Below are 70,854 nucleotides of genomic sequence, written 5' to 3'. Positions count from 1 at the left end.
GAGCAGATCTGGAAGCAGGGCAGCTATCAGCACATTTCATCACAGCACTGCTGCACGAGCCATGTTGAACCTCCATCATCCCTCCATGAAAGAGACAGCGTACACAAGGCCTCCTATGGCCTGCAATTATAAATAAGTGTTTCCATTAATCATGACTGAACGTTTCTCTTCTCTTTCATCTCGTCAAGCAATGAAAGCGCGATTAATAAGCTACTCTGTGGAGAACTCCAGAAGAACAGAGGGAAGACACATTTGGGAGAGAGTCTGGAGGTCATAACGTTGAGAAATGCTCCCCCAAGTCCTGCTAGACAGCCGGGCAGTAATGGATTGAGCCTCTCTCTTGTGGGCTGTGTGAAGGAAGTGGAGTGCACGCTCTGTCTGATAGACAAGGCTGCAATGATTTTTTTCTCCTCCCAACACCCAATGTCTACGTCATGCCTGTCGAACACATCATCTCACAGTAGTCTGACTTCTTCAGATAGCTGGCGAAGACCATCGGTCACCCCACTGTGCTGATACGCTCGGACCACTCACAGATAGGTGGTCAAAGTCCCGCATGACCGACTCTGACGTCTGTCCAACATGAAACACTGGTCAGAGTGGATTACAGAAATACTGCAGAAATGTGTGTTTACGGCTAGTATAGGATTTATGGCTCCAATTCCATCGTCAAGTTTGCTGACGACACAGCAGTGGTAGGCCTGATCACCAACAACGATGAGAGGGCCGACCTGGAGGAGGGGAGGCTCCTGACCCAGTGGTGAGAGGGTCTACCTGGGGGAGGTGAGGCTCCTGACCCAGCGATGAGAGGGCCTACCTGGGGGAGGTGAGGCTCCTGACCCAGTGGGGTCAGGAAAACAACCTCCATCTGAATGTCAGCAAGACAAAGGAGATGGTGGTGGACGTTGGGAGGAAGCAGGAGAGGAACTACACCCCTCTAATCATCAACGGGACCCTTGTAGAGAGTGAACAGCTTCAAGTGCCTTGGAGTCCAGGGGCCTCATTTATAAAACTGTACAGAGAATCCATGTTACTAAGCTTGCTTACTTAAGGAAGTTTGAAAAAATCTGCACAAAAAAGTGATTTTTAACACAGTGCATATCACACCCCACATCGACTTATGCCAGTGCAACGCCAGTTTCCCATTATAAATCACAATCAACCCTAAACTTGACTTGTCTTGGTCACACCCTAATTAACACCCACGATTGCCTATAAATGGTCAATGAACCATTCATCCATTCATAAATAGTGACTGCATGATGACAATGATGGTGATTTCAGTGTAAAATAGAAGCTCTTGTAGCAGGTATTTATTTATTTAAACACACACACACTTACTGTTCTTTAGGCACGCTGGCACATTTGATTATGTATCATGTATCATGCCATGCTGCGTCTCCAAGCACTATTTATATCCTGACAGGTTTGGTGTCTGGACGGATTTGATTATGTATCATGCCATGCTGTGTCTCCAAGCACTATTTATATCCTGACAAGTTTGGTGTCTGGACAGATTTGATTTGAAGAGACTTAATGGCCTCGGCAGCATTTCCACCAATACATCCATGATTTCCACCAATACATCCATGATTTCCACCAATACATCCATGATTTCCACCAATACATCCATGATTTCCACACAGAACAAAGACTGGAGCTGCAGCTGTCCCTTTTTCACTCAAACTATCCTCTAGATTTTCACAAAGAATCATGCTTTTGATGGCTGCTCTAATGCCCCAATAATAATGATCAATTTGGCCTCAGTCTAGGCTGAGTATTGTTAGAATTCAGAGTAAGACCCTGAGAGTAATGGGATATGAATATTACCTCTCCGTGTGACATATTATTATTAGGTGGGCTTGCTTGCAAAAACTAGCCCAACTTGTGATATTCCCACTATTTCTTTCTTAATTATTCTCCTAAATGTTTTGGCCCTTAACTACTTCTTCATACTTTGTGCTAGCTATAATCATATGTGCTAGCTATAATCATATGTGCTAGCTATAATCATAAGCAGATTATAACGCACTATAAGTATGTTTATAATGCGTTATAAACATGGGCTTCATAGAAAGTGTTACCAAGTTCTGCACCACCCCACAGTATCTTTAAATGTCATAAGACTATTACTGAACTAAATGTATTTTGAAGACTAGAGTGATAATGTAGTTGTCATAACAGCACCCTAGGTGTGGATACGCTGACAACATCACTCATGGGAGAAGTCTTACTAATTGATGGAGAGGATTGAACTAAGAGTCAGATGTTTTCACTTCATCTTTCACACATGGGGCTGCAACATTGGATTCCATTCCGAAATGGAACAAGGTTCTGCAGCTCCTGTGGTTCCTCAGCCGGTTCTAACAGAACATCTCTGCACTCTACCAGGGTTAACTGTGTATTAGATTCTGCCCTGAATGCATTCTGTTCATTTTCATCTGATATTCACAAGCAGACCTAAACTTCTCCAAGTGTAAAGTCACATTTTTTCCTAAGAGCAGTGAGCTTGAATGGAGCCACAAGCTTGTTGAGTGCAATGCTGCTGTAAGATTGGTCACATTACAACAGCCCCCTCTAGTGGAGAACAAGTGGGTCCATGAAGGTGTTGTTAGCAGCACTAATGGATTCTACCCTTACTGCAGTATAGTGGCTAGCCTACAGGTCCACCTGGCAGAGCTGGCCATGGAACCCCAGATGAAAAATTCAAACCAAACTGTTTAAAAAAATGCTTTGTTTGTTCTGCCTTGATTGCAGGTACCTGAAGCCAGACGAGAACAAGAAGTCAAAGCACAAGACTGCTGTGAAGAAAAAGACCCTGAACCCTGAATTCAACGAGGTAAAGAGGCTATGAGTCCCCCCAAACTATAACACATCTGTCCCTCCAAATATGAGCTTAGTTTTTATAACCTAAATAGTATCAGCATCCTTTGTAGTTCAAGGCCTTTTCCACATAGGAGCCACTAGTCTTTGCTTCGTCACCAAGGTTTCTATCACACCATTCACTCACGCAGCACACTCGGCACACAAACTGTCCTCAGACCGTGGCCCTAGGAACGCCCAAACCGCCGCTAACAAGCTCATTTTAGTGCTTGTTTGTGGCATGGACTGCCTTGGCCTGGACCAGCCAGCCGTATCAGGGGGGCTCTGGCAGAGCACCACACGCAGGCCTGCAGCTCTGGACCAGCCAGCCGTATCAGGGGGGCTCTGGCAGAGCACCACACGCAGGCCTGCAGCTCTGGACCAGCCAGCCGTATCAGGGGGGCTCTGGCAGAGCACCACACGCAGGCCTGCAGCTCTGGACCAGCCAGCCGTATCAGGGGGGCTCTGGCAGAGCACCACACGCAGGCCTGCAGCTCTGGACCAGCCAGCCGTATCAGGGGGGCTCTGGCAGAGCACCACACGCAGGCCTGCAGCTCTGGACCAGCCAGCCGTATCAGGGCGGCTCTGGCAGAGCACCACACGCAGGCCTGCAGCTCTGGACCAGCCAGCCCTATCAGGGGGGCTCTGGCAGAGCACCACACGCAGGCCTGCAGCTCTGGACCAGCCAGCCCTATCAGGGGGGCTCTGGCAGAGCACCACACGCAGGCCTGCAGCTTGACATTTCACTGACATTTCCATCCTCAGCTCCATCCTCTGCCTGCTGGCCTTTCTGCCACAGATGATGCACTCAGGCCTTCTGCTACATTAGGAAGTCATTTGGTTCAGTTAAGACCAGCAGATAAGCATGAGTGCTATGATTAATATCAAAATGGATTCCCTTGTGGCGTAAAGTGGGTCAGAGATGGTGAATGGACCAGTTTGGACTGTCTTTAATCAAATCAAACTTTATACAGCACCTTTCGTGCAAAATGCAAAACAAAGTGTGTTCACAGGAAACAAGCATTAAATAACAGAGGAGTAAAACATGAATAATGCAAATGATTAAGGCTCAAAGGTACGTCTAAAGGTTAAAGTTTAAAAAACAATAAAATAATCTTAAAATCAGTTCTAACATGCAATCTTGTTTTTTGCCTGTAGTTATTTAGTATCATAAGCCCTGGTACTTATTATCATAAACCCTGTTATAAGGTTATGTAGGATCATATACAACAGTCCATATAAACATATTGACAGACTGCACTCTTGAGATATTAGTGCTCATTGCTTATGTCACAGGTAAGTAGTATACAATGGATCTCTATGGGCATAAACTGTATATGACCGTAGAGATCGATCAGCCAACCACATAATGGATCTCTTGTATATGATCGTAAATAACCAACCAAGCAAACTACTCCTGTAAATCTGCAGGGTTGGTGAAATGAATGTTGAAGTATTTATTTCTGAGTGCCGATCATATTGCAGGTTGAGTTTTCCTGGTCGGTTCACACTGCAAAATGAACGGTGCCTCATCAAAATGAGGCAGTACTTACTTTGTAAACAGTGTGGCTGTGCCAAGAGAACTCAACATGCAATAGCATTGCCGGTCACACTATTATGTGGTGAGGAAATTCCTTTCATTCTCATGATGCTCTCTCAGACTTGCTGTGAGTGTGCAGCTGTATTGATATTCAGTGCAGTACACTGGTGTTCTGGTGTCTCTAGGAGTTCTTCTATGACATCAAATACGCAGACCTCACCAAGAAGACCCTGGAGGTGACCGTGTGGGATTACGACATTGGCAAGTCCAACGATTTCATAGGTAAGTCGCTGGGCTACGTCACCAAAAGCAGGTGGGCAGTATTTATACTGAGTGAGTTGAACCAATTCAACTGTGTTACGTAAGCACAGGACATCGGGTCTCATCGCTAGCAAAGACGGAGTGATCTGCACAGTACAAACCAAACCAAAGGTGCCCAGCATCCACCACCCACACCGCTGGCTCTCTGGCCCCAGCCTCCACGCACCTGGCACCTCCGTTTACTGCTCACCTCCTCGCCCACCAGAGTTACACCATCGCTCAGCCTTGCCAGACACCTGGGAAAAAGACTGATTCAACAAACAAACAACCAGCTGAGCTTTGGAGCTACTTTCCTTGTGCACCAGACTCATTTTCTCACACCAACATGGGGTGGTGATGGGGTGAAAGATACCCCAACAGGGTGTGTATTCTCTATGCTGGGATTGCAGGTCAGAAATTTAGTAGTGGCTTTTTAAGTGTGAGTTGAAGTGTGGGGAAGGACACAAAGATTTGTGTGCAGACAATTCATGAAATGCAAGTTCTTCCCGGATTGTAACTCTTTACCAGGGTGACCAAACGCTCCTCAGTGTTTTCAACTGTGAGAAGAATCAAACCTTACCGCCTCTATTTGTTGTAGTGTGGCTTTTCCAGAGTCATTTCTAACCTCTTTTATCTTCTCCTATGTCCATTTCCAGGTGGTGTTTCTCTGGGCATCAACGCCAATGGGGAGAGGCTCAAACATTGGTTTGACTGTCTCAAAAACAAGGACAAGAAAATAGAGCGCTGGCACACACTGACCAATGAACTTCCTGGTTCTGTGTTTAGTGACTAAAAATGACCCCCAACCCTCACTCCCATCTCCCCTGACAAGCAAGAAGCACCTCCCTCCCCACCTGCTGCGGATAATTCCATTCCGTTTTTGGAGATGTTTACCAAATCAGCCTCCACCTGTCCAACCTCCAATTTCCTCTATTCTCCCATAGTTCCCAGTTATGTACTATCCCTCTGGTAATATGTTGTCTCTATTTAGGACTTATGTAATGACATCTGTGTTGGTCCTGCAACAAACCGTTGGGTATCGTTGAGAAGAACATTAGCGCTGTGTCTAGCTGTGCTGTATGTGTGCCCCATCCTGCACACAAGGTTCTCACAGTTTACTGACAGAAGTTAGGATCAGATTGTTTAAGGGTGTGCACTTTGTTCTGATCACAGGATTTACAAATTGATAGTTTACTACAGACATTGCCTCGAAAAGCATATATTGTTTACAACAGTCACAGAGAGCTCCACACACGCGCACGTACCACCGTTCTACAGTCTACTTTGTACTTTGAGGTCATTGTCCAATCCCGTAGGTTTTGGAATTGGATTGAGGGAGCACATGCATTTTTAATATACAGTACTAGCTAAGTATGTTGTTGCTTAAATGTTTGTTTCAGTTGTTTTTTAAAAGTATTGTAAAAATGTAAGCCAACCCGGTGAGTGTCAATGAATGTGCATTAATTATAACCCCTGGATCCCAGTCACTCCTCTCAGAATGTGCACCCAAGTGCTGTGTTATTGAAACCTTCCATGTGTGAAAAGTCAAGGACTGAGATCTCTCTGTATCGACAGGAAAGAGAATCAGGAGAAACCTCTGCAGCCCCAAAGTCAAACTGTCACAAATGTTGCCTGAGGCAGCAATATCACAATGCCTTGATTTACCACTGATATTTACCACTGATATTTACCACTGATATTTACCACACTAACATCTATTTTTTCTCCTTTGCAGTTTGAGGCACCACCGAGCTTAGCCCCAGAATTATACCCTCAAAATGGGATATTAAAATTTAGACTATGTACAGTACATGAGATGTCAAAAACATGTCAGAAACTCTTATGTGCTTAAAGTGAAAGCTTACTCAAAATATAAAACCTTGAAGTTAATGTATTATTGCTGGCTGTCTAAAAAGGATGTTTGTGTGTGTGTGTGTGTGTGTGTGTGTGTGTGTGTGTGTGTGTGTGTGTGTGTGTGTGTGAGCATGTTTGTCTTGTATATTGAAATCAATGACTGAATTTGACACACACTGGCCCATTTGTGTTGTCATCAACTAATGCTTAGCCACAGCACATAGCCTCGTATTATAGACTCGTAAGTGTCATCATCAGTGTTTAATGTTCTATAATTTATGTAACCTATAGTGTTATTTATCCAACTGATTTTGTGTTTCAAGTGATGTCACATTCCTTTCTTCAAAATGTTTGTTAGCAGTTAGTCTCATTGTGGGGATGAAAGGCTCAGAACGGTATAGGATCTTCAGAAGCTAATAATGCTAACAAAGCTAATAACACTAATAAAGCAGACTCATGTCACCAGTTTACTCAAAGGGGGGAAATATTGCATCTGTTCTCTGGGCTTTACTGTCTCTTTGTGGCCATTGATTTGTGAGGTGCAAATTCCTATTGGGTATGTAGTCATGCTGACGGTCCAATAACATAATCTGTCAATGAGAATTGTCTTGGAATGCAAGGTCCGATCCAAGCCCCTTCTGCCCGAGCCAACCAGTGTCAAGATAGGCCATTGTTTGTTGTGATAGTGGTCTCTGTCTCTATCGAATGCATTTACAGTTACTATACAGCCAACCTGTGACATTTTGTAATCTGTTTGCCTTTGTACTCAAACTCAATATTATGACAAAAATGCATGCAGTGTGTTCTTGGTTTGTCATGAAATAACTTTGCTTAATGTTTAATACTGCTGTTTTTCTTTGAGAAAAGAAATATCACAACTGTGGATGCTACAAGAATGTCAATCTTCTGGACAACATTTTGTACCTTTGAACACTATAGCATTGCCTGTGCGGCTACTGTATTGACTGGCGATGTGACTGCATGTAAAGAACATCTCTGTTCTGTTTCTTTCTTTTTAACACTCAGGCGGTTGTTTGCATATTCTGGTGGTTCTCTGATTTAACAAAAAAAAGAGGCAATTTTATCCTGTTTCACCTTACTCTTGCACCGAATGGCCGAATTATCGTGCCTTTTCTTTTGTAACAGTGTATTTTTGCACCGCTCACTTTACAAAGATTAGATCAATATATTAGCTTTTAATATGGAAAGAATAACATTTGGCACATTTATATTCCTGTTTGTTAAGTGACAGAAGGCTATTTCACTCTTTGCATATTTTCTGCCTAAGTGACACAGGCTCAGCATGTCAATACACTGTGCTATGGTTGTTCTAGTGAAGGCATTTGTGCAAGGTTGAGGTGGTTGTTCTGGTGAAGGCATTGGTGCAAGGTTGAGGTGGTTGTTCTGGTGAAGGCATTGGTGCAAGGCTGAGGTGGTTGTTCTAGTGAAGGCATTGGTGCAAGGTTGAGGTGGTTGTTCTGGTGAAGGCATTGGTGCAAGGTTGAGGTGGTTGTTCTGGTGAAGGCATTGGTGCAAGGTTGAGGTGGTTGTTCTGGTGAAGGCATTGGTGCAAGGTTGAGGTGGTTCTGGTGAAGGCATTGGTGCAAGGTTGAGGTGGTTGTTCTGGTGAAGGCATTGGTGCAAGGTTGAGGTGGTTGTTCTGGTGAAGGCATTGGTGCAAGGTTGAGGTGGTTGTTCTAGTGAAGGCATTGGTGCAAGGTTGAGGTGGTTGTTCTGGTGAAGGCATTGGTGCAAGGTTGAGGTGGTTGTTCTGGTGAAGGCATTGGTGCAAGGTTGAGGTGGTTGTTCTGGTGAAGGCATTGGTGCAAGGTTGAGGTGGTTCTGGTGAAGGCATTGGTGCAAGGTTGAGGTGGTTGTTCTGGTGAAGGCATTGGTGCAAGGTTGAGGTGGTTGTTCTGGTGAAGGCATTGGTGCAAGGTTGAGGTGGTTGTTCTGGTGAAGGCATTGGTGCAAGGTTGAGGTGGTTGTTCTGGTGAAGGCATTGGTGCAAGGTTGAGGTGGTTGTTCTGGTGAAGGCATTGGTGCAAGGTTGAGGTGGTTGTTCTGGTGAAGGCATTGGTGCAAGGTTGAGGTGGTTGTTCTGGTGAAGGCATTGGTGCAAGGTTGAGGTGGTTCTGGTGAAGGCATTGGTGCAAGGTTGAGGTGGTTGTTCTGGTGAAGGCATTGGTGCAAGGTTGAGGTGGTTGTTCTGGTGAAGGCATTGGTGCAAGGTTGAGGTGGTTGTTCTGGTGAAGGCATTGGTGCAAGGTTGAGGTGGTTGTTCTGGTGAAGGCATTGGTGCAAGGTTGAGGTGGTTGTTCTGGTGAAGGCATTGGTGCAAGGTTGAGGTGGTTGTTCTAGTGAAGGCATTGGTGCAAGGTTGAGGTGGTTGTTCTGGTGAAGGCATTGGTGCAAGGTTGAGGTGGTTGTTCTAGTGAAGGCATTGGTGCAAGGTTGAGGTGGTTGTTCTAGTGAAGGCATTGGTGCAAGGTTGAGGTGGTTGTTCTGGTGAAGGCATTGGTGCAAGGTTGAGGTGGTTGTTCTGGTGAAGGCATTGGTGCAAGATTGAGGTGGTTGTTCTAGTGAAGGCATTGGTGCAAGGTTGAGGTGGTTGTTCTAGTGAAGGTTGAGGTGGTTGTTCTGGTGAAGGCACTGGTGCAAGGTTGAGGTGGTTGTTCTGGTGAAGGCATTGGTGCAAGGTTGAGGTGGTTGTTCTAGTGAAGGCATTGGTGCAAGGTTGAGGTGGTTGTTCTGGTGAAGGCATTGGTGCAAGGTTGAGGTGGACGCATAAGACTGGATACACTAATAGTGTATCTACGGTAAGGGAGGCACAATGCAGCAGCCTAGGGTTTCTGAAAGTTCACTGGTCATGAAGAAACCAAATGACTGTTTTGGGTTAAGAATGTGAGCAATTGATTGTAGAGAGCCTAATTTTCGACAGATGTTCACTTCAATGTACAGGCATCTAATGGTTTTAGAGACGGCCATTACATTTTCCATTCTGTTGCCAGGTGGTATTCATCCTCAATAACAAAAGGGTTGCCAATATTGACCACATCTATGACGACACACTATGCTCACTTAGTGATATTATTTTAGACCCAGCAAAAAAGCTCTATCGGAAACCAGAATTCTGTCAGTCTATTCTTTTATCCTACTTTAGAAATGGTTGAGTGTTACATTATCACTCAAGTTTTGTTTTATACTCTGGCGAATGGTGTGCTATTTGTATGTTTAAATTTGAAATCCTGTTCAATAAAGTAGAGAACCAAACTAGTCTTGTTTAAATTTGTGATGGGGGGACTTGAAGTGGGAATTATATGTTCTTTTGTGGCACTTCTGATAACTGTTGCAACAATAAATCATTTAAATGATTTTGGGGTGAGAGTAGAATGTCTTATTATGCAAGACTGCCCTCTGGCGGTCATGACTTTCAACTATATCCTGTATCATGACAAAAAGATTATAAAATGTTAAGCCTTTACATGTAGATTCAATAGGAAATAGACAAATTGGCTAAAATTTTAAATGAACAATTGTATTTTCATCATGAACAGTTAACATTGAACTGGATGGGGTTTAAGAAGGGTATATAAAGAAAAGAGGGTTTATGCGAACGTGGGGCGGCTGTAGATAAAGTACTTGTGTGTCAATCTTTTGAGTTGATGGCGAACTCTTCAGCCTTGTTCTAGGCTACAGCATCAGCAGGGCTCTTGTGGAGCCGCTGGGTCTCGGTGCTCAGCAGCATCAGCAGGCCTCTGGTGGAGCCGCTGGGTCTCGGTGCTCAGCAGCATCAGCAGGCCTCTTGTGGAGCCGCTGGGTCTCGGTGCTCAGCAGCATCAGCAGGCCTCTGGTGGAGCCGCTGGGTCTCGGTGCTCAGCAGCATCAGCAGGCCTCTTGTGGAGCCGCTGGGTCTCGGTGCTCAGCAGCATCAGCAGGCCTCTTGTGGAGCCGCTGGGTCTCGGTGCTCAGCAGGTCAACCAGGCCAGTCAGCCCCAGGTGATGCGCATCGTCCACAGGCTGGTTGTTGAAGTGGTCTCGCTGCTGCAAATGCCCAAAACACACTAACACTTCAGTTGAGAGTTGTAATCACTAAAGAGAAATCTGAGAGAAATTATATATTTCTATAACATGTACTGTAATTGTTGTAATTACACGTGTCCGACAGTGCATTTAGGATGTGGGACAGGATGTGTGACTGTTTGGTCAATACCTCGAGGCTTGAGCCACTCCTGAGGCAGAACTTGACCATATCAGGCTGGTTAGTGCACACAGCCTGAAAGAACCCAAAGTTGTGTCGTAATAAATAATTCAATAAAAGTATATAAATGACTCATTTCAAATAGTATGTAGAATGTATATGTAGAATTACTCAATTGGGAGAAAGTGGTGACAATTAGTAAATGGTGTAATATAAATAAACAAACTGAAAAAATAATATTTGAAAAACATAATGATAATTTTTCATTTAGGTTCCATAACTTATTGAGAATAAATAAAGACTGAATGAATGAATGAATGAATGAATGAATGAATGAATGAATGAATCTCCAGTAAGAGGGAAGAGAACTGACCACGTGCAGAGGGGTTCTACCATCAGCATCAGCTGTGTTGAAGCTGACTCCTGCCTGCTTCCACACCTCCATCTGGCTGGAGTCCCCCTGGAAAGCCAGGCTACCGACAGGAGGGCACCAGTCATTTACTCTGAAACACTTATCGGTTACATCGCAACTATTTATCTCAAAATACAGGTTGTTGCTGTTGTGCTCAATATATTATGTGATGATGTGCAGCCTGCACAACACTGAGGATATTAAAGTAATTTACCCTTTTTTGTACTTGGCAGGCCAGCCACGCAGCTAGTATAGTGTTTGTCGGGTTATCACTTCCTCCCTTTACCCCTTGCCTTATAGGTCAGATCCTGTCCCAGCCCCAACCCTTATTCTTACACCAACCCACACTAGGGACTGGAAGAAGGACACCAAAACCAGCCCACGGATCTCCACTGCACAAGTAGAGTAGTGGTCAGAGCATTGGACTCCCACTCGGGAGATCAGGGTTCAAGACCCAGTGGGGATGACTTCATGGGACTATACCCCAAACCTCCACACGTTCATCCTTTCACTCCAACCTCTTTATCCCTTACCTAAATTCCACAAGTAGAGTAGCGGTCTGAGCATTGGACTCCCACGCGGGACATTCTCAGAGATTACCATCTATGCTGAGCGAAACTCCTGTACTCTATATGTAGTTAAACAAACACTGTTGTTTTCATTTTGGAACTGATGTGTCCAGGTGACAAGACCTATCTTAATTTATCAGACATTACTGTATTTCATGTCATTTCAATTCACAGCTATTTCAGTGGCATGACTAGCTTCTGTCCTACCAGTCCTGAACAGAAACAAGCCAGCCACGCACATAAGCCAGGCTCGACCTGGCCTGGTTTAGGTAATCCCTTGCTCTCTGACAAATTAAATGGGACGATCAAAAATAAACAACATAACCTGTGGCTAGTTCAGGAATGTAGTCACTTTCGTTAAGTCTTCAGTTAATACTTTATAGGCCTATTTCTTAAACTCACCAACACATCTCAGCCCCCAGCTCAACCGACGATGTCTCCAGGCGAGCTCCTTCATTCATCAGTACAGTCACCACCTCAACGCTCCTGTAAAGAGAAAATAAAGATTTTGATCAGCGAGTGACCTTCTTGTTTTGCAAAAGACATCTCCAAAATGTCCAAACACAGACATTTCTCATTGGAGCTGCATTTGACGAACACCATACACCATTACACATTTAAACAGCTATGGAAGTTGAGCCAGGAGCAAAGGAGATGACTGGTTTGTGTACTAATCTCACTTGCAGCGAATGGCGGCTTGAAGGGCAGTTTCTCTGTCCGAGTCCCTGCGGTGGACATCAGCTCCCTTCTTCAGCAGGAACTTCACGGTTTCCACATCCCCTTCCCCTGCAGCGAGGTGGAGGGCCGTCCTCCCCCGACTGTCTGAGGCGGACACCTCAGCGCCCTGTTGAACAGTGGGAACTATGATAGTTTAGTTTATCCCTTCAGAAGATGGAATGTTGTTTTACAATGGGATAAAAAAGAGGGGGGTGATTTCAGTGATATCATTTTATCTATTTCCAATAATTTGGGGAGTCATCATCATCACCTATTATCACGACGTGCTTATAGTATAGTTTACCTGCTGTATTACCTGTTATTATACTATTAGATAGTACTACCTGCTGTAAATGTCCCTCGATGCCGACAATGTCCCCTTGCACAGCAGAGGCGTTCAGAAGCAAGGGGAAGATGGAGAGCTGACACGCCTTCATCTCCTACAGAATACAAGGGGTTGATAGCGTTAGTGTTCACGTTCAACCACCAACCAGCTAGCTAGTTATGTCAATATAGTTGTTTGCTGGTTAGCTAGCTGGAGATCAGCATAACATGAGAAGTTAGTGCTATCCATTTCAGATGAACTCTGACCTGAGCAACATCATTGGTCCCCAGCCACCCTAGACGCAGGGAGGAGGCCACAGCAGACCAGAACCTGTACACCTCTTCAGGGACCAGGACGCCACAGCAGACCAGAACCTGAACACCTCTTCAGGGACCTTGCCTTTTGATTGACACATGCCCATATTAACCTCTCACAAGACAAAGTTCCTCAGACACTGTAACGTAGCACAAACGCTCAAGATAACGAACAATGAGCAGATATGAAGCATTAATGACTAACTGAACCAGTGCTCCTAGCCCATTAGGGTTAAGGGTTAGGGTTATAACTAATAAATAACCGTTCTACTAGCCCATTAGGGTAAATAACCGCCCGTTAGGGTAAATAACCGCCCATTAGGGTAAATAACCGCCCGTTAGGGTAAATAACCGCCCATTAGGGTAAATAACCGCCCGTTAGGGTAAATAACCGCCCATTAGGGTAAATAACCGCCCATTAGGGTAAATAACCGCCCGTTAGGGTAAATAACCGCCCATTAGGGTAAATAACCGCCCGTTAGGGTAAATAACCGCCCGTTAGGGTAAATAACCGCCCGTTAGGGTAAATAACCGTCCATTAGGGTAAATAACCGTCCATTAGGGTAAATAACCGCCCATTAGGGTAAATAACCGTTAATAACCGAACACGCTCCTCAGCTCACGTGACATTCCTTTCGCTCTTGTTTATTAAGTCAAGTCAATCTTTATTTAAAGTGCAAAATGACATGGTCCCAATACACTTCACAGACATGTCCCTAACCCTAACCCTATTATACGTCAATGAATAATAACAATATTAATACTAATTCAAATGTAGAATGTATTCAAACAGCAAAGTTTTGTAATTTGGTTTGATTTATTTGTGTTTTTTTAGCGGTAACATGCACTCGTATGAACCACGTGATCGCGTGGCGGCGAGATCAGAGAGTGACGCACTCACGCTGGTTGGACAGACTGCCGTGTCGTCATGCCGTGTCGTCATGCCGTAAACCGTTCTCTGCTGGCGTGGATATATAAACGCCCTGAGACGCTTAGAAGGTCCCATTTCCTCAGAAGATCACAGGAGCAGGTTAGTCTGGTTCTGACGGGGTGAAACATGTGAAGCGTTCTGTTAAAGGAACTCAAGATGTAGAGACGTGCTCGCTTAGCTAAGACATGCGTGCATTCAAATAACCCTGAAATGCGTCTGGTAACATTTAGCTTGGAAATGATTAATCTTGCCACGTGGTCTAGTTACCATCGTAGTAGTATTAGCAGCTAGCGTGTTAGCCTGGCTAACGTTAGTATATTAGTAGTAGTAGCATTAGCAGCTAGCGTGTTAGCCTGCCTAGGGTTAGCCTGCTAACTAGTTGACCGCCATCCACCACGAGTGAGAGTTGATCTGATTCAGTGGGTGAACTCTTTCATGGTAAATGGTATATTAAACCCTGGCTTTGCTTTCATCTCTGCAGTATGAGTTGCAGCGTGGTGACAATGAGGCCCGAGACATGCATGATAGCCTCAGCATTGGGCCCTGCTGGGTAGCTAGCTAGGCTAGTGCTAGCCTGGCTGTATCATGAGTACTGGGCCCTGTTAGCTAGGTAGCTATGCTAGTGCTAGCCTGGCTTCTGCCAGAAGGGTCCTGAAAACCTAACTAGACTACTAATCTCGCAACTAAATATTAAGACGTCTGGCTGTTTGAGAGAGTTGAAGTGACTGAAACTGATTTATATTTCTGCAGGAATTAAGAACATTACATGCCATGCGGTTAATCCCATGCCATGCGTGTAGCTGCGTGGTTGGAGCTGCAAGATGTCTTCATGCAGTCATGTCCCCACGAGGTAAGGAGCTCGGCTGAGCTGTGTGTTCATCCACAACCCAGAACACGTCTAAACACGCTTGTCCTTTGCTAGGGATGTCATGATACCCATTCAGTAGTCGATACTAATACCAGTGAAATTACACAATTCTCTTAACCTTTTGATACCACGGAATCAAAGCTTTATCTAGCAGCTGAGCTCAGACGCGGTGGTTATAGATAGCAAGGAGCATTAGCCTAACCTAAACCCTTTAGACATTTCAAGTTTGAACTAGAGCTCTAGTTTGTACTGGTACAAAATAGATAAAATCGAATTGGAAATGGTTGATTTTCAAGAGATTGTGGATGTAGAATGTGTTTGCAAGTGGCCTACCAAGGATAACCCTAACCCTGGTGACCCATGGCTCATGTGAAAGTGTCCTACCAAGGACAGCCTGGTGACCATGGATAATGTGAAAGTGGGGCTACTAGCTGCATACAAGCCTGTTTTGAGAGACATCGTTGGTGTTTTGTCTCCTCAATCCAAGAACTAATATTGGTTAACGTTACTACTGTATGCTGGCGCTCGTCAGGTCCAGAAGAATTGCATCCTCGGTACCTACGTACTATGGTACTATAGAAAACCAAGTACTGTCACATTTTGGCGTACTGCAGTATTGGTTCTCGTGACATCCCTACCCTTTGGACTTATTTGATAGCACAGCACCAGCCGAGGTCCAGACAGTGGGACCCCATACTGGAGCAGTGCTCAGAGTAAACCTTTCTCTTGCAACCCACTGCTGCGCCTTGTCAGCAGCAGTGTTACTTATGAGACTGGACATGTATCTGAGACTGGACATGTATCAGTCATGAAAAGCAGCTGGATTCTGACTAGCTGCTAAAAAATAGTTAGGCTTATGGTTCCCGGTGTAAATAAATTGGGTGAATTCCTGCATAAATTGGCAACTCATCTCCTGCCAGAGTTGATTGTGTTTTTGAGACCGTCTGGGACGAGTTGGGTGTTGAATCGTGCTGGGATAAAATATGCCATTTGAGCAGTAGCTCCTTCTGCATTATATGATCAGTGATTTTACTCTATTCAATTTGGGTAAAATAAGTCATTAAGTATGTTTAAATGTCAAGCCTAATATCCCCGTTTTCCATCCGTCTGATTCAGGATCAGTATTATCCTGTGGATGACGGACATTCACTAATCCCAGTACTCCACAAATCCAAGTGTCCAGGCTTGTTGGATTGATGGACGAGACTAGAAGTGTCACACTGGGCCCAGGCCACGCAAACCAGAAACCAGGAAGTGTCACACTGGGCCCAGGCCACGCAAACCAGAAGTTCTGGTAAGAACGTTTTCAAATATATTAACTTTTATGGAATTTAGAAGTTATGATGATTGGCTGATATGTTCAACTGCTCTGAGCTGTGAATGAAATGGGCCTTTCTGAACAGCTGAGCATAAAACTGGGTTTTAATTACATGTCAGAAGTGTTGCTAATTTAAGGTTTCTTTAACAGATGTATGCAGCTCGATTACCTTTGGCTGAGGGATGCTTTTGGATATATGCCCAGTTCTCATGCAGCAATGGTTGGTAGATATTTTCTTCTGTGGGACTATTGGCGTTGTAATGTATGCCTAGAAATGACCCTGAACGTTTGGATTGCTGCTGTGCTGAGGTCTATCCCGACAGACCTTTCTCAGTGGGGTTTCGTCGTTGGAAATGCCTCAAAGAACAAACCTGTGGTTTCGCTTTACCCTCATGGCTACTGCCGTTAGCTGTGTGGGATATTACTGCAGAACACAATTCACCCAATGCTGCTGCAGTTACTGTGGTCGTCCAATGCTGCTGCTACTGTAGTAGCTCACTTGATTCTGATTGCCCCTTTTCACTTGTAGGTCTGTCAAATGACCACTAGATGGCGGACCAGCTCAAATTCTGCCATGGGTGAGTGAAGGCCTCGATCTACATTGAAGATGTTTGGAATGCAAGTGTGCAGGCCTGTTCATAACAGGCATGCCAGTACTTGCCCGGTGTAACCATGTTTCAGTAGACTACATGTGGACAGTAGATTTTGAAAAGCACTGTATGGTATCTGCAGCCAGTTGCTTCTCCTTCTGGTCTGTTCATTACGCGGTGCGATAAGAACTCGGCTTCTGACATCGTTGGTCTCCATGCTTCTCCGTGCCTGGAGTCTTGGTATTTCTGTCGAGACAATTTCTAATTTGCTGCACAGTAAAATGTTAGTGTTGGGGTACCGTGCTCAGGCACAACGGTAGGCAATGATTGTCAAGTGAATAAAGTTTCCTAGTTGAACCTGTAGGATTCTAAGTGCCTCTCTTTCCACAGACATAGACCAGGACTTCATACCCCGGACACTTTGGAGTGACGGCCATTGAGAAGACCAGTTTTGTTAGTAGCCGTCACCCCATTGAGGGTAAGTCGTTCCTGCTGGTGAATTTCCCTCTGTACCTTCTTGGATGTGTGTATTGATTTGGTCATATACCAAGGCTTTTGGGAGACTCTGTTCCTTACTTGCTGTGGACTTGACCAGAAAGTAAACCTCACCCCAGTGGGTCTCCTCAGCAGACATGCCGGGGGGGTCTACTGGGGACACTTCTGCTTTGTTTCGTTTGTTTTTAACTGCACATGCTCTCCAGGAACTGACGTGAACTTTCTGAATGTTTCAGGTCAGAGGGTCGTTGCTCCTGGGACCTGCTGAGGAAGGTGAGGGGGCGTTCCTCCTGGGACCTGCTGAGGAAGGTGAGGAGGCGTTCCTCCTGGGCCCTGCTGAGGAAGGTGAGGAGGCGTTCCTCCTGGGACCTGCTGAGGAAGGTGAGGAGGCGTTCCTCCTGGGACCTGCTGAGGAAGGTGAGGAGGCGTTCCTCCTGGGACCTGCTGAGGAAGATGAGGAGGCGTTCCTCCTGGGACCTGCTGAGGAAGGTGAGGGATCTCCTTGGTGCTCGTGTCAGTGGGGGGATGGGTCATTTTCAAAGGGGGCCAGTTGGTTTCTACCACGGCTGGTCCTTTACGCAGTGACCCCAGAGCAGCGCCCCCTTGGACACGAAGCGCAGGTCCTCCCTGACATGGGTGGTCTGCTGTTTCCAGGGGCAACACGCTACTATAGTTTTCCTCAACACCTAGGAATCCACGCCTGTACTTGTGAAGCGATCAAGGTTGCTTATAGAAGGTTCTAGGTTTGTCCGCGTGTCGGTGACATGGTTCCCCAGCCAATGCTTCTCTCTCCATTCCTATCAACAGGTGGCGTCTGGTGGTGGTTGCAAGATTAATCGGTTGGCGGATTACCTCCCATTTTATCTATGAAGCCACATGTCTCCAGCATTATCTGGACACCCCGACACAAGTTCATATTCAGCAGTTGTATTGCTCAGGACAAAGTACTGTGGACAAGTTGTTTCTCCAGAAAGCTGGAAAATGTCATATTGCTGTGTTACCAGTTGCCTGCATTTGTTTGCACTTGTAGATGGGAGATATTTGTATATAACTAGACCTCAACAGAAGACGAGGATATGATTAGGGCTGGATAGAGGGCTCCTTGAAGGCTGCTTTAGCTAATGCTAGCTAAGTGGCTAAGCTAGCTAGTGCTGATACAAAACAACAACTTGATTGCCATTTTCTGGGGAAACTTGAGTGACAGACATGATATGGATATTAACTGGGTTCAGAATGTGATTGTGTATGCAAATGGAAAATTGTGCAAGGGTTCAATAAAGCAGTTTTTGAATCGCCAGTGCCTCTGCCTCATTTGAGCCATGTCAGCTCCTGTATGCTTTTATATAAGATGTTAGTCAGTACACAGATCACTCTGCATTTAGGGCTAGTTCATGCATTAACAGGATTTTATACAACCACACTTGAATGGGCCATAAGTCCTGCTGTGCTCTGTGTTACTGTACTTGCATGGGTTTGGTGGTTGATCCTGGGGGGGTTGGTGTTGATCCTGGGGGGGTTGGTGTTGAGCCTGGGGGGGTTGGTGTTGAGCCTGGGGGGGGTTGGTGTTGAGCCTGGGGGGGTTGGTGTTGAGCCTGGGGGGGTTGGTGTTGAGCCTGGGGGGGTTGGTGTTGAGCCTGGGGGGGGTTGGTGTTGAGCCTGGGGGGGTTGGTGTGGATCCTGGGGGGGGTTGGTGTTGAGCCTGGGTGGGGGGTTGGTGTTGAGCCTGGGGGGGTTGGTGTTGAGCCTGGGGGGGTTGGTGTTGAGCCTGGCGGTTGGGTTGAGGATCTGGGGCCGGTTGCTGTGAGCTGAACACCCAGTGCCCTGTCAACACTGGAGTGGTTCTCATGATTTCATGTGGGTCACGGGGAAGAGATTAAAGGCTTCAGCGAGTCCAGCCTCCATGGTGGCCCTGCGCTTCCATTTACGCGTCTTGTTCAAGCCAAGTTTAGTGTGAATATACTGTGGAACTCGAAGGGTCTTCAGAGGGATGGGGAAAGGTGGTAATTTGGAAATCATGTCAAAAAATGTTCAGATTTGTCATGTAGCCTGATCAAGAACCCAAAAAGCTTTAATCTGCAGTTCCCCAAGCTGCTGTTCCCTTTCTCATCTGATCCTGGGAGTCTGCAGTAGCTACAACAGTTCAACTGCTGTATTACAGTACTCATTTGAAAATATGGTATTTGTGGTGAAAAGGCATTCCTCTACATCTTATCCACATGAACTGATGCTGCGCTGCTTAATCCTGTGTGAACAACTGAGTCCAGCCCAACGTCATCCCTCTCCTCTGGCGTGTCCGTTTGATGTAGTAAAGGGCTTTTATCCCCCCCTACCTTTTCTCTGGCCTTTCTCTCCCAGGGTTTTCTGGGTATGATCTCAGGAAATGCACCAACCGATGAGATGAATCACATTGTTAATCTTTATGCTCATGAGGATCAAACGATGTGAGTGCTCTCTCTGTGCCAAGAACACGGTCTCTCCAGTCCACTCCAAGAACACGGTCTCTCCAGTCCTGCTGTGAACTGTGCTGTCCACTCCAAGAACACGGTCTCTCCAGTCCTGCTGAGAACGCTCTGCTGTCCACTCCAAGAACACGTCTCTCCAGGTCCTGCTGAGAACGCTCTGCTGTCCACTCCAAGAACACCTGTTTGATTTTGTTAAATGCATTACAACTTTTTTTTTATTCTGCATGTGTGCCATGTGTTTTTCTATTAGCTATGAGAAAGTTTAACTTTTTAAGTTTTAGTTTTTAACTCAGCATGTTTTGTATACAATAACTATTTCTAGAAGCATGCAACCAATAACTTGAATGTTACATGAGGGGAACAGAGCCACGATGACCATTTCATGTCAGTTTTTATACTAGGATCTAATAGTATTGTATTTGTATGCATTTAAGAAGCATAAAGTATTATTCAAGGAAAGCTATGGCCCTCTTAAACATGAATTATTTTAGACTTTTTGTAGACTAGCTATTTTACTCTTGATTATAAAATGCAAGCAAAGGTGGGAAGAAATCTCATGGAGGAAGCAGTCACAGAAGACCTGCAGCAAGAAGAGATATATATATATATATATATATATTTATATATGGAAGGGAAATGTCCTTTGAACTGAACGTTAGACTTCTTCCTCTTAGCCTGTGAGTGGCTGCAGGATCTTATCACCACGGACAAAAAGGAGCTTGTTGGGTTTATGGCTCCTTTCAACTGGGGCCTTAGTTACCACTAGTCTAGTTACCACTAGTCTAGTTACCACTAGTCACCACTAGTCACCACTAGTCTAGTTACCACTAGTCTAGTTACCACTAGTCACCACTAGTCTAGTCACCACTAGTCACCACTAGTCTAGTCACCACTAGTCACCACTAGTCTAGTTACCACTAGTCTAGTTACCACTAGTCTAGTTACCACTAGTCTAGTTACCACTAGTCTAGTTACCACTAGTTACCACTAGTCTAGTCACCACTAGTCTAGTTACCACTAGTCACCACTAGTCTAGTCACCACTAGTCACCACTAGTCTAGTTACCACTAGTCACCACTAGTCTAGTCACCACTAGTCTAGTTACCACTAGTTACCACTAGTCTAGTCACCACTAGTCTAGTTACCACTAGTCACCACTAGTCTAGTCACCACTAGTCACCACTAGTCTAGTTACCACTAGTCTAGTCACCACTAGTCTAGTTACCACTAGTCTAGTTACCACTAGTCTAGTCACCACTAGTCTAGTCACCACTAGTCTAGTCACCACTAGTCACCACTAGTCACCACTAGTCTAGTCACCACTAGTCTAGTCACCACTAGTCTAGTCACCACTAGTCACCACTAGTCTAGTTACCACTAGTCAACACTAGTCTAGTCACCACTAGTCACCACTAGTCTAGTCACCACTAGTCACCACTAGTCACCACTAGTCTAGTCACCACTAGTCTAGTCACCTCTAGTCAACACTAGTCTAGTCACCACTAGTCTAGTCACCACTAGTCTAGTCACCACTAGTCTAGTCACCACTAGTCTAGTCACCACTAGTCACCACTAGTCACCACTAGTCTAGTTACCACTAGTCACCACTAGTCTAGTCACCACTAGTCTAGTCACCACTAGTCACCACTAGTCACCACTAGTCACCACTAGTCTAGTCACCACTAGTCTAGTCACCACTAGTCTAGTCACCACTAGTCACCACTAGTCTAGTCACCACTAGTCAACACTAGTCTAGTTACCACTAGTCACCACTAGTCTAGTTACCACTTGTCACCACTAGTCTAGTCACCACTAGTCTAGTTACCACTAGTCACCACTAGTCTAGTCACCACTAGTCACCACTAGTCTAGTTACCACTAGTCACCACTAGTCACCACTAGTCTAGTCACCACTAGTCTAGTCACCACTAGTCACCACTAGTCACCACTAGTCTAGTCACCACTAGTCACCACTAGTCACCACTAGTCTAGTCACCACTAGTCTAGTCACCACTAGTCACCACTAGTCTAGTCACCACTAGTCTAGTCACCACTAGTCACCACTAGTCTAGTCACCACTAGTCACCACTAGTCTAGTCACCACTAGTCTAGTTACCACTAGTCTAGTCACCACTAGTCTAGTCACCACTAGTCACCACTAGTCTAATTACCACTAGTCACCACTAGTCTAGTCACCACTAGTCACCACTAGTCTAGTCACCACTAGTCTAGTCACCACTAGTCTAGTCACCACTAGTCACCACTAGTCACCACTAGTCACCACTAGTCTAGTCACCACTAGTCACCACTAGACTAGTCACCACTAGTCACCACTAGTCTAGTCACCACTAGTCAACACTAGTCTAGTCACCACTAGTCAACACTAGTCTAGTCACCACTAGTCTAGTTACCACTAGTCACCACTAGTCTAGTTACCACTTGTCACCACTAGTCTAGTTACCACTAGTCTAGTTACCACTAGTCACCACTAGTCTAGTTACCACAAGTCACCACTAGTCTAGTCACCACTAGTTACCACTAGTCTAGTCACCACTAGTCACCACTAGACTAGTCACCACTAGTCTAGTTACCACTAGTCACCACTAGTCACCACTAGTCTAGTCACCACTAGTCAACACTAGTCTAGTCACCACTAGTCAACACTAGTCTAGTTACCACTAGTCACCACTAGTCTAGTTACCACTAGTCACCACTAGTCTAGTTACCACTAGTCTAGTCACCACTAGTCACCACTAGTCTAGTTACCACTAGTCACCACTAGTCTAGTTACCACTAGTCACCACTAGTCTAGTCACCACTAGTCTAGTCACCACTAGTCAACACTAGTCTAGTCACCACTAGTCTAGTCACCACTAGTCACCACTAGTCTAGTCACCACTAGTCACCACTAGTCTAGTCACCACTAGTCTAGTCACCACTAGTCAACACTAGTCTAGTCACCACTAGTCAACACTAGTCTAGTCACCACTAGTCTAGTTATCACTAGTCTAGTCACCACTAGTCAACACTAGTCTAGTCACCACTAGTCACCACTAGTCTAGTCACCACTAGTCTAGTCACCACTAGTCAACACTAGTCTAGTCACCACTAGTCAACACTAGTCTAGTCACCACTAGTCTAGTTACCACTTGTCACCACTAGTCTAGTTACCACTAGTCACCACTAGTCTAGTTACCACTAGTCACCACTAGTCTAGTCACCACTAGTCTAGTTACCACTAGTCACCACTAGACTAGTCACCACTAGTCACCACTAGTCTAGTCACCACTAGTCAACACTAGTCTAGTTACCACTAGTCAACACTAGTCTAGTTACCACTAGTCTAGTCACCACTAGTCACCACTAGTCTAGTCACCACTAGTCTAGTCACCACTAGTCTAGTCACCACTAGTCTAGTCACCACTAGTCAACACTAGTCTAGTCACCACTAGTCAACACTAGTCTAGTCACCACTAGTCTAGTTACCACTTGTCACCACTAGTCTAGTTACCACTAGTCTAGTTACCACTAGTCACCACTAGTCTAGTTACCACTAGTCACCACTAGTCTAGTCACCACTAGTCTAGTCACCACTAGTCAACACTAGTCTAGTCACCACTAGTCTAGTCACCACTAGTCACCACTAGTCTAGTCACCACTAGTCACCACTAGTCTAGTCACCACTAGTCAACACTAGTCTAGTTACCACTAGTCAACACTAGTCTAGTTACCACTAGTCTAGTCACCACTAGTCAACACTAGTCTAGTCACCACTAGTCACCACTAGTCTAGTCAACACTAGTCTAGTTACCACTAGTCTAGTTACCACTAGTCTAGTCACCACTAGTCACCACTAGTCTAGTCACCACTAGTCACCACTAGTCTAGTCACCACTAGTCACCACTAGTCTAGTTACCACTAGTCACCACTAGTCTAGTCACCACTAGTCACCACTAGTCTAGTTACCACTAGTCACCACTAGTCTAGTCACCACTAGTCTAGTCACCACTAGTCACCACTAGTCTAGTCACCACTAGTCACCACTAGTCACCACTAGTCACCACTAGTCTAGTCACCACTAGTCTAGTCACCACTAGTCTAGTCACCACTAGTCACCACTAGTCTAGTCACCACTAGTCTAGTTACCACTAGTCTAGTTACCACTAGTCACCACTAGTCTAGTTACCACTAGTCATGGAGTCTGTGAATAATTAAACTCCTGCTCAGTTTTTACACTGGCCTCGGCCGGTCTGTCAATGTAGGCGAGGTGGTGGAAAGAGCTACTGTTTGTTAACCTCATTTACTAGCACATATCTTCAATTGCTTCATAAATAGCAGGAGATGGAGATAAAACTGTGTGAAATGTCTCAGCTGCCCTTATGTCTGTCTGCTCACAAAGATTTGACCTGAGAAAACAAGCTAAGAGTGCTCTCCAGAGAGAAGGCAGGTTTTAAATTATGTGCTCAACCAAGCACAATAAAACCACTCTACCTTCACTTTTTTCACATGTTATGTTACAGCCTCATTCCAAAATAGATCAAATTCCTTTCCCCCCCAGAATTCTACACACAATACCCCATGATGTACATACGTATTCACCCCCTTTGCTATGACACTCAAAATTGAGCTCAGGTTCATCCTGTTGCCACTGATCTTCCTTGAGATGTTTCTGCAATTTGATTGGAGTCCATCTGTGGTAAATTCAATTTATTGGACATAATTTGGAAAGAAACACACCAGTCTACACACAGTAAGGTCCCACAGTTGACAGAGCATGTCAGAGCAGAAGCCATGAAGTTAAAGGAATTGTCTGTAGACCTCAGAGACTGGATCATATCAAGGCACAGATCTGGGGAAGGGTACAAAAAAATCTGCAGCACTGAAGGTCTCAACGAGCACAGCGGTCTCCATCATCCGTAAATGGAAGAAGTTTGGAACCACCAGGACTCTTCCTGGAGCTGACCGCCCAGCTAAACAGAGGAGAAGGGCCTTGGTCAGGGAGGTGACCATGAACCCGATGGTCACTCTGACAGAGCTCCAGCGTTCCTCTGTGGAGATGGGAGAACCTTCCAGAAGGACAACCATCTCTGCAGCACTCCACCAATCAGGCCTTTATGGAAAGTGGCCAGTCAGAAGCCACTCCTCATTAAAAGGCACATGACAGCCCGCTTGGAGTTTGCAAAAAGGCACCTAAAGGATTCTCAGACCAAAATTCTCTTGTCTGATGAAACCAAGATTGAACTGAGTGCCAAGCGTCACATCTGGAGGAAACCAGGCACCGCTCATCACCTGACTATACCATCCCTACAGGAAACCAGGCACCGCTCATCACCTGACTATACCATCCCTACAGGAAACCAGGCACCGCTGATCACCTGACTATACCATCCCTACAGGAAACCAGGCACCGCTCATCACCTGACTATACCATCCGTACAGGAAACCAGGCACCGCTCATCACCTGACTATACCATCCCTACAGGAAACCAGGCACCGCTCATCACCTGACTATACCATCCCTACAGGAAACCAGGCACCGCTCATCACCTGACTATACCATCCCTACAGGAAACCAGGCACCACTCATCACCTGACTATACCATCCCTACAGGAAACCAGGCACCGCTCATCACCTGACTATACCATCCCTACAGGAAACCAGGCACTGCTCATCACCTGACTATACCATCCCTACAGGAAACCAGGCACCGCTCATCACCTGGTTAATACCATCCCTACAGGAAACCAGGCACCGCTCATCACCTGACTATACCATCCCTACAGAAAACCAGGCACCGCTCATCACCTGACTATACCATCCCTACAGGAAACCAGGCACTGCTCATCACCTGACTATACCATCCCTACAGGAAACCAGGCACCGCTCATCACCTGACTATACCATCCCTACAGGAAACCAGGCACCGCTCATCACCTGACTATACCATCCCTACAGGAAACCAGGCACTGCTCATCACCTGACTATACCATCCCTACAGGAAACCAGGCACCGCTCATCACCTGACTATACCATCCCTACAGGAAACCAGGCACCGCTCATCACCTGACCAATCATCATGTTGTGGGGATGTTTTTCAGTGGCAGGAACTGGGAGACTAGTCAGGATTGAGGGAAAGATGAATGTCGCAATGTAAAAGAGATCCTTGATGAAAACCTGGTCCAGAGCGCTCTGGACCTCAGACTGGGGCGAAGGTTCACCTTCCATCAGGACAACAACGCTAAGCACACAGCCCAGATAACAAATGAGTGGCTTTAGGACAAGTCTGTGAATGTCCTTGAGTGGCCCAGCCAGAGCCCAGACCTGAACCTGATGGAACATCTCTGGAGAGACCTGAAAATGTCTGAGCACCGACGCTCCCCATCCAACCTGATGGAGCTTGAGAGGATCTGCAGAGAAGAACAGGAGAAACCTCATAGGTTTCACCCAAATAGGTGTGCCACACGAGTAGCATCATACTCAACAAGACTTGATATTTGAGTGTTTTATTTTTAATACATTTGCAAAACAAACAACCTTTTTCACTGTATGGGGTATTGTGTGTAGAATTGGGTAAAAAAATGAATTGAATCAATTTTGGAATAAGGCTGTAACATAACAAAAACATATCTTCCATAGCAACTGACCTGCAGACCATAGTCTGTAGGCTACAATTCCCCGCTGGGCAAAATAGATAAATAAAAAAAAAAAAAAAAGATGAGTTCACATTTTTATTAAGTTTTGCTTAATTTATCTAATTCACGTGTTACATTGACAGCCCTGAACCATTTTAAATGTAGCTAGCCTATGAGACAGTTAGGCAGCACTGCACATGCATTTGTAAAACATTGAACCAGCGGCCCGTCTCTGCTAGTACTCTGCCATGACGCCATAGGACATGTAGAACTACAAGTCCCTGAATGCCCTTGCGCCTCAGCAGGTCCGCCCCCTCTTCTGAGTGGCAAGTTGTTTGTTTCACTGTTACCAGCTGCTGGACTATTCCAATCCTGTCGGAGAGAAAACCCGGGGACCGACAGTCCTCTTCTCCCTCCCCGTTTACCTCATTGTGCTTTCTTTTATTTCGCCCTGCTTGTCCCTTCCCCCTCTCTTTCACTCTTTTTCAAAGAAGACAACTTTTCCTTATCTCTCCCTTGCTTTCTTCTCCCTTTCAAGGTTTTAATAAGCTTTGGCTGCATAGGTGTATTTATTTATTTATTTATGTTTTTTTATTAGAAATATCTTATTTTACATGTTCCTCAAATGAGAAGACGCAGAAGATGGAGTTGCATATCTTAGAACACAGCTTGAAAGTAGCGAGTATAGCAAAAGAGGGGATCCAGATTTGCACTCATGGATTAATCAAACTCGCCTTCCTGCCTTCTAAAACAAGGTAAGTAGCTTTATAGATATCAGAAATGATTAAAATATTGGTTATAATATAACAGAATTAATCCTACATCACTGTTACGTGATACAAACTAATGACGAGGAGGCTGCACAACTACGTAGCCGATCATTGTGGCAAACAGTGCATTTCCCTTCTATGTCCGGACAGTTCTTCATCTTCATCTTCATGTTCAGTTATTACCTTTAAACTCAAATGCATGATCAGTTGTTTTTGCACGTGGAACCGATAGTCACTATCTTTCTGAATTAACCTGTTTCGCACTGCCATTTCTGAGCTTTTGTGCTTCTGTACGCTCGACGTGAAGGGGTGTGAAGGGGTGTGTGTACGTGCTCCCCTGCGCTGGAGGGTTGGTTTCCGTTGTGTAGCTGTAAGATTATATGGGGGAGGAGGAGGTCGCTTTAAATCACACTTGAACCGGCGGCCTGAGACATGTACGTGTCTGCGATGATGCAGAATACATGATTAGTGATGATGCAGAATACATGATTAGTGATGTTGCAGGATACATGATTAGTGATGATGCAGGATACATGATTAGTGATGATGCAGGATACATGATTAGTGATGATGCAGTATACATGATTAGTGATGATGCAGGATACATGATTAGTGATGATGCAGGATACATGATTAGTGATGATGCAGGATACATGATTAGTGATGATGCAGGATACATGATTAGTGATGATGCAGAATACAGAATTAGTGATGTTGCAGAATACATGATTAGTGATGATGCAGGATACATGATTAGTGATGATGCAGGATACATGATTAGTGATGATGCAGGATACATGATTAGTGATGATGCAGAATACAGAATTAGTGATGTTGCAGAATACATGATTAGTGATGATGCAGGATACATGATTAGTGATGATGCAGGATACATGATTAGTGATGATGCAGAATACAGAATTAGTGATGTTGCAGAATACATGATTAGTGATGATGCAGGATACATGATTAGTGATGATGCAGAATACATGATTAGTGATGATGCAGGATACATGATTAGTGATGATGCAGAATACAGAATTAGTGATGATGCAGGATACATGATTAGTGATGATGCAGGATACATGATTAGTGATGATGCAGGATACATGATTAGTGATGATGCAGAATACAGAATTAGTGATGTTGCAGAATACATGATTAGTGATGATGCAGGATACATGATTAGTGATGATGCAGAATACATGATTAGTGATGATGCAGGATACATGATTAGTGATGATGCAGGATACATGATTAGTGATGATGCAGGATACATGATTAGTGATGATGCAGGATACATGATTAGTGATGATGCAGGATACATGATTAGTGATGATGCAGAATACATGATTAGTGATGATGCAGGATACATGATTAGTGATGTTGCAGGATACATGATTAGTGATGATGCAGAATACATGATTAGTGATGATGCAGGATACATAATTAGTGATGTCGCAATCAAGATCATTAGGTAGGGACCGGCTCGAGCGTGTCACCTGGCCAGGACATTATGCCGATGAGAAACGGCAGTGCTCAAAATATTCATTTTATGGCAAATTTGATAAGCCAATAAACTACTAACATATGACAGGCACACATTATAATGCACTGCTTGTAGGCATCGTGTATTTAAAAGTTGATCTCGGGTGTCTGCAAATCTTAGAGGGCAGTTCACCTTTGGCTTTTGGTGACCTCGTGCTTTAGGGAGCCCTTAGGCTTCAGCAGCCTAGAGATGGAGGTACCAGGGTAGGTACCAGGGTAGAGATGGAGGTACTAGAGATGGAGGTACCAGGGTAGGTACCAGGGTAGAGATGGAGGTACCAGGGTAGGTACCAGGGTAGAGATGGAGGTACTAGAGATGGAGGTACCAGGGTAGGGATGCATAGGCTGTGGATTGACTGATAGTCTAGTCTAGTTTGTTCTCATGGCCCCGTATGGCATAGAAGACTTCAACATCCTCTCTCTAGACTGTGACAGGCCTATAGCCTATTGGTCTCAATGGCGATGTGAAAATGTCAGCTCTTGAATAATGTGTTCTTTAATTTGCAAATATACCTTTTGGGAGCTCTAGACAGGCCATACCCTGCAAGTTAAACCTGTGCAGCTGTATTGCATAGCATAGTCTGACAACAGAATAGGCCTACTCAATAGATAGGATTACAGGATAGAAATACTTAAATTGTGGTTAAAAGTAGCTTGTGGTTTTCCCTCATATCTTGGGGGCGTCCTGTTGTTTCAGTGTTGGCAGTCATTACTGGAAGCACCACGTTGGTCTGTTTCAGAACATTGTTTGGACTCCAGCAGGAAAATAAAATATCTGATAAGATTGAGCCTCACCTAATTCAGTCTTTGTTGCAGCTCTCATTTGGAAAACCGTGATATATTTTCCAATTGACTCCCCGCCATCATCTCCCTATATCCCATCTCACTGTAGTAGCCGACTGGTTTTGATATGAATGCTTTCAGTTTTGGAGTAATGCATACTGTAGTGAGATCCTGTAAGGCAGTTAATTGCTTAGTGCCGTTGTCGCTTAACCTTAATCAAACTCATTTAGAGAGTTAATGTGAAGTGCCTCACGTTGACTTAGAATGTGAGAGATGCTGACACTATATCAGGCAACACAGGAGGAGCCAAACTGAGAGTTGCTTACCACCTAGAATGTTGTTGACGGCCCGCTTCCTGAATGTGATATCTCAGTGTTGATCTCGGTAGGAAACAACTCCAGCTGTGTCATCGACATGTTGAATCCAGATCAGAATCTGGAACATTGAGGAAGGGATTATGAATGAATGTGCAGGAATTTAAGAAAGACATTCTGTTAAAAGCTTCTTGCTTTACATCCAATGAAAAGAGGTTAAAAATAAGGAGGTTAAGTTTCTGATTGCTATTGATCTAATAAAAGGCCTCAACTCTGATCCAGATACTGAGTCAAAACATGTTTAACAACTGCAATTGCTGAAACTCGAGTTGAGAATACAGTTGAGATACATTTATGGCAGGATTCATTTCAGCAAGATGCTGTATTAGTAGTTGTCTGTGAACATGGCAGCTTGGAGTCTGTTATCTGTCTGTGTATCTTCACACCCACCAGCCTAATACAAAGTGCAAGCATTCAATTGCAAGGCTGTAAATAATCTAATTATCATGGTCCAGTTGTTGTGCAGTTTGTTTTTGTAGCATGGAGTTAAAGCCAGTTGGTAAGAGAAAAGAACTGAGGGTGAGAACACATTATGGCTGAACACATTATAGCTGAACACATTATAGCTATTTTCCCCTCAGATCCCTCTGCATTCAGATTTCAAATCTTGAAATCATAGATTCATGTGGAGAGATTGTCTATATCCCCTTAAACTATTTCTGAAGTTATTCCTGTGCATTAGACTTGTGATGTCCTAAAGGCGATGTTGGATTTTGTAGCCCTATTTCTCTATAATCCTTAGACATACAATAGATTGTCAAAGTTTTGATTTGTTGTCTCCAATAAGAAAAGTCAACATTGAGATTGAGTGAAGACCTTAGAGCTGGCAACATGTCTGTTTTAGGCACCTTAGGCAAAACGTCAGATTTGAGGCCTTCTAAAATGATCTTTTACATGAAACTGATTCAATTCTCAAAATACTACTCTCACACAAGGTGTATACAAAAGAGTATTAAAGTCAAGACAAATTACAATCAGGATTCAGAATCAGGAGGCCTTTTATTTAGCCAAATATTTGCATATAAGGAAAGTGACTTGGTGTGGTGATGCAAACACAAAAGCAACACAATAAATAAATAAATAAACACATCCAAGGCATTTTGGGGTCATTTAACAGATGCTTGTATCCAAAGCCACTTAGAATGCTTTGAACAAGTGTTTGGGTTTAAGTACCTTGCTCAAGGGCACAACGGTAGGTGTGGCCTGGGCCAGTTTTGAACCAGCAACCTTGTGCGACACACATTCACTGGTCAGATGCTCCAAACACTGCGCTAGCTACCGCCCAGACATGACTATGTTATGATCATGTACAGAAATGATGCATGACGTTCAGACATGACTATGTTATGATCATCTACAGAAATGATGCATGGCATTCAGACATGACTATGTTATGATCATCTACAGAAATGATGCATGACATTCAGACATGACTATGTTATGATCATGTACAGAAATGATGCATGACATTCAATGATCTGCTGTCCAGAGTCAACATGTACCCCTCAAATGAAGAAGATCTGTTGGAAGGACAGTGGCCACAGATTCCTTTGACTCCCCCAGTTATCTGAGCCTGGTCAAGGTTTACCATCAGTATCAAAGTGAGCAGCTGCTGCCCACGGTCTTAACTACAGATTTCAATACATTTGGGTATGTTTGCATAGACAGATATGGACTGAACATTTCAGTGAAAAGCTCTCTTGGCTTCAATAGTGGCAGAAAGGTTGACTTTAGCTGTGGAGCTCCTATTGCCCGGGAGACACGAGAGATGGCTGAGATATTTCAAGCTGAGCAACACCACGGTGTATTTTTACTCATCCTGGAGGACGTGTTGGGCCTCAGATACAGCCCATAATATGTCATTAAACAGCCAAATAAAGAAGGCTTTCACAGGCACATCTTATGCTGTGTTCACACCGGGCGCGGCGAGAAAATTCGCGCCTCCCAGTTCGCCCAATCTCGCCGCGGGATCAATGGGTCGCCGCGCGAATCCGCCACAGAAAGTAAAACAAAATTGAACTTTTGCGAATGTCGGCGTGTGGTGAATCCTGGCCGCCGCGCCGCCGAGTTCTGAGATTCGCGCCGCCCGTGCCGCCCGCCGCCCAGTTCGCGCGAATTGTATTGACTTTCTATGTAAACTCGCCACGCCGCAGGAAGAATTTGCGGCCGGTGTGAACACAGCATTAGACCAATCATATGTGTTGCTTCTGTTCCCAAACGGAAGTCCAGGGGCTTCATGTGGTCACTTTTAACTAGGGCCCTTTTATATAAATAATATAACTGAGCAAATGATGAAGTTCTCTTAAAATGGTTTTAATTTTTACAGTTCTCTACCATGAAGTATTATTCTCCTTAAACCTGGTTCCTCCCTCATCTCCAGGTGTAAGTTCTTCAGTCTGACGGAGACACCGGAGGACTACACCATCATCGTGGATGAAGAAGGCTTCAAAGGTTGGTTTCCGTGGTCACTACATCTGCATCTTTAAGGTTACTGTGGCAACTAGGATCAGACCACAGAAAAATGTGATTTTCTCTTGATTCCTTGCATCTTGACTGGCTGCCAATGTTTGACCACATCTTGCCCCATCGGTTGTCCTCTGTCCCATTACGGGTTAACGGAGGCCAGGCTGTCACTGGCTGGTTTGTGGTTGGTTGAGTGAGTGAATCCATGTCATTACAGACTGGTTTCCAGGGTGACCCTCATTGGTCACCATGGATACTAGAAGCTCTGTGTTGCGAAACAGGTGCAGGTATTCTACTGTAGACTGGCTCAAAGTTTTTACTGCCCGTCTGTATGACTTCTAATAGCGGTATGGAAACTGCATGAACAATGGGGGTGTATTGAGCCAGGGCATGAAAGCGGCTGCGCACACATCTGTGTTCAGTTTGTCAAAACAGGTCTTAGATTTTTGTCATAGCATAGCTCAGTGCTAAAGTGGTAAATGTTTTACTGCGAGTGAGATAATTATAATCCCATTTGCAAATGACATGGCGGATGCTACAGTAGCTCCTAAAAGGTAGCTTGTCTTTACAGGATTCCTTCTCAGCACATGGTTGGTTTTATGAATTTAAATGAACATCGCCAGTCATGTGATATCTTATTGTTCCCTAGCGATGGAGTCAGGGTCCGGGCCTAGTCAGACCGTCTCATATTAATAACACCCAGGGTTAACGAGGCCTCCTCCGCTCGTCAGCTGAGCAGAATGGGAAACGTTTGTCTGTAAAATCGCGGGACATTGAAAGTGCGTCAGTTCTGTTTACAGACTTGTTTACCGGTAACGGGACCGTTGACAGACCATCTGGGCCTCGCCGCTGACGCTGTCTCCTCCCGTGTTCTTTCAGAACTGCCCGAGTCGGAGCACCTGAGCGTCGCCGAGGCCACGTGGTTGGCTCTCAACGTGGTGTCCGGAGGCGGGAGCGCCACTAACTCTCAGCCAATCGGAGTCACCAAAATCGCCAAGTCTGTCATTGCACCCCTAGCTGACCACAATATCTCTGTGTTCATGCTGTCCACCTATCAGACAGACTTCATTCTGGTGAGTGTGTTCAAGACCCTTTTAAGCAGTGCAGCCGCTTGTATACGTGACGTGTGTTCGTTCGAGTGTGTGTCCATTCCTAGCATGAGATTTGGACCAATCAGGAGTTGCCAATACCGTTGCACACCAGCAAATCTGTAGTCCCATGTTCGAATCCTGATCAAGATGCTTTTTTTGTTGTTTGTTTTTAAAGAACGTTGGCTCTTTGTTACAATGAAGAGTCAAATCAGTTTTAGATAGATAGATATCAGCTTTATTTATTTGCTGTTTAGGCAAACAATATCTTATCTTTCTGTGCATGTAAAACTAAATATCTGATTAATGACAGACAAACCAGATCAACACTATAAAGAAATATTAAATTTTCTTAGCCTGGATTCTGTGGTATTACATATAAATCACATGCTATCCAAATCACTGGATGGAAACACAAATTAAAACACAACTTGGACGTTTCTTGGACCATTTCCGTTCACTTCTTGAGGGTTATGGTTATGGTCAGGGTTGCAGTAGTAATCTGGAGTCCTGGGTTTGAATCCTGATTAACAGGGATTTTTTTGTTTTTTAAAAACATTGGCTCGTTACAATGAGGACTCTAATTAGCTTTGGATAGATATCAACTTTATTTATTTGTTTTATTTAAAACAAAATAATATCTGATTCTCATTCAATATTAGAAAAATTGACATTTTCTGAGCCTGCATCCTGTCGTAAACTTGCATGTAAACTAAGGTGTGACTTTAACCATTTCGACTGCGTTACACCCAACAAATGCATTCATGCGCGGAGGCCTGTGCTCTCTGAGCACCCTCTCTAGTTTTCTATTGAATTGCTTTCCACAGTTGAACTGAGAACAGAGGAAAGATACGAGCGTTAACGTTATTGGCAATTTGATGTTCTTAAAGGAGTAGTAAAGGGAAAATGCATGTTTAGTTTTAAGGTTACTTATGATCATATACAATGGTTCAGATCAAAACGTTAACAAAACTAGCACTTTTGAGAAAGTCTGATAATTGCTCTACCACCGTTTTGGTCATACAATGGATGTGGGTGGGCACCTTGAAAAATCTTTCAAAAACATGTTAAACCGTTGATTTCAAAGACAAGAAGCTCACCGAGGAGGTAATTTGTGTCCGTTGGTGTTCTGACATCAAATTCGCCGCAAAGTATGAATCCTGTAGGGTTTTATTGATCATTTTATGAAATCCATTGACTTGTATTGAAGCGACCGTTGTAGATGTGTAGATCAATCCACAGAGGGGATTCAGGAAGCGGAACTACTTACGCTAGCTATTGTTATTGTTTATGTTGCTAGGCTACCTATTTTGGGGAAGTTTACACACGTATGTGCTGCGACTAAATAGTTCTATGCTAAATATTTAAAAAAGCATTTCCAGATGAACTAGAATCGTACTTTATGGTGAATTATATGTCAGAACGCCAACTAACACCTCAGTGAGATTCTTGTCTTTGAAATTGAGTGTTTAACATGTTTTTTGAATGATTTTTCAAGGTGCCCACCCACATCCATTGTATGACCAAAACGGTGGTAGAGCAATTATCAGACTTTCTCAAAAGTGCTAGTTTTGTCAACGTTTTGATCTGAACCATTGTATATGATCATAAGTAACCTTAAAACAGGGCTAAACATGCATTTCCCCTTTACTACTCCTTTAAGCTTTCCAGCGTCATTTGGCATCTCACCTCATGCATAGTTTAATTTTTGGAAAGACATAAACTGCAGAGCATATAAAAAAAACAATATACTTCTGTTGCCTCTAATAATCTCCCATTATAGCAGAGAATGAGGAGGAAATGAGAGCGGCTCAGCTGTGCCTCCCACGGCCGGTCTCTCTGCTGTCTCCCACGGCCCGGTCTCTCTGCTGTCTCCCCCACGGCCCGGTCTCTCTGCTGTCTCCCCCACGGCCCGGTCTCTCTGCTGTGTCTCCCCCACGGCCCGGTCTCTCTGCTGTGTCTCCCACGGCCCGGTCTCTCTGCTGTGTCTCCCCCACGGCCCGGTCTCTCTGCTGTGTCCCCCACGGCCCGGTCTCTCTGCTGTGTCTCCCACGGCCCGGTCTCTCTGCTGTGTCTCCCACGGCCCGGTCTCTCAGCTGTGTCCCCCACGGCCCGGTCTCTCTGCTGTGTCTCCCACGGCCCGGTCTCTCTGCTGTCTCCCCCACGGCCCGGTCTCTCTGCTGTGTCTCCCCCACGGCCCGGTCTCTCTGCTGTGTCTCCCCCACGGCCCGGTCTCTCTGCTGTGTCTCCCCCGTCCCGGTCTCTCGGCCCGGTCTCTAATCACAGTCTCTCTCATGCAGGCCTTTTGGCCACAGGGAGTCTTTTTTATGACCCTGCTACAAGGAAAAAATTAACAACACAAGGTCTAGTAAATAACAGGAGGCTGTTTATGGGGGGAGAGATGTTGATAATCTGACGGCGGTAGTTATGTAAAGAGGATCAGGCCAGACGGGGGGGGGAGTTATGTAAAGAGGATCAGGCCAGGCTCAGCCTCTTTCTGGAATTCAGTCTCTGGTCTCTCCTCACCAGCTGAGTGTCTCTGGTCTCTCCTCACCAGCTGAGTGGCTCTGGTCTCTCCTCACCAGCTGAGTGGCTCTGGTCTCTCCTCACCAGCTGAGTGGCTCTGGTCTCTCCTCACCAGCTGAGTGGCTCTGTTCTCTACTCACCAGCTGAGTGGCTCTGGTCTCTCCTCACCAGCTGAGTGGTCTCTCCTCACCAGCTGCTCTCACCCGCCTCAGAACACAGGACACAACCTGCATCTTCCTCACTCTCCACCCCCACGTCTCTCTCATTCACTCTCCACCCCCACGTCTCTCTCATTCACTCTCCACCCCCACGTCTCTCTCATTCACTCTCCACCCCCACGTCTCTCTCATTCACTCTCCACCCCCACGTCTCTGTTTACCCTATAACCCTAACCCTACCATCATAAAGACATGCAACGTATGAATGTGAATGAATGAATGAATGAATGTTGGTGGTGGTCGGAGGGGCCGTAGGCGCTGATTGGCAGCCACGCTTCTGTCAGTCTGCCCCAGGGTCTGTCTGAATGAATACTGGACTCTGTAAAGTGCTCTGGGTATCATGAAGCGCGCTATATAAATGCAATTCATAATAATAATAATATAATAGTTTTTTTTAAAGCTCAACTTTTGAAGAGGATGTACTTTTCTTTACTTTAACAACTTGGGGTTGTTATTGTATGTTTATGTATCATCTATATATATATATATATATATATATATATATATATACACACACACATACATACAAATACATATCAAACATATTTAACATAGATGGACTACTGATGGGTCCTGGGTATCCCAAGAATAAACTGCTGGAATAAACAACCATCATAGCAACATTTGAACTTTTCTTCTCAGAAAATTAATTAATGTCATTTGAGGAAGAAAAAAAACTGATTTACTGTTAATTTGAATATGGTGTAAAACAAAAATATGTACTTTAAATCTATAGAAACTGCACTGGTCTCTGAAACCCAAAGTGCTCATTCCACATGTAGTCTGTGCTCACCCCCTCACTGATGACCCGCTGGGAACGATAAGGTTTAAAATGCTTGATTATTCAGAGACGATGCAGAAAACATTGTGACAGGCTACAATAACATGAAACAGATTTGTGTCGCATGTAGTATTTCCTGCCAAGGCTAATGAGCGACCCCTGTCCCTGATCAGGCCTTTGTTCCCTGGTTAAGCACGGAGCTGGAGCTGTGGGTTCTCGTCAGGCTGCCCTGAAGCTGAGGCTCATTTCTTTTGTGTTTGCTATTTGAACCCTATTGTCTCTCTTCTGCGCAGTTTCAAGTCAGGCAAGTTGTATTCTTCTGTAATTAAATAAGCCTTTCAGAAGGACTGTCCTCACCTGCTCCTAAAATTCAATTTCTGCGATCTTTATTGTAGTTCCTGTATGCTCTAGCTTCAAGGTCCCATGTGTGTGTCCTCATTCTTGGTGCTGACTGAACGTTATTACAGACTCTACTACTCCTCCTCACATTTACTAAAGGATGAGCCTGTTCCAACAGTCCTGGCATAGAACATGAACCATGAGGGAAAAAGAGCGTTGTTGTTGTTCCCCTCAGGTTCGGGAGAGGGACCTGCCCATGGTCATGCACACCCTGTCGTCTGAGTTCACGCTGCTGAAGGTGGTCAATGGAGAGACTGTGGCTGCTAACAGCCTGGGAGTCACCAATGGATTTGTCAAGCCCAAACTCCGTAGGTCCACATTGGTTTGAATTCATTGCAAATGCAGTTTCATATGATGCTTCGTGGGAAACTAAAATCTCTTTTCTAACAGAGAACACGTTTAATAAATCTCTTTTCTAACAGAGAACACGTTTAATAAATCTCTTTTCTAACAGAGAACACGTTTAATCGAGAACTCAAACCTGCCTGTGAGACGTCCAACATGTTCCAGGCTGCAGAGAGCAGACGTGTTTGTTAGGGGAACTCTAGTAGAGCGTCCAGGTGTTTGTTAGAACACTAGTAGAGCGTCCAGGTGTTTGTTAGAACTCTAGTAGAGCGTCCAGGTGTTTGTTAGGGGAACGCTAGTAGAGCGTCCAGGTGTTTGTTAGGGGAACGCTAGTAGAGCGTCCAGGTGTTTGTTAGGGGAACGCTAGTAGAACGTCCAGGTGTTTGTTAGGGGAACTCTAGTAGAGCGTCCAGGTGTTTGTTAGAACTCTAGTAGAGCGTCCAGGTGTTTGTTAGGGGAACGCTAGTAGAGCGTCCAGGTGTTTGTTAGGGGAACGCTAGTAGAGTGTCCAGGTGTTTGTTAGAACTCTAGTAGAGCGTCCAGGTGTTTGTTAGGGGAACGCTAGTAGAGCATCCAGGTGTTTGTTAGAACTCTAGTAGAGCGTCCAGGTGTTTGTTAGGGGAACGCTAGTAGAGCATCCAGGTGTTTGTTAGAACTCTAGTAGAGCGTCCAGGTGTTTGTTAGAACTCTAGTAGAGCGTCCAGGTGTTTGTTAGGAGAACGCTAGTAGAGCGTCCAGGTGTTTGTTAGAACTCTAGTAGAGCGTCCAGGTGTTTGTTAGGAGAACGCTAATAGAGCGTCCAGGTGTTTGTTAGAACTCTAGTAGAGCGTCCAGGTGTTTGTTAGGGGAACGCTAGTAGAGCGTCCAGGTGTTTGTTAGAACTCTAGTAGAGCATCCAGGTGTTTGTTAGAACTCTAGTAGAGCGTCCAGGTGTTTGTTAGAACTCTAGTAGAGCGTCCAGGTGTTTGTTAGGGGAACGCTAGTAGAGCATCCAGGTGTTTGTTAGAACTCTAGTAGAGCATCCAGGTGTTTGTTAGAACTCTAGTAGAGCGTCCAGGTGTTTGTTAGAACTCTAGTAGAGCGTCCAGGTGTTTGTTAGAACTCTAGTAGAGCGTCCAGGTGTTTGTTAGGAGAACGCTAGTAGAGCGTCCAGGTGTTTGTTAGGAGAACGCTAGTAGAGCGTCCAGGTGTTTGTTAGAACTCTAGTAGAGCGTCCAGGTGTTTGTTAGAACTCTAGTAGAGCATCCAGGTGTTTGTTAGAACTCTAGTAGAGCGTCCAGGTGTTTGTTAGAACTCTAGTAGAGCGTCCAGGTGTTTGTTAGGAGAACGCTAGTAGAGCGTCCAGGTGTTTGTTAGAACTCTAGTAGAGCGTCCAGGTGTTTGTTAGAACTCTAGTAGAGCGTCCAGGTGTTTGTTAGGAGAACGCTAGTAGAGCGTCCAGGTGTTTGTTAGAACTCTAGTAGAGCGTCCAGGTGTTTGTTAGAACTCTAGTAGAGCGTCCAGGTGTTTGTTAGAACTCTAGTAGAGCGTCCAGGTGTTTGTTAGGAGAACTCTAGTAGAGCGTCCAGGTGTTTGTTAGGAGAACTCTAGTAGAGCGTCCAGGTGTTTGTTAGAACTCTAGTAGAGCGTCCAGGTGTTTGTTAGGAGAACTCTAGTAGAGCGTCCAGGTGTTTGTTAGGAGAACTCTAGTAGAGCGTCCAGGTGTTTGTTAGAACTCTAGTAGAGCGTCCAGGGGTTTGTTAGAACTCTAGTAGAGCGTCCAGGTGTTTGTTAGGAGAACTCTAGTAGAGCGTCCAGGTGTTTTAGAACTCTAGTAGAGCGTCCAGGTGTTTGTTAGGAGAACTCTAGTAGAGCGTCCAGGTGTTTGTTAGAACTCTAGTAGAGCGTCCAGGTGTTTGTTAGGGGAACTCTAGTAGAGCGTCCAGGTGTTTGTTAGAACTCTAGTAGAGCGTCCAGGTGTTTGTTAGGGGAACGCTAGTAGAGAGTCCAGGTGTTTGTTAGAACTCTAGTAGAGCGTCCAGGTGTTTGTTAGGAGAACGCTAGTAGAGCATCCAGGTGTTTGTTAGAACTCTAGTAGAGCGTCCAGGTGTTTGTTAGAACTCTAGTAGAGCGTCCAGGTGTTTGTTAGAACTCTAGTAGAGCGTCCAGGTGTTTGTTAGAACTCTAGTAGAGCGTCCAGGTGTTTGTTAGGAGAACTCTAGTAGAGCGTCCAGGTGTTTGTTAGAACTCTAGTAGAGCGTCCAGGTGTTTGTTAGGAGAACTCTAGTAGAGCGTCCAGGTGTTTGTTAGAACTCTAGTAGAGCGTCCAGGTGTTTGTTAGGAGAACTCTAGTAGAGCGTCCAGGTGTTTGTTAGAACTCTAGTAGAGCGTCCAGGGGTTTGTTAGAACTCTAGTAGAGCGTCCAGGTGTTTGTTAGGAGAACTCTAGTAGAGCGTCCAGGTGTTTTAGAACTCTAGTAGAGCGTCCAGGTGTTTGTTAGGAGAACTCTAGTAGAGCGTCCAGGTGTTTGTTAGAACTCTAGTAGAGCGTCCAGGTGTTTGTTAGGGGAACTCTAGTAGAGCGTCCAGGTGTTTGTTAGAACTCTAGTAGAGCGTCCAGGTGTTTGTTAGGGGAACGCTAGTAGAGCGTCCAGGGGTTTGTTAGAACTCTAGTAGAGCGTCCAGGTGTTTGTTAGGGGAACGCTAGTAGAGCGTCCAGGTGTTTGTTAGGGGAACGCTAGTAGAGCGTCCAGGGGTTTGTTAGAACTCTAGTAGAGCGTCCAGGTGTTTGTTAGGGGAACGCTAGTAGAGCGTCCAGGTGTTTGTTAGGGGAACGCTAGTAGAGCGTCCAGGTGTTTGTTAGGGGAACTCTAGTAGAGCGTCCAGGTGTTTGTTAGGGGAACGCTAGTAGAGCGTCCAGGTGTTTGTTAGGAGAACTCTAGTAGAGCGTCCAGGTGTTTGTTAGGAGAACTCTAGTAGAGCGTCCAGGTGTTTGTTAGGAGAACTCTAGTAGAGCGTCCAGGTGTTTGTTAGGGGAACGCTAGTAGAGCATCCAGGTGTTTGTTAGGAGAACGCTAGTAGAGCGTCCAGGTGTTTGTTAGGAGAACTCTAGTAGAGCGTCCAGGTGTTTGTTAGGAGAACGCTAGTAGAGCGTCCAGGTGTTTGTTAGAACGCTAGTAGAGCGTCCAGGGGTTTGTTAGAACTCTAGTAGAGCGTCCAGGTGTTTGTTAGGGGAACGCTAGTAGAGCGTCCAGGTGTTTGTTAGGGGAACGCTAGTAGAGCGTCCAGGTGTTTGTTAGAACTCTAGTAGAGCATCCAGGTGTTTGTTAGGAGAACTCTAGTAGAGCGTCCAGGTGTTTGTTAGGAGAACTCTAGTAGAGCGTCCAGGTGTTTGTTAGGGGAACGCTAGTAGAGCGTCCAGGTGTTTGTTAGGAGAACTCTAGTAGAGCGTCCAGGTGTTTGTTAGGAGAACTCTAGTAGAGCGGCCAGGTGTTTGTTAAGGGAACTCTAGTAGAGCGTCCAGGTGTTTGTTAGGAGAACTCTAGTAGAGCGTTCAGGTGTTTGTTAGAACTCTAGTAGAGAGTCCAGGTGTTTGTTAGGGGAACGCTAGTAGAGCGTCCAGGGGTTTGTTAGAACTCTAGTAGAGCGTCCAAGGGTTTGTTAGAACTCTAGTAGAGCGTCCAGGTGTTTGTTAGGGGAACGCTAGTAGAGCGTCCAGGTGTTTGTTAGGGGAACTCTAGTAGAGCGTCCAGGTGTTTGTTAGGGGAACGCTAGTAGAACGTCCAGGTGTTTGTTAGAACTCTAGTAGAGCGTCCAGGTGTTTGTTAGGGGAACGCTAGTAGAGCGTCCAGGTGTTTGTTAGGAGAACTCTAGTAGAGCGTCCAGGTGTTTGTTAGGGGAACACTAGTAGAGCGTCCAGGTGTTTGTTAGGGGAACTCTAGTAGAGCGTCCAGGTGTTTGTTAGGGGAACTCTAGTAGGGCGTCCAGGTGTTTGTTAGGGGAACTCTAGTAGAGCGTCCAGGTGTTTGTTAGGGGAACGCTAGTAGAGCGTCCAGGTGTTTGTTAGGAGAACTCTAGTAGAGCGTCCCGGTGTTTGTTAGGGGAACGCTAGTAGGGCGTCCAGGTGTTTGTTAGGGGAACTCTAGTAGAGCGTCCAGGGGTTTGTTAGGGGAACGCTAGTAGAGCGTCCAGGGGTTTGTTAGGGGAACTCTAGTAGAGCGTCCAGGTGTTTGTTAGGGGAACTCTAGTAGAGCGTCCAGGGGTTTGTTAGGGGAACGCTAGTAGAGCGTCCAGGGGTTTGTTAGGGGAACTCTAGTAGAGCGTCCAGGTGTTTGTTAGGGGAACTCTAGTAGAGCGTCCAGGTGTTTGTTAGGGGAACGCTAGTAGAGCGTCCAGGGGTTTGTTAGGGGAACGCTAGTAGAGCGTCCAGGGGTTTGTTAGGGGAACTCTAGTAGAGCGTCCAGGTGTTTGTTAGGGGAACGCTAGTAGAGCGTCCAGGTGTTTGTTAGGGGAACACTAGTAGAGCGTCCAGGGGTTTGTTAGGGGAACGCTAGTAGAGCGTCCAGGTGTTTGTAAGGGGAACGCTAGTAGAGCGTCCAGGGGTTTGTTAGGGGAACGCTAGGAGAGCGTCCAGGGGTTTGTTAGGGGAACGCTAGTAGAGCGTCCAGGGGTTTGTTAGGGGAACTCTAGTAGAGCGTCCAGGGGTTTGTTAGGGGAACGCTAGTAGAGCGTCCAGGGGTTTGTTAGGGGAACTCTAGTAGAGCGTCCAGGTGTTTGTTAGGGGAACTCTAGTAGAGCGTCCAGGTGTTTGTTAGGGGAACTCTAGTAGAGCGTCCAGGGGTTTGTTAGGGGAACGCTAGTAGAGCGTCCAGGGGTTTGTTAGGGGAACTCTAGTAGAGCGTCCAGGTGTTTGTTAGGGGAACGCTAGTAGAGCGTCCAGGTGTTTGTTAGGGGAACACTAGTAGAGCGTCCAGGGGTTTGTTAGGGGAACGCTAGTAGAGCGTCCAGGTGTTTGTAAGGGGAACGCTAGTAGAGCGTCCAGGGGTTTGTTAGGGGAACGCTAGGAGAGCGTCCAGGGGTTTGTTAGGGGAACGCTAGTAGAGCGTCCAGGGGTTTGTTAGGGGAACGCTAGTAGAGCGTCCAGGGGTCAAGGCTCTGACCCAGAACAGAGACCCCGCGGCTGCAGACTGAGTTCCTGCTAGAGGAGCAGATGTTGCTCATGATGGATCCATCTCCTCCTGATTTTGACTCTTTCATTACTTTATTCACAGCAAGGCATCAGATGTTAGTCAATCATCATTATGAAGGAGTCCCCCCCCCAGTGATGGATATTTCCTTCACAGTTTGCTGGTATCTAATTCCACCTTTTCTGTCTTAGTTCCCCGTCCCGTCATCCACCCGCTGTCCAGCCCCAGCAACATGTTCTGTGTGACCAGCCTGGACCCCGACACCCTTCCCTCCGTGGCCACGCTGCTCATGGACGTCATGTTCTACTCCGGCGGGTGAGGACCGTCGCCTCGGCTCTCCTCCTGGGTCACATGGCTTCACCAGAGCCCATCTGCCCTCTGAAAACACTCAGGCAAACCAGCGCTCTCTTCACACACTCAACTGCCACAGGAGCACTTAGCGACTCAGGTTGAAACAATTAGTTTTATATGATGGGAAACTCCTTTACCTGGAAAAGTGTTGGACTAGGGTGTGTTAAGGGTTTGGTCCTGACCTGACCGGACCACATGTGGTTCAGTGATTGAGGGGAAAGGGACGGGGTGAAGGGACAGGGTGAAGGGACAGGGTGAAGGGACAGGGTGAAGGGACAGGGTGAAGGGACAGGGGAAAGGGACAGGGGGAAGGGACAGGGTGAAGGGACAGGGTGAAGGGACAGGGGGAAGGGACAGGGTGAAGGGACAGGGTGAAGGGACAGGGTGAAGGGACAGGGTGAAGGGACAGGGTGAAGGGACAGGGTGAAGGGACAGGGTGAAGGGACAGGGGAAAGGGACAGGGTGAAGGGACAGGGTGAAGGGACAGGGTGAAGGGACAGGGTGAAGGGACAGGGTGAAGGGACAGGGTGAAGGGACAGGGTGAAGGGACAGGGTGAAGGGACAGGGTGAAGGGACAGGGGAAAGAGACAGGGTGAAGGGACAGGGTGAAGGGACAGGGGAAAGGGACAGGGGAAAGGGACAGGGTGAAGGGACAGGGTGAAGGGACAGGGTGAAGGGACAGGGTGAAGAGACAGGGTGAAGGGACAGGGTGAAGGGACAGGGTGAAGGGACAGGGTGAAGGGACAGGGTGAAGGGACAGGGTGAAGAGACAGGGTGAAGGGACAGGGTGAAGGGACAGGGTGAAGGGAAAGGGACAGGGTGAAGGGACAGGGTGAAGGGACAGGGTGAAGATGGACGTCCTGACTGTGTGCGTCTTCTCTTTCAGGATAAAGGAGCCAGGTGCGTCTAACGAGGACTCTGGTCACATCCGCTTCTTCTCCTTCTCGCTGATCGAAGGCTACATCTCTCTGGTTATGGACGAGCAGACCACTCGCAGGTGGGCGTGGCTCTCACTGCTCCACCATTAAATCACACATGAAAGAGCATGAAGGAGTCAAGATGTCATCGTTCTGTGAATTCACTGTACAAAGTCCTTTGATGGGTGCTTGGTTTGCTGGTAAACAAATGTAGACATTTAAAGCAGTAGTAAAGGGAAAATGCATGTTTAGCCCTGTTTTAAGGCTACTTATGATCATATACAATGGTTCAGATCAAAACGTTGACAAAACTAGCACTTTTGAGAAAGTCTGATAATTGCTCTACCACCATTTTGGTCAAACAGTGGATGTGGATGGGCACCGTGAAAAATCATTCAAAAAACATGTTAAACTCTCAATTTCAAAGACAAGAAACTCATCGAGGTGTTAGTTGGCGTTCTGACATATAATTCACCATAAAGTACGATTCTAGTTCATCTGGAAAGGCTTTTTTAAATATTTAGAACTATTTAGTCGCAGCACATACGTGTGTAAACGTCCGCAAACTAGGTAGCCTAGCAACATAAACAATAACAATAGCTACCATAAGTAGTTCCGCTTCCTGAATCCCCTCTGCGGATTGATCTACACATCTACAACGGTTGCTTCAATACAAGTCAATGGATTTCATAAAATGATCAATAAAACCCTACAGGATTCATACTTTGCGGCGAATTTTATGTCAGAACATCAACGGACACAAATTACCCCCTCGGTGAGCTTCTTGTCTTTGAAATCGAGAGTTTAACATGTTTTGAAAGATTTTTCAAGTAGCCCACCCACATCCATTGTATGACCAAAACGGTGGTAGAGTAATTATCAGACTTTCTCAAAAGTGCTAGTTTTGTCAACGTTTTGATCTGAACCATTGTATATGATCATAAGTAACCTTAAAACAGGGCTAAACATGCATTTTCCCTTTACTACTCGTTTAAGATGTACAAATTCGGGACTTCATTTGGACTTTACAAGGTCACTCAGCACTACCCCGATCAGATGCAAAGCACCTGTGCTTTAACCAATGGGATTACCAGCACACTGGCACATTATCACAGGGCTGTCCTACATAAACAGAGTATCCTTTATATGGGTCAGTGGTGTCTCCAAGCTGTATAGAGGGACAATAAGTGGACCAAGCTTTCAATACGTGTGAAGGGATGTGTTTTTGTACAGCAGCATGTAGGGCAAACCACCGACATGCAAATTTGACCAGTTAATTGCCTACCAAATTTGTGTAAAAGAGCAGTTGCATTCCTATGTTTGTCTTAATGGAAATTGGTACTGAAAAGAGCGCTAGAAACCATCTCCTCATGAACCTGCCAACAGGTTTCCCAACAACGTCCTCTTCACTAGCGCTTCAGGAGAGCTTTGGAAGATGGTTCGCATTGGAGGACAGCCTCTAGGATTTGGTGAGTAATACAGAAGCCTCAGTCCAGGTTAGGTCTGTAATCTGTTCAACCCAGGTTAGGTCTGTAATCTGCCTCAACCCAGGTTAGGTCTGTAATCTGCCTCAACCCAGGTTAGGTCTGTAATCTGCCTCAGACCAGGTTAGGTCTGTAATCTGCCTCAGCCCAGGTTAGGTCTGTAATCTGCCTCAGCCCAGGTTAGGTCTGTAATCTGCCTCAGCCCAGGTTAGGTCTGTAATCTGCCTCAGCCCAGGTTAGGTCTGTAATCTGCCTCAACCCAGGTTAGGTCTGTAATCTGCCTCAGCCCAGGTTAGGTCTGTAATCTGCCTCAGCCCAGGTTAGGTCTGTAATCTGCCTCAGGTAAGGTTAGGTCTGTAATCTGCCTCAACCCAGGTTAGGTCTGTAATCTGCCTCAACCCAGGTTAGGTCTGTAATCTGCCTCAGCCCAGGTTAGGTCTGTAATCTGCCTCAGCCCAGGTTAGGTCTGTAATCTGCCTCAGGTAAGGTTAGGTCTGTAATCTGTTCAGCCCAGTTTAGGTCTGTAATCTACCTCAACCCAGGTTAGGTCTGTAATCTGCCATCATTTTCATATAGGCAGAAGTCCTCCACATGTTGAACGTAAATTTAGTATGCATAGCGTGCACATTAGAATAGCGTGCACATTAGCATAGATGCTGTTTGATGCCAGTATCATTAAGCAAAGATAAGAGAAAATCTCCAACTGTGAGGTCATCTGCATATTTCCACTCGGCAGTGGGATGAATAGATGAGGGGCCTAGGCAGCGTTCTACTCTTTCACTGAGAAATGGCAGATATTTATAGATATGAAGCTCCGTGCTCTTATCGCCTGGTCTCAGATGAGTGTGCTCTTATTGCCTCGTCTCAGATGAGTGTGGCATCGTGGCTCAGATATCAGAACCCCTGGCGACTGCTGACATTCCAGCTTATTACATCAGCACCTTCAAGTTCGACCATGCCCTGGTGAGTCATGACCGTTGGACTAGTTGTTAGTCATGGATGTGGAAAACCAGAGAAATGCTAGTTGAAGCCCTCTAATACCCCCCTCCAACCCCCTTTCTCCCATAGGTGCCGGAAGAGAACATCCAGAGTGTGATTGGAGCTCTGAGGACCAATGAGAGTACAGGACAATGAAGGGGGGAAGGGGGGAAGGGGTTGGGGCGGCAGTGGAGAGAGCGCCCTCTATACTCGCACCGAACACATCGATTTATCACGTCAAACTCTTAAAAAGTGCCAAGAGCTGTTTCACCAGTGGACAGTGGTGGGGGGCTGGTTCTGGGAGAGGAGGGTGGTTGTATGTAGGGGATTGGGGAGGGAGGGGGTGGTTGTATGTAGGGGATGAGGGAGGGAGGGAGGGAGGGAGGGAGGGAGGGAGGGAGTGGTTGTATGTAGGGGCTTGGGGAGGGAGGGAGGGAGGGAGTGGATGTATGTAGGGGATTGGGGAGGGAGGGAATGTTTGCTTGTGCGCTTTTGCTTTTGTTCAGCCATCAGAAAGTGTCCCTCCTTCTTTGAGTCGGTGCCAACTATGCCCCCCCCCCCCCCCCCCCCCCAATCTCCCCAAACATCATCCGCCTCTTTGGGGACCCTAACCTAGACTCTAACCCAGAGTGATTGCAGTGTTTCCCCTTCTTCCTGTCCTCTCCTCTCTCCCTCGCTTCCATTTTACCATGGCAACCCGACCTGCTGCGTTGTTCTTGGACACCAGCTCCTGAGACGGAAGCCTCTGTGGTTCCTCCCTGTTGCAGCACGGCGTCTGGCTACAGCTGCCTCCACCCACAGGTCTGCGTTCTGGCTACAGCTGAACCACAGGTCTGCGTCTGGCTACAGCTGCCTCGACCCACAGGTCTGCGTTCGGGCTACAGCTCGACCCACAGGTCTGCGTCTGGCTACAGCTCGACCCACAGGTCTGCGTCTGGCTACAGCTCGACCCACAGGTCTGCGTTCGTTTACCCTGCTGGATCTTTCCCTCCCGACGTTTCTCATGCTTTCTTTTCCTGCAACGAGCGTGTATTAGCTACCTGTCCTCCTGCGGAAGGAAAAAGAATGTACTCTACAAAAACTATTACCCAGATATCCCCATGTTGTGGCTCCTTAGTTGTTTCATCAGTGCCAAGATGCAAGGCCTGAAGAGACGCCTTGCACTGTAGAGATAAAGAGAGAGTGTTCTGGGTGGAATGAGATTTTAATATTAGTACAGCTGAAATGATCTCATTTGAAATAAGGTTCAAGATTATATTAAGCTGAAGGATTGTGAATAGTTTCCAGGATCTCACTCAAGATGTGTCACCACTGGTTTTCATCTGTTTTGAGCAGGAAGGCCTGGTCCCAAGCTGATGTACTGTATTCTGATAAGACCTACATGGCATGTGATTGATGGATTACTGAGCCATTGTTTATATCATATCATCTCTAAACAGTTGAAGTGTGCTATATATAAACTAGTGACAGTATAATATTTGGTTGTTATGGAATAACGTTTCCTGGATTTAGTTTTGTTTTTTTGGCGTCCACTGCCTGACTTCCCCAGTCTTTCCCTCAGATCAGCGCTGAGCCGAGCGCAGGAGAGGTGGTGGATATTAGTCATTTATTCCGTTGTGAATGTGATGCAGTGCTGGATTATTGAACCAACCCCCTGGTGTTTGTTGAGGCCTTCAGCCTCCTCCCTCCACAGTCTGCACTTTATTACTGGTCTCTCCTGACTGACTGGACTGATGTGAACACGGGGAAGACGTATTGACCCCTTGAAGGAGTCTTGAGAAGGGGGTACTTTAGTCAGTCTTAAGCATTGGGTGGGTGTTTCTTTCTTTCCACACCAAGCAAAAGCTCTTCTGTTAGCTTTGAGTAGCAGAAACCATGTTAGCTTTGAGTAGCAGAAACCATGTATTTATCAGTGTTAAAACATAAAAAGGTGACATTTCATCTGACGATTAAAAACAAAAGACAAAAAGCTTTTTTTTTTTCCTGCTTTTTTTTTGGCTTGTTTGGTTTTCACCTGTTCCTCTGTCGTCTGTTAAACTGCCTTCATTTTCCCCGATCCAGCCTGTTGTGTATGAATTAGTTGTGTCTTTTCATATAAATTAGAAAATGGATGAACATCGATGACTAATCTCATCCCATTGTAATTCCATGGATACTTGGAACTTTCAAAGCTTTCGACAAGTACTGAATTTAATTTTCACACGATTGGTTGATTAACATTGATTCCATCTGATATGGACTAGGATGGACTAGGATGTAATGAGTTCTAAGGGCCTTGGGGGACCATGGATGAAGACAGACTGTACTCCTCTTACCAATTGGCATTTACAAGGAAGAAATTCCTCCATGGTCATGTGCATAAAATGTCTGTTATTGCCTTTGTTCCCCAGTTAACTGTATTGATCAGAATCAGCCACAAACTGTGATGGAGAATGTTGGAATCATTCCTATACCGTGTTTTCCTCCTGAATGCTCCCGTGTCACTAGGATGGCGTTGACCAAAGCAGGCGTGACCGTTCTCGGAAGACAGCGCGCAGTGAAAGATGCAGAACAGAGCGTCTCCCTGGCCAACTTTAATTTGACCGATTTCTTAAGAGGGTTCCTGCAGTGCAATAACGATGTGGTCTGACATGGGTATGAACAATAAAGCCTGTATTCTCTACCTGAGCTTTCCAGATAATCATTTCCTCTCCATAGTCGGTCCTTTCATTCCGAGTGTTGACCCTCTGTTGTATGAACCAGGGCCTGATAACCTGGTACTGACCCCTCCCTCCAGAGCCCCGTCAGGGGACCCCTCCCACTCAGGCCTAATTACAGCAAACAGGAGCAGCTGAGAACACAGAAGACATGACACTGGAGAAGAGGTGTCCCTTATCGTCATTATTTGACCAATGCAAACATTATAGAGAAACACGTGTCTTTGTGGGGGGCATCGCAGGACATTTTCAGTTTGAACATCACCATGCAGGGAAGGAGCCTCTTGCTTGTTCAGAGGTCAGATGAGAAGAGCCAGTGTCGATGCAGTCATATGGATCATCAGGGCAGTCCAGGGTGGACAGATGGTAACACTGACCTCAGGATAGTTCAACCTCTTGGCAAACGGGTCTGATTCTGAGAGATTCTGCTCAGGCTGATCGTAGAGTGAGTTAAAGAGGCTCGTCACACTATTAGCTGAACGCTACTGTGTTGCTCCAAGGTTGTACGAATATTTACTGCAATTGTGACTTTTCCTCATGAAACTGCCATTAAAAACATATGAGTTTTTCTTGGAAAATACAAAGTTCAATTAAATGGATATTCACAAAATAGTAGCGCCTTAGACTGACGCTGTGGTTTGAACAGCCGTTATACTGGCTGGCCTCAGCTCAGGTTCTTCCAGTGATTGCAGCTGACAGATGCTCTCCCCCACACCAATCTACAGGGAGATGCTCTCTCCCGCATCCATCTACAGGGAGATGCTCTCCCCCACACCAATCTACAGGGAGATGCTCTCTCCCACATCCATCTACAGGGAGATGCTCTCCCCCACACCAATCTACAGGGAGATGCTCTCTCCCACATCCATCTACAGGGAGATGCTCTCCCCCACACCAATCTACAGGGAGATGCTCTCTCCCACATCCATCTACAGGGAGATGCTCTCTCACATCCATCTACAGGGAGATGCTCTCTCCCACATCCATCTACAGGGAGATCCTCTCTCACATCCCTCTACAGGGAGATGCTCTCTCCCACATCCATCTACAGGGAGATGCTCTCTCCCAGCACCCACCTGACACAGCACACAACATCAGAGCTGCTTAGAAGCTTGGCAATTGATAATTTCATTTAAATGCAAATGACGGTTACTGACAATACAAAGTGCTCTTTACAAAACCAGCCACAGCGAGGTCCAGAATAGTTAATTCCCCCAGTGACCAGATCTCTGACCAGTGACCAGATCTCTGACCAGATCTCAGACCAGTGACCAGATCTCTGGAGTGCAGAGCCATTGATCCTGGTAATCCATTTTCAACCTCAGAAGCTAGAAAGCGAGTCCCTTCTCTTTCATGGTTCTCATCCTGGGAACAGGCTCTGCTGGTCTCCCCATCGTCAGAACAGGCTCTGCTGGTCTCCCCATCGTCAGAACAGGCTCTGCTGGTCTCCCCATTGTCAGAACAGGCTCTGCTGGTCTCCCCATAGTCAGAACAGGCTCTGCTGGTCTCCCCATCGTCAGACGCTGGCTCTGTCCCTATGACTGTAATATCTAGGGTATAACGGTGATTCAGAGGCAAGGTCACCGCGGTGGGGGAGGGGGGCAGAGGCAAGGTCACCGCGGTGGGGGAGGGGGGCAGAGGCAGGGTCACCGCGGTGGGGGAGGGGGGCCTCAGATGAGGGACTTCACTAGCGCCACCATGTGGTCCACCCCGCACGCTACGTCCACCACGTGACCGGGCACAGTGACCTAAAACGCAACAAACGGATCGCGTGAACAAAGGCGCAGATTCTTCTAATATACATTTAAAAACACAATTAAATACAATCATGAATAATAAACTGATGCCTCCCTCACCCGCCATGGGAAGTACTGGTCGTCTTGTTTCCCGATGCCCAGACATCCTCTCACATTCTTCCCCCACACAAAGAGCTCCCCTCGATCTGGAGAAACAACAGGTCTCTCAATAAGTCGTTCTTCACATCATAGTGGCCATTATAATATCTTGGTGTTGGAGGAGAGGAGATATATGAATAGTGAACTAAAAGTAAAATTCAATCAACAGACTGAAGTTTTTGTAGGTTTCACATCTTACACAAAATGAAAGCATTGTCAGTTGTAATATCAGATCCCAGAGCATCAGCTCCTATATGTGGACATGGTCTCTTGGATGGGATCTGGGTTTGACTAACATGGCTCGCGTCACGTGACCAGAACCACAAGTTGGCCCACCTGTCACAGCAGCGAAATGGTTGAGTCCACAGCGGATGCTGGAGACGGCCAGCGAGGGGTTAAAGTCCGAGCGTCCGAACAGCGTTGGAGGGACCAGCTCAGGAGTCCAGGACTCTGACAGATTAGGGCCTTTTCCCAGAATGCCATAGCCCCACACAAACACCATGCCTTGCTCTGCAAAGACAGACAGGATGTTTCCTCAGACTGCAATTCACACATTTTACACTGACGAAAGCCTTTTTCCTTAAGGGGTAATGAATAACACACGTTACTCTAAAGCACTATTAGTTTGACTTAGTCATCTTAATCAAACTAACCAACAGCGACTGTCATATTGGACTGTAGTGTGACGGCATGGTGGATGATGTACTTGTTCAAACAGAGACATGGTTGAGGCCCTCAAACCTTTCCAACAGTACTTTTCAGTGCTCACCATTCAAAATGGCCACCTGTGTGCCTCCGCATGCAGCCTGGGTCACCTTGCCCACCCCTCCCAGGGGAAGCTGACGAGGGACGCTGACCTGAGAGAGGACATACAGACATACACAGATGAGGAGCTTTTCCTCTCTAAACATGAACTACAGTAGCACAATTCTACATCTCTTCAATAGCTAGCAAAACCGCTAAGCTAATTTATTATATTGGCACCTACATTATATTACAAGCAATACATATATATATATATATATATATATATATATATATATATATATAATTATATAATAATTATACATTATATTCAAAAGTCTATATGGTATAATATGCAAGTTCTCTCATCCAAGCAAAGGCTTGTGATGTTTGATGCTTGTAATGCCAGTTTGATCGGTGTCTCTGGGGTCTTTCTCACCTGGGTGTCCTGGGACACGGAGGGATGTGATTGGTGGTCTCACCTGGGAGACGGAGGGATGTGATTGGTGGTCTCACCTGGGTGTCCTGGGACACGGAGGGATGTGATTGGTGGTCTCACCTGGGAGACGGAGGGATGTGATTGGTGGTCTCACCTGGGAGACGGAGGGATGTGATTGGTGGTCTCACCTGGGTGTCCTGGGACACGGAGGGATGTGATTGGTGGTCTCACCTGGGTGTCCTGGGACACGGAGGGATGTGATTGGTGGTCTCACCTGGGAGACGGAGGGATGTGATTGGTGGTCTCACCTGGGAGACGGAGGGATGTGATTGGTGGTCTCACCTGGGTGTCCTGGGACACGGAGGGATGTGATTGGTGGTCTCACCTGGGTGTCCTGGGACACGGAGGGATGTGATTGGTGGTCTCACCTGGGAGACGGAGGGATGTGATTGGTGGTCTCACCTGGGAGACGGAGGGATGTGATTGGTGGTCTCACCTGGGTGTCCTGGGACACGGAGGCCAGCTGGAGGTACTCAGAGTTGCCCCAGCCGTAGAGCTGCCCCTCCCTGGACACGGCAAGGCTGCAGTCCCCGTAGGTGGTCACCTGCGCCACCGCCACGCCCGCCAGGTCTCCTCCCACCGCCACCGGCCTGGGGGACACGTGGTGGTGGCCCAGACCTAGGAGCACAGCGTGGGAACGAGCTGGTGAAGTGAGGTCTCAGGGTCAGGGTTAGGGTTAGGGTTAGCCCTCTAACCCTCTAACCCTCTAGCCCAGACCTAGGAGCGCAGGGTGGGAACGAGCTGGTGAAGTGAGGTCTCAGGGTTAGGGTTAGGGTTAGCCCTCTAACCCTCTAACCCATTCGCCCAGACCTAGCAGCACAGCGTGGGAACGAGCTGGTGAGATGAGGTCTCAGGGTTAGGGTTAGGGTTAGCCCTCTAACCCTCTAACCCATTGGCCCAGACCTAGGAGCACAGGGTGGGAAGGAGCTGGTGAAATTAGGTCTCAGGACTAGTAAAGATGTCGTTACCTCCTAGAGGTCATGTGTTCAGTGTGTTTGTTAGCATGATTACGCAAAACCTACTGGACCGATTTTCAGGAAACTCGGTAGAAGGGTTGAGCACGGTCCAACTCAGAACCTGACACATTTTGAAGCAGATCTGAATCACGGACCGGATCCACGAATGAAAACAACCTAGAACGAAGCCAGCTCTCTGTGTGGGGGTGCTAGAGACATGGGTTTGGACTGGGGTGTGCGGGGGGAGAGCCCGGAGTTCACCGCCCTGACCCCCGATGGCTGTGACCTGAGGGGGGCGCCACAGAGCCGGCCAAATACAGCCACCCATTCACCTCCATTCATTTTTTGGACTAGGATTAAACACAAACTACCAGACTGCTTTTCATGAAACTCAGTGGAGGGGTGCAGCATGGGACCGTTTAGAAAGCCCTTCCATTTTGGCACAGAGCCATGAAATGCGTTCAGGGGCGGAGGTCTGTGCTCTCTGAGCACCAGGTCTAGTTTACACTGCGGCTTGACTTCTATCAAAGCTGTTTACTGAGTAAACTTGCATAATCTTGCTTAGAGATAAACTGCTTACAGATATCTACAGTACACAATGAAACAGCAGGACTGACTCAGTTCATTTGGAACAGGTAACATTAACTTTACTAGTGTGTGTGTGTGTGTGTGTGTGTGTGTGTGTTCCTCAGAGGATGCTGGGTATTGTGTGTGTGTGTGTGTGTGTGTGTGTTTGCATCAGGTCCACCTCCATACCAGTCTGTCCGTCGGCCCCCCATCCACAGGCGAACACCTTGCCCGTCTCAGTCAGGAACAGGCTGTGGTCCTGCCCACACGCCACCTACAGGACAGATGAGGATCTGCAGGCATGAGTCATCAAGCAAGCCCACCAGAGAGAACAGAACTCCTTTTCAGTGGGAAGATGCCCGTTGGGTGCTTATGTAGGGCAAGGCTGAAAAACACTGTAAATCACATTTCAATATACATCACTGCCTGTGGCCGTCAGAGAGAGGAGGAGGCTCGACTCACCTGGGTCACTGGGCTGTCGAAGCCCTCCATCTTGTGAATGACGTGACTACCGCTGTGACAGAGAGGGAGGTAGATGGGGAGAGAGGGAGAGAGAGAGAGAGAGAGAGGGGGGGAGAGAGAGAGAGAGAGAGAGAGGGAGAGAGAGAGGGAGAGAGAGAGGGGGAGAGAGGGAGAGAGAGAGAGGGGGGGAGAGAGAGAGAGGACAGTAATAAATCTGTCATACATGGAGGACTGTCTCACCAGAAAAGGTCGCCTCATCTTCCCATCTCCCTCCTGTTTATCAGCCGTTCTACATGAACACCCACTTCACTCAAGGTCCGATGCAAACAGCTCAAGTCCCTGAAATCATTCTCTCTAAGTAGCACATTTCTCTAAGATGTGAAAATAAACTCTAAGAGGATTGTATTAATATGTGTGCTGTTCAAGCCAAGGGTTGATTAAATGCTGGACTGGAGTTCCTGGAAGGTGAATATTCCTCCATCCGCTCCATTCATTTTACAGTGTGAGTCATTTGCATGACTCAACACACAACAGTGGCATGACAGCAGTAGACACAGGTTTAACACTCCATCCACAGGATCACATTGGCTTAATGATCTGTGTGTGCGTGTGTGTGTGTCGGTGTATGTGTGTGCGTCCGTGTGTGTGTGCGTCTGTGTGCGTCTGTGTGTGTGTGCGTGTGCATGTGTCTGTGTGCAGGCATTCTAGAGACACACCTGTAGATTTCATCTTCCACTATCTTTCTCCCACACTGGCCATAGGCGTTATTCCCCAGACTGAATACTGGGATGGGGGAGAGAGAGGGAGAGAGAGGGAGGGAGAGAGAGAGAGAGGGAGAGAGAGAGAGACAGAGAGAGAGAGAGACAGAGAGAGAGAGATGGGGAGAGAGAGAGAGATGGGGAGAGAGACATAGAAACACATAAGGGTGGCTGGCGGCCCTGGCAGTGATGAAGAGTGATCATGAGAGCACAGGAAACCAAGACACAGGACCAGTGCCAATGCAATATGAAATTAATTGTATTCAAATCATGAACAGTTATCACACTTATTGTTTTTTTGGGTGGAAATTGTTTTGGGGGATCAATTAAATTCCTCACTGCTCGGCCTAGGAATGGACTAGACACCCCTGGGTGGCAGATCTATAATCAGAATTGCTTGTACTACATACCTTGGAAAGTTCATGAAAATTGTAGATTAATATAAATTTGGTCTGAAAAAAAAAAAAACGGCATACATACCCCTTATGTTTTTTTGGGGTGGACATTTTTGGGGGGGATCAATTTAATTCCTCACTGCTCGGCCTAGGAATGGACTAGGCACCCCTGGGTGGCAGATCTATAATCAGAATGACTTGTACTACATACCTTGGAAAGTTCATGAAGATTGTAGATGAAAAGAAATTTGGTCTGAAAAAAAATGCCATACATACCCCTTATTCTTTTTTGTGTGGAATTTTTTTTGGGGGGATCAATTAAATTCCTCACTGCTTGGCCTTGGAATGGACTAGACACCCCTGGGTGGCAGATCTATAATCAGAATTGCTTGTACTACATACCTTGGAAAGTTCATGAAGATTGTAGATTAATATAAATTTGGTCTGAAAAAAAACCCCCCGGCATAGAAGCCTATGTAGTTGTAATTATTTTGGATATGATATTAATTGCATATCCATATTTGATATAGATTTTGATGACCAGTCAGAAGGTCCAGTGTAGCAAGTTTGGTATTAATTGATTGAAAAATGTGGGATGAGATATGTTTATTCATTTTTACCAGTTTTGTTTGCTTTTCTTCATAATTGAACATTAACTTCAGCAGCTGTGTGCTCAGTCAGTGGCAAATCAATCAATTGTCATTGTAATCCTCGGCGGGGGCTGGGTAGGGTTGCCAACAGCGATGTCTCCAATTGGTGGAGCTTGCGTTGGATTGTGGGTAATGTAGTTTTTTCTGTATGAAGTGTTGGTTTCAGAGGACGGAATTAAACATATTTTCAAAAATTCATTAAATTCAATCTACCATGTCATGACAATTTTGCCCTGATTTTTCATGAACATTGGGCATTTATTGAGCGAGAAATCTGTCAGGATCGTTTGGTGTGGGCTGTCTGATGATGCACTGTGTGCATTTTGGTTGCAATTGAAAAAAAAATGTGGGAGGAGTTAGATTTAGATATGTTCTTTTCCATTGACTGTTTGAGGGTATAATTTAGAATGCTGTAAAAATTAAAATTTTTGACATAAAATTCTGAAAAAAAATCTCACTACATCTTGGATATGTTGTTAATGTTGTCACTTTTTATGAAGATGATCAGACATTGATTTGGCGAGAATTCGTAGTAATTGTATACAGAACTGTTAACAATAAAACCTTTTGAAGTGCTGTGGGCTACATTTTTCATATTTCAAAAATCTGTGAGGATCGTTTGGTAAGGACAGTCTGAAGATACAGTAGATACATTTCGGTGTCAATTGAACAAAAATGTTGGAGGAGATAGGTTTGATAGGTTTTACAGTTTATGAAAAAATCAGTGTGATGGACTTCAAAATTCCTGCAAGGTCAAAGCGTATGAAAGTTTTGTCTCACTTGGGACTACGTTCACATGGTGGTTTTACAGTGATAGCACCTATGGCTGATTTATTATGATTTTTTTTAAAGTTTTAAACTTTAGACTGTTGCTGTAGCGCCACCTTCAGGTTAATTGACCTACCATGCAGATTGAGGCCCCTAATAATAATACCAATAACATGGCATGGAACCTATTTCTGCAAACAGCAAACAGTCTGGGTTTTAAATTACACTTGAACTCTTGGGGATCTCCTAAAAACAGTGGACTGGATCAATCATATTTTCAACATGAATGGCTGCTCACATTTAATCTCTAAAATGTTAATGAGGAGGCATGATGTGATGTCTTGACTGCTGTTAGTATAGCCTAGCTTAAAGCAGTCCGAGGTAAAATACTAGTACATGAAATAGCATGGAAGAATTCACCCCAGCGATGCAGCGACGCCTGTTAGACAAGCAGCTCCTGGATAAACAGTTTGCTCAGGTTGTGGCTACGCTGTAGTGCTCTATCAAACACCACCACGCCAACCAGTCGGTCAGGACCAGGTCGGTCAGGACCAGGGAGTGGGCAGGATTCTGCTGGTCTGACCTCCCTCTGAGTCGGTCAGGACCAGGGAGTGGGCAGGATTCTGCTGGTCTTACCTCCCTCTGAGTCGGTCAGGACCAGGGAGTGGGCAGGATCCTGCTGGTCTTACCTCCCTCTGAGTCGGTCAGGACCAGGGAGTGGGCGCGTCCGCAGGCCACCTGCAGCACCCGGGTGTCCTGGGGCTGGGCGAGGGGCAGCGCCACCGGGGACGGCTCCAGCACGTAGTCATAGCTCTTATCTAGAGGGACAGAGAGGGGGGCAGAGGTGCTGGACATTTAGGATCATTCACACCTAGTCAACAAGGCTGGGAGTCTTATCATATTAATATAAGAGGGCAGGAATCTTATTGAAACGCTGCTGAGGACGAGCTAGAGAGAGTGAAAATCAACAGCTCTGCAGCCTCCACACCACGTTAATAATTCATAACTTTTATTTATTGCTATGCTCCCTTTCTCCTGGTTCATGTGCTGCGTAGCCGACCAGAAATGAGTGCTGATTGGGGGAGAGACGTAGCTCGAAGCCGTGCACCCTAACCCTAACCCTTACAGCGGTCTCGCTGGGTGCGTTGGAAGCCCAGCTGGGAGTCTCTGTTGAGGCCCATGCCCCACACCTTGGTGAGGTCCTTCGTGTTGGAGGAGAGGAGAGTGAACCCATACCCACAGGCAGCAGAGGAGATCTACGGAGAGAGAGACCAAAAGAGAAGTCAGTCATTGACTATGCAAATGCTGACACCCTTGCCTGGGCTTGAATGTTCATGTGGCTCCTCCTCCACTACATAAACATTTTAACCGTTCACCGCCAGATGTGTTCATTACTAATAAAAATGCCCCGGTGCTTCACCTGCTGCTCTGTCTCGAGGCGGTAAGGGGTGAGCTGGTATTTTCTGGGCTTTTTCCTGCCGCTGTCAGGAACCACAAAGCTGGGGATGCCCAGAGCGCCAGTGTAGCTGAAGCCCCACACGAACACTTTGTGGTTGGCCTTCCTGTGCTTCCCCACGTACTGGAACACCGGACCCTCGTCCCTCCGCTCGCCTGGTCTGGACACCCCGCTGGGCGCCGCGTCCTTCCGCTCGCCTGGTCTGGACACCCCGCTGGGCGCCGCGTCCTTCCGCTCGCCTGGTCTGGACACCCCGCTGGGAGACGCATATCCTCCAGCTCCTGGTCTGGACACCCCGCTGGGCCCCTCGTCCTTCCGCTCGCCTGGTCTGGACACCCCGCTGGGCCCCTCGTCCTTCCGCTCGCCTGGTCTGGACGCCCCGCTGGGCCCCTCGTCCTTCCGCTCGCCTGGTCTGGACACCCCGCTGGGACCCGCGTCCTTCTGCTCGCCTGGTCTGGACGCCCCGCTGGGCCCCTCGTCCTTCCGCTCGCCTGGTCTGGACACCCCGCTGGGACCCGCGTCCTTCCGCTCGCCTGGTCTGGACACCCCGCTGGGACCCGCGTCCTTCCGCTCGCCTGGTCTGGACACCCTGGACACGCCTGGTCTGGACACCCCGCTGGGAGACGCATATCCTCGGGCTCCCAGGCGGAAACCCTGGCGGACGCACAGCAGCGCCATCCTGGAACAACCAGGCTCGGTAGGTCCTGAAGGGTCAGATAGCTCACCAGACAGTCCAAAACGAATGCTTAGTCCTATGTGCAAAGTCGCAACGTTTTAAGTTGGACAAAGTGGGAGTATAACTTGTCTATCTCAGCTATCCAGGAAGAAGAGAGCGCGTACTCAGTTACTCTGCTCACCTACTCAGTTACGCAGCTGGAACCGTTCTCTCCAGAACGAAGATGTCTGTTCCTTAATGTGTGTTAGTTAGCATTAGCTAGATCCGGAAATGCCCATATAAACTGTGTGATATTCAGATGACTTTGAGAACGATAAACTAATATCGAAAGCATTTCAGTTGATAGTAATGTGTTCGCAATGGAGGCGGCCATGACAGTTACGCATTTCCCCTTTGACCCATGGATGTGTTTTACTTTTTGACCAAAGTAGCGTTCAACCAACGCAAGAGGAGCGAGGCCACCTACTGGTCTGGAGGGTAATAACCTTCCTTTCTATTAATACATCCATGGTAATAACATACAGGCTTGGAAGCATTGAAAGGTGAAAGGTCAGGGGAACACATGTAATGCCCATCCAGCAGTCAAACAGTATCGAGTATAAAGGCATGGTATAATACATCAGGGACAAAAAACACAGTATTTGTGTGCATTTGTCTTTATTAAACAGGCTAATAAAGCTTATACTCCCTCTCACAGATACGTCATGTGCTCCAAGCTTACGCACATCAAAAAGAGTTTTAAAACATTAAATTGTAATGGCATGATGAGAAAATAGACACTTTACAGGAGTATGTCTGCACATCTACACAAGGCTTCCCTAGAGGCATGCTAACACACAAGGCTTCCCTAGAGGCATGCTAACACACAAGGCTTCCCTAGAGGCATGCTAACACACAAGGCTTCCCTAGAGGCATGCTAACACACAAGGCTTCCCTAGAGGCATGCTAACACACAAGGCTTCCCTAGAGGCATGCTAACACACAAGGCTTCCCTAGAGGCATGCTAACACACAAGGCTTCCCTATCTTCAGTATCGGATGCTGTATTTGTGCTTGCTCTACGCTGCTGCCTGGCCTAGCTCTGCTGGTCCGAGTCTGAGCTGGCCTTGCTCTACGCTGCTGCAGGGCCTAGCTCTGCTGGTCCGAGTCTGAGCTGGTCTTGCTCTACGCTGCTGCCAAGCCTAGCTCTGCTGGTCCGAGTCTGAGCTGGTCTTGCTCTACGCTGCTGCCTGGCCTAGCTCTGCTGGTCCGAGTATGAGCTGGTCTTGTGCTTGCTCTACGCTGCTGCCTGGCCTAGCTCTGCTGATCCGAGTCTGAGCTGGTCTTGCGCACGCTGACCCTCCTGCGCGTGTTCTCCGTGCAGCGCTCCATGATGAGCTCAGGACTGGGCCGAGGGGGGACGCTAGGAGTCCTCTTCTTCTCCTTGTCCTCCACTCTGGAGCCCGCTGGCTTAGAGACGTTGCCTGAAAGGAAGAGGTCAAACATTCATATCCAAGAAGAAAGAAAGAAAAAAGTTACACTTACACTTGGATCTAAGGGCTCAGATTGCCCAATGTCCAAATTTATATGATTTTAAAACAATATAAAAATAAAATGCATAACTGACCCCAGACCAGTATTGGGACATTTTCCCTTAAATGACCCCAGAGAGAGCTGTGTGCATCTACATGCAACTAAGGGTCACACACAACCCCACAACAGCATCATCAGAGAACACTGAACCCCTGTGGCCTCATGGGGGTGTGCAGGGGAGCTGAACCCCAGACAGAGAGGATGAGGGCAGATTGAACCCCAGACAGAGAGGATGAGGGCAGATTGAACCCCAGACAGAGAGGATGAGGGCAGATTGAACCCCAGACAGAGAGGATGAGGGCAGATTGAACCCCAGACAGAGAGGATGAGGGCAGATTGAACCCCAGACAGAGAGGATGAGGGCAGATTGAACCCCAGACAGAGAGGATGAGGGCAGATTGAACCCCAGACAGAGAGGATGAGGGCAGATTGAACCCCAGACAGAGAGGATGTGGGCAGATTGAACCCCAGACAGAGAGGATGAGGGCAGATTGAACCCCAGACAGAGAGGATGAGGGCAGATTGAACCCCAGACAGAGAGGATGAGGGCAGATCCTGGTCCTATAAAGGGCAGATCCTGGTCCTATAATGGGCAGATACTGGTCCTATAATGGGCAGATCCTGGTCCTATAATGGGCAGATCCTGGTCCTATAATGGGCAGATCCTGGTCCTATAATGGGCAGATCCTGGTCCTATAATGGGCAGATCCTGGTCCTATAATGGGCAGATCCTGGTCCTATAAAGGGCAGATCCTGGTCCTATAATGGGCAGATCCTGGTCCTATAAAGGGCAGATCCTGGTCCTATAAAGGGCAGATCCTGGTCCTATAAAGGGCAGATCCTGGTCCTCCCCACCATCGTTCTTCCTCTCTACCAGCGGGGAGTTGGAGGGCGGTCTGGAGGACTTGTGGACCCGGCTGGGCTGGCCGCCTCTCTGCTGGAGGAAGCGCTTGCTGTTCCGGCGGTACGTGTCCTGGCTGATCCCCTCGCGTCTCTTGCTGTGGATGCTCTTAGCGTTGCGGATCGTAGACCTACGACCAGAGGAGATATCAGGAGAGGTGTTTGGTGCTTGATCTAAAGGTTACGACTCTTATAGGTTAGTATCGAGGTTAGGTGCGTTGTGAGTAAAATTATTATTACTTATAGTTGTTATATTTCACAGCATAGATCAGATGACTTGTTGAGGTAGTTTGATCACAATGAACACTGTAGATTAGACATAGATTAGACAGAGTATGTCGAGGTCATGTGTCCAATCATCCGACCGTGTTGAAGTTAGTCATGTCCTTAGGTGGGAACGATGGCATTGATGTGTCCTTCTGCGTTTCGACATTCAGAGCGCGTGCACAGTTGTAGGTGAGAGACATGTTAACTGTTTCCATCTGGCTGGTTTCCTGGAGCTCATTACGGTGAGAGATCGACTCACGTACCGTCGGGGAGGCGGAGTTTCTCTCTGGAGTTTGGACATGACCTCCCTCTTCTCTCCTGTTGGGTGGAGGAACATGGAGGGGAAGAACCCCGTCTCCTCTCCTTTCCTGTCCAAGACATCAAACCAACACTCAGAAACAACAACGTTACCTACAGGGTCACCTACAGTGTCACATTTTAAAAAATGGGCCAGGGGAACAGTGTTGAATAACTAGTGTACATTAAACCATCAAATAAAAAAACAAATAGAAGCTTGTGAGAGAGCCGTTATGCTCCATACCTGACCACCCACCCGTTATATATACCTATATATATATATATACATACCTGACCACCCACCAGCCGTCCAGAAGCTTGTGAATGACCGCCACGGTTTCCTCTGAGGCCACCGTGAGCTCGTCCTCCGCCACGGCGCTGTAGGCCTTAGTGGTGATGTAGATTTCTCCTGCAGGGGCAGGAATTCCACTGGTAAACAGACAAACCTCTGAAACACTCAAGCGGTTCCTTCGCCCAGCCCTCAGTGTGGGTGTAGTTCTGAAACACTCAAGCGGTTCCCAGCCCTCAGTGTTGGTGTAGTGTTGGTGTAGTGTTGGTGTAGTGTTGGTGTAGTGTTGGTGTAGTGTGGGTGTAGTGTTGGTGTAGTGTTGGTGTAGTGTGGGTGTAGTGTTGGTGTAGTGTTGGTGTAGTGTTGGTGTAGTGTGGGTGTAGTGTGGGTGTAGTGTTGGTGTAGTGTTGGTGTAGTGTTGATGTAGTGTTGGTGTAGTGTTGGTGTAGTGTTGGTGTAGTGTTGGTGTAGTGTGGGTGTAGTGTGGGTGTAGTTGTGAGCGGCTGGTTGACCCGGAGACTCACCGGCGTAGTCGGGCTCGGCCTCCTCAGGCTCCTCCGGCCCGTCCAGGGGCTCCAGGTAGGTGGCTGGGACCCAGCCCCGCTTGTACTCATACTGGCAGAACCACCAGCCTGAGGCCCGGGACACACAGGTCCAAACACGTCACAACACTCCTCAATATTCATGAGCAGAATCACTTTTATGAGCACAAGCATATTTTACAGGCAACTATCAACTCCACAAAGCAGTATCCAGAACTCTCCCTCTGTGTGTTATAGCTGTTGTACATCCACGTTTACCACTGGTTTTGTTGGACCTTACCGTTGGGGTTTTTCTCCACAATCTCCACTAAGTCTCCAGTGTGCAGATCGATCTCATGCTTCGATGTCTGGCTGAAGTCGGCCACCACCCTGTATGTGTCCAATAAGATAGGGCCAGATATCTCTACACCATAGAGTAGAAAAGGGAATGATCAAATATCTCATTCATAACTGGAACAACAACAACAACAACAACCCATACACAAGACATACAGTAACCTATACCATGTTTGGACAAGTGGGTCTTACCAGACATGGTGCCTCTGGAAGTGTCCTTGGATGCCAGAAAAGTCTCATTTCTTTTGATTCTACAAAGGAAGCAGAGCGGACGGGTCACACATCCATACAAGCCTCACATGGCGAGGGAAAGCCAGAGTGGCGTCCGGCTGGGTGGTTGTGTGAGACTGAACTGACGGGTGTGAAGCAGGTGGGCTCTCATCCTCCGGGCGGACGCTGAAGAAGCCGCAGACCAGCCGACTGCGGGAGATCTTGGGGGGCAGGTTGATGAGGGCCTGGCAGTATTCAGACAGAGTGCTCTGCCTGGTCTCCGTGGACCTCTGGCTGTCCAACCATCTGGGTGCTGAGAACAGGTCAAAAGGTCAAAAGCAGGAAAGTCACTGGGAGAGAGTCACGTAAAGTGAGTCCAAAGACTGATTCTAACCAACGATGACGAAAGGCTCAGCAGCACTTGAGCAAAGGTGGTTTATTGTCCCGGTTCTCCCCATCACACACAAGGAAGACATACAAGCACTCTGACGTCTCTAGTCTGCCTGGCAACAAGCACCGCTAACACCACCCGGGCCCCCTGCCCACACTGCCCCGCAGGTTCAGAGTGAGGCCCCTCCTGGCCTCTAAGCCCCACCCAGACCAACATGCCAGCTGCACCATACACACATTCAGTTTGGACTAACAAGCCTAAAATATCAGGACAGTTATACAGTCTACTTTCACAACTCATTATAGATTTTGTGATACCATGAGAGGTTGGTTGTCCAGGTGTCAGGCTTTGGTAGGCCTAGTCTCAAAACACGTCAAGAAGTACACAAGACCAGGGGTTCAAAAAAAGTAAGGCTTTTACTTTAGTCAACTGGGCTGAAGACTGCCAGCCCAGTCTGTCTTTGAAATCGAGAGTTTAACATGTTTTTGAAAGATTTTTCAAAAACATGTTACCATCCATTCTATGACCAAAACGGTGGGAGAGCAATTATCAGACTTTCTCAAAAGTGCTAGTTTTGTCAACGTTTTGATCTGAACCAATGTATATGATCATAAGTAACCTTAAAACAGGGCTAAACATGCATGTTCCCTTTACTACTCCTTTAATAACTGACAGCTGATAACACAACTGAAACTACAGCTGTGGTAGCGGAGACACACTGGAGAAACCTCAGCCTTGCAAACACAAGCACACTGAGGTCTTTAAGAAACCTCCAGCCTTGCAAACACAAGCACACTGAGGTCTTTAAGCAACTTTCCTTCCCCTTGTTGCATCACGTCTCTAAGTAAACCAGCTTGTGTGTCTGACCAGGGAAAGTCCTGCATGTGTATGAAAAACACCTGCAACCTTCCACCTGCAACGCTAGACACAGAACTGAAATTAAAATAAAAAATCCACTACTGTGCTTCTGAACATTCACACTCAAGCTGAAGGCTACTTGCAAAATAAAGAATCTATAGTTGTATAGTAGACAACCATTTCGAAACTCATGTCAGCAGAAGATTTCGAACGGAAGATTTTCTAAATGTGTACCAGAGGCGTGTACGCTATGGTTCACAAGTTACATTGAACATGAAAGGAGAAGTGATTTACCCCATCTGGATTGCAACAGGTGTTTCCTTGTACAAAACAGGTTCACTCAAGCATATGATATAGACTACTAACTATTAACATTAACATGAACCCCAAACTCAAGCATATGATATAGAATACTAACCCATTAACATGAACCCCAAACTCAAGCATATGATATAGACTACTAACCCGCAACATGAACCCCAAACTCAAGCACTAAATGACTAAAATGTAAAAAAAGAGATATACACTCTAGAATGCAGAAAAGGAGTATAGAATGCAGTGTACACTAATATACTAAATATACTAGTAATAAGTAAGTACCCTTACCTGGGAGAGTATAGTAATAAGTAAGTACCCTTACCTGGGAGAGTAGGGATGACCCGGTCCTTCCTGTCGATTTCACCTGCTTCGATGGGGAACATCTCCTTCAGGGATTTCTGGAACCCAAACAATTCCTAAAAAAAACTGACTTTCTGTACACTAATCAATTCAAAAGACTGTTTTTTCTGTAATTGAGGTGGATACGAAAACAAAATAAATCCAACCATTTTAACTGCTTAACTGCTGATTTTTTTCTTTTTATCTTTGGGATGTTAATTGGAGGGAGAGACGTACGTGAAAGATGTGGATCTCCGGGTATCTCCTGTAGATCAGCTTCTCTGACAGGTCACTCCATTTGACCATCAGCATGTAGACCTGATCAACAAAGAAGGCAGAAATATGAGTTCTAAAATGCTTAGCTATCTTTTCTATCTCATTTAGCTGAAGTGATAATGTAGTAATTGAACATCCTCTTACGTAGTGCTGACTGGGGTAGAATCGTTTCTCGTAGCCCAACAGTCCCACATGTCTGATGTAAACCTCCATGTCTGAGATGTTGAGCTGGTCGGGTCCACCGGTGATCTGAGATGTTGAGCTGGTCGGGTCCACCGGTGATCTGAGAGGGAAGAGCGCTTTTAAAGCTCAGTCAGTTCTAGTGGGAGGTTCCTCTGTGTTGGGTACGTTAGCGCTCCTCACACACTACACAACATTACACACACTACACAACACTACACAACATTACACACACTACACAACATTACACAACATTACAAAACATAACCTGGTTAACCGTCTGAACTGGAATCCTAAGGGTTAGGGTTACATGTAAAGGACCAGCCTGAGGTAGTTCTGAGATATTACAGTATGCTTACTGTATCACACTATCTATATGGTATTTCAAAGATATGTTGATGTTAGTGTTAGATGCAATTGGAATTGTTTCAAACATTGAACTGTAAATTAAAGTGCATAATTCAATCATCATATCAGGAAAATAGGGAATGTGTACTTAGTACAGTTATAGTAACATAACTTAAAAATGTCCTTGATCTTACTGGATGTTGCCCACAGAAACCCCTCTACAGCATGTGAGCTTTTTGAGGAACTTCTGCAACAACGCCTGTGACATCAGTTTTGCAATCTGAAATAGGAACCAAAAACCTGTGTAACCTCAACTTTGTAAACAATTCATTTTGGTCTTTTACTTTCTGTTCCACGTTCTCACAAACAAACAACCCTTTGTTGCAGAGTTGATATTGCAAATGTCCACTGAAGGTGCAAGCTGGGAATAGTTCCTATTCAAACATTCCAGAGAGGGACTCTCCTCTTTGTGCCCGAGTGAGAGTGTGAGGGTTAAGCATCTCATTAGGGGCTGGGCGGCCTCACATCTCATTAGGGGCTGGGCGGCCTCACATCTCATTAGGGGCTGGGTGGCCTCACATCTCATTAGGGGCTGGGCGGCCTCACATCTCATTAGGGGCTGGGCGGCCTCACATCTCATTAGGGGCTGGGCGGCCTCACATCTCATTAGGGGCTGGGCGGCCTCACATCTCATTAGGGGCAGGGCGGCCTCACATCTTATTAGGGGCCTCAGCTGCCGGCCCCTCTTGTATTTGGGGGCCAAGCAGTGAAGCTGCGAGGCATCTATTGTGTTTGGACCTTTTTCTTATTATTCCGCTTCTTCTGCCATTGCAGTCAATAGCATCCCATAGAGCCGTATGGTAAAAAGTTAATGATAGTCCCCTGAGTCTTGTCATCAAGTCTCATGCCGTCATCATGAACACTCTAGCACCACCAACGTGTCAAAGTTGGAGGTGCGTTTATGCACACGCTACTTTTGACCCGTATGTCCGATTTTCAAAAATTATGTACCGTTGGATTCCTTGGCTCAAGCCAAATTCAACGTTGAAAAATGACATTTCAATGACATGTCGTGTCGTGTGACATTTTTCAGAATTATACAATATCTCAAATACTGTCAAATTGATTCTGTCCTCATCCCATCCACCTCCACCAATCAGAGGAGTTCCTATTGGCAACCCCACCTAACCCCTGCCTAGGACTACAGTACATCCGGACAGATTGATTGATTGATTGGCCACTGATTGAGCACAGCTGCAGTTACTCTGCAATTAGGAAGACGGCCCAAAAATGTTTCACACCCCAGCTAGTTTGTCATGCATGAAGCAGATAGATAGATGTGGTGATAATGAGTGTCAACAGGAATGAGTTTGAATGTAGGGTAGAAACAATGTGGAGACAGGATGCTGGTGAAACACTCAATCAATTTATTTGCACATGAGCATTGGTGATATATACCTGTAGGCTCAGTGGCCACATGACACAGCACACCTGGGTCTCATCATCAATAATTGGGAGCACACAATCAGTTGACCAATTAACACCCCCACATGCTCACACATTATTATACAAAAAAAAACAAACAACAAGAACACTATACAAACCAACTTCACCTATGCCTGGCTATCACCCAAACAGGAACTTGGAGAATGTAAGTAGCTTAACTTTAGTAGCTGGTTTTGTCATCATGTCAGCTACCTTCTGATCTGTTGGGCAATACTCCAAACATACTTTACAATCATTTACAGTTGATCTCAAAAAATGGTATTTGATGTCAATGTGTTTACATCGCTGTCTATTAACAGGATTCCTAGCCAATGCAATTGTACCTTGGTTGTCTTCATAGATCATAGGTACATCATACTGACAATCATCAAGATGTTCTAGCAATTGGGATAAGTACAGACATTCTTGTGTAGTGGCAGCTAATGCCATGTACTCTGCCTCACACGTTGAAAGTGCTACAGTTGGCTGTTTCTTGGTTTTCCAAGAAATCAAAGGACCATTCTCACTCAGGCTAATACAGTAGCCAGTTGTACTACGCCGGTCAGTTGCATCAGTAGCCCAATCTGCATCACTGTATGCTAGCAATCTCAGGCCCTTGTCACATTTTCTGTAACACAACATTTTGTCATTTGTGCCTTTAAGATATTTGAACACATGCTTTACAGTTGTCCACTGCTCTTCTGTTGGTTCACTGAAATACTGTGACAGTTTGCTAACAACAAAACTCAGATCAGGTCTAGTGCATGAGGTTAGGTAGATTAGGCTACCAACTGCCTCTCTATATTTTCTAGGGTCAGTCAACTTTTCTCCATCGTCAGTGTAATTTAATTTCTGTTCACAAGGTGTTGACCTAGGTTTACAATCTTGCATGTTAAACCTGTCAAGCAGTTTGTCAACATAACTCTGCTGTGACATAGTCACACATCCATCACACTGGTCAAAAGTGATACCAAGAAAATTCTTCAGTCTGCCTAGATCTTTCATCTGGAATTTTACTGTGAGCATCTCTTTTACATCTTTTAAAGCTCTCTCATCACTAGCAGCAATAACCAAGTCATCAACCCAGATCAGTATGATCACCTTGTCATTTTCTGTTTCCCTTTCATAAACACAATGATCAGCTGGGTTTTGTACAAACATGTTTTCACACAGATAGTCATGCAACATTTTGTTCCAGTTTCGACCTGATTGCTTAAGCCCATAAAGTGACTTCTCCAGTTTACAGACCATCTTGTCATTTGTCTGAGATTTCACATCATAATCCTCTGGCTGTTCCATGTAAATCTCACAATCAATAGGTGCATGCAGATAGGCGGTCTTAACATCCATCTGATGCAAAACTAGATCCTCCTGGGCAGCTTTCTGCATTAAAACTCTAACACTGGTCAGGTTAGCAGTAGGTGAAAACGTTTCTCCATAATCTACACCCATCTCCTGACTGTATCCTTTGGCTACATAACGGGCCTTGTACACCCACCTACCCCTCACAGCTTTCTTACCCTCAGGTAAGGTGGTCAGAGTGAATGTGTCATTGTCCCTCAGAGATTTCATCTCTTCATCCATTGCATCTACCCATTCACTTGAGTTGGATGAAGTCACAGTTTCTCTGAAAGTCTGAGGTACATTACAAACCATCCTATAGCAATAATCTATGTTGACCTGAGCCTGGTCACTCTCCACTCCATAAAAGTCTGGCTTCCTCCTCTCTCTAGCAGGATATCGCTGTGGAGATTCATGTGCTTCCTGTTTGGCCTCACCCGTCTGTATGTGGCTTGGACCTGGCCTAGCCTCTGGGATCTCACTCTGCTTGAGTCTGTCAGGGTCAAGTATGGTTGTGCTATACTGCACACCAAAATCATCATCAGACACGTCAGTCTGCTGTCCCTCAACCATGTCGGTCATAAACTTCACCAGTCTGTGTTTCATCACTTTTCTACTGTCAGGATAGTAGACCATGTAGGCCGGACTGTTCTTGTCATAGCCAACAAAGATGCCCTTGTCAGACCTGGCCTCTAGCTTCTTCCTGTCCTGCCTGTAGGCATAACACACAGTACCAAACTTCTGCATCCTGGACACATTTGGTCTCTTTCCTGTCAGTATGAAATAAGGTGTTTGTTTGGTGCGGTTATTGAAACATCTATTCCTCACCACAGCTGCTGTCTGGACAGCATATGGCCATAGTTCCTACTGGCTCTCTAAGAGCATGCACCTGGCCATATCAAAAAGGGTTCTCCAGTTACGCTCAGCAGTTCCATTCTGGTGTGGTGAGTATGGTGCTGATTTCTCATGTCTAATGCAGTTCCTACGAAGTAGTGCTTGGTAGACCCGTCCTATGAACTCAGTACCATTATCTGACCTGATACACTTAACCTTCCCATATGGGGCTATGTCGGCAAGAAATCTCTCTGTGGCTTCCACTGTGTCACTCTTCTGCTTCAGACAATACACAAACACTGCACTCGAATAGTCATCAGTAAAGGATAGTGCATACCTATACCCTTCCCTGGAGCCTGGGTCTATAGGGCCTGCCAAGTCTGTGTGTACCAGCTCTAAAGCTGATTTGGCTCTCACGTCAGACTTCCTGTTCCTGCTCTGAGTGAACTTCCCCTGAGTACACACTTCACATTGCATGGACTTGTATCCTTTACCCTTGATTGACATACCATCCACAACATTCTCTAATTTCTGGACATCATCATGATTGCAATGTCCTAAAATCTCGTGCCACGTCTGAATATCATGACAGCTCACACATTGATCATTACAGTCTTTGTTCACTGGCACTGTAGGCAAATAAAACAATCTGTCATGTTCATGAATGAGAAAACGTGTACCGTCTCTGCACTGTAGGACGTCTTCTCCTTCCCTGAAGATCACAGTCGCCCCACCAGAAGTTGCCGCTCTTACAGAGATGTCGTCTTGAGGATAGGAGGGGATGTACAACGCCTGCCTCAGTGTGGTGCTGAGGTGCCACACCGGAAACACACAATGTCCATGCTCTCAATGCCCTGCTCCTTAGCGCCCGCCATGGTAGCCTTCCTCGGCTGTACTCGGGCTCCCATGACGTTGTCGTTGGCCACAGCTGTGCGCATACCCTCGGTGCTCTCATAGCTCCGCAGTTTAGT

At 46.3% G+C, this 70,854-nt stretch overlaps 4 protein-coding genes and 1 long non-coding RNA gene across 5 annotated transcripts in view; 3 read left to right on the top strand and 2 right to left on the bottom strand.

Annotated features, from left to right (window-relative positions):
- doc2b (double C2-like domains, beta) overlaps positions 1-5,495 on the top strand; it is a gene marked incomplete at its 3' end in the record, with an annotated part of 224,570 nt that extends 219,075 nt beyond the window's left edge. The window contains exons 17-19 of the mRNA XM_084437399.1: positions 2,758-2,839; positions 4,588-4,684; positions 5,359-5,495. Of these exons, the coding sequence (XP_084293525.1) occupies positions 2,758-2,839; positions 4,588-4,684; positions 5,359-5,495 (316 nt within the window). The remainder of the gene's footprint in view (positions 1-2,757; positions 2,840-4,587; positions 4,685-5,358) is intronic.
- An 8,610-nt stretch (positions 5,496-14,105) lies between these two features.
- On the top strand, positions 14,106-18,591 carry LOC311310922. Its single transcript, XR_014630521.1, has 8 exons — positions 14,106-14,124; positions 14,776-14,875; positions 16,010-16,187; positions 16,362-16,431; positions 16,741-16,789; positions 17,192-17,279; positions 17,533-17,785; positions 18,104-18,591. It is a non-coding gene; the product is annotated as an uncharacterized lncRNA (long non-coding RNA).
- Positions 18,592-26,783: 8,192 nt separating this feature from the next.
- castor2 (cytosolic arginine sensor for mTORC1 subunit 2) lies at positions 26,784-46,794 on the top strand. Its single transcript, XM_084446523.1, has 9 exons — positions 26,784-27,145; positions 32,246-32,316; positions 33,208-33,401; positions 37,516-37,648; positions 43,041-43,164; positions 44,087-44,197; positions 45,504-45,586; positions 46,470-46,564; positions 46,670-46,794. The coding sequence occupies exons 1-9, from the start codon at positions 27,033-27,035 to the stop codon at positions 46,733-46,735; spliced, it is 990 nt and encodes a 329-aa protein (XP_084302649.1). The 5' UTR covers positions 26,784-27,032; the 3' UTR covers positions 46,736-46,794.
- A 2,683-nt stretch (positions 46,795-49,477) lies between these two features.
- Positions 49,478-59,400, bottom strand: rcc1l (RCC1 like). The gene is made up of 11 exons (XM_084441242.1): positions 58,390-59,400; positions 58,096-58,225; positions 57,659-57,787; positions 55,115-55,181; positions 54,399-54,450; positions 54,126-54,210; positions 52,850-53,031; positions 51,940-52,027; positions 51,507-51,680; positions 51,132-51,217; positions 49,478-51,023 (listed from the first exon to the last, which is right to left on the bottom strand). The coding sequence occupies exons 1-11, from the start codon at positions 59,101-59,103 to the stop codon at positions 50,946-50,948; spliced, it is 1,785 nt and encodes a 594-aa protein (XP_084297368.1). The 5' UTR covers positions 59,104-59,400; the 3' UTR covers positions 49,478-50,945.
- A 993-nt stretch (positions 59,401-60,393) lies between these two features.
- Positions 60,394-65,908, bottom strand: ncf1 (neutrophil cytosolic factor 1; the record flags this gene model as incomplete). Its single annotated transcript, XM_084437388.1, has 11 exons — positions 60,394-60,563; positions 61,528-61,703; positions 62,103-62,207; positions 62,428-62,545; positions 62,950-63,057; positions 63,248-63,370; positions 63,496-63,554; positions 63,661-63,826; positions 65,403-65,478; positions 65,657-65,737; positions 65,840-65,908. 11 exons carry the CDS (start codon positions 65,906-65,908, stop codon positions 60,394-60,396), a joined length of 1,251 nt encoding a protein of 416 aa, XP_084293514.1.
- Between the last annotated feature and the right edge of the window lie 4,946 nt (positions 65,909-70,854).

Source organism: Borostomias antarcticus (assembly GCF_949987555.1).
Source record: "Borostomias antarcticus genome assembly, chromosome: 1".
NCBI lineage: Eukaryota > Metazoa > Chordata > Actinopteri > Stomiiformes > Stomiidae > Borostomias > Borostomias antarcticus.
Note: the sequence above shows the minus strand (reverse complement) of the source record. Positions and strands in the feature narration are given on the sequence as shown.

Excerpts from the sequence above, each read along its gene's own strand:
- castor2 (XM_084446523.1), top strand. The coding sequence starts at position 27,033 with ATGGAGTTGCATATCTTAGAACACAGCTTGAAAGTAGCGAGTATAGCA. Across the intron at positions 27,146-32,245 it reads TTCCTGCCTTCTAAAACAAG|GTGTAAGTTCTTCAGTCTGA; the intron begins GTAAGTAGCTTT and ends CCTCATCTCCAG. Across the intron at positions 45,587-46,469 it reads AGGACAGCCTCTAGGATTTG|ATGAGTGTGGCATCGTGGCT; the intron begins GTGAGTAATACA and ends GCCTCGTCTCAG.
- rcc1l (XM_084441242.1), bottom strand. The coding sequence starts at position 59,103 with ATGGCGCTGCTGTGCGTCCGCCAGGGTTTCCGCCTGGGAGCCCGAGGA. Across the intron at positions 53,032-54,125 it reads GGGGGCCGACGGACAGACTG|GTCTGGGCCACCACCACGTG; the intron begins GTATGGAGGTGG and ends CTGTGCTCCTAG. Across the intron at positions 52,028-52,849 it reads CCGTGTCCCAGGACACCCAG|GTCAGCGTCCCTCGTCAGCT; the intron begins GTGAGACCACCA and ends GTCCTCTCTCAG.